The sequence below is a fragment of the Nicotiana sylvestris genome, chromosome 3 (genome assembly GCF_000393655.2).
Source record: "Nicotiana sylvestris chromosome 3, ASM39365v2, whole genome shotgun sequence".
In the NCBI taxonomy this organism is placed as follows: domain Eukaryota; kingdom Viridiplantae; phylum Streptophyta; class Magnoliopsida; order Solanales; family Solanaceae; genus Nicotiana; species Nicotiana sylvestris.
Window position 1 is genome coordinate 10,368,980 of NC_091059.1, and position 72,089 is coordinate 10,441,068.

The 72,089-nt window shown below is 38.3% G+C and overlaps 3 protein-coding genes across 4 annotated transcripts; all 3 read left to right on the forward strand.

Annotated features, from left to right (window-relative positions):
- The first annotated feature begins 18,891 nt into the window (after window positions 1-18,891).
- Window positions 18,892-21,687, forward strand: LOC104223407 (large ribosomal subunit protein eL8z). Its single transcript, XM_009774840.2, has 6 exons — window positions 18,892-18,959; window positions 19,043-19,289; window positions 20,730-20,899; window positions 20,986-21,114; window positions 21,211-21,303; window positions 21,386-21,687. The coding sequence occupies exons 1-6, from the start codon at window positions 18,957-18,959 to the stop codon at window positions 21,515-21,517; spliced, it is 774 nt and encodes a 257-aa protein (XP_009773142.1). The 5' UTR covers window positions 18,892-18,956; the 3' UTR covers window positions 21,518-21,687.
- A 2,740-nt stretch (window positions 21,688-24,427) lies between these two features.
- LOC104223409 (uncharacterized) lies at window positions 24,428-40,311 on the forward strand. 2 transcript variants are annotated; one of them, XM_009774842.2, is made up of 4 exons: window positions 24,428-24,852; window positions 37,946-38,571; window positions 38,802-39,317; window positions 39,940-40,311. In XM_009774842.2, exons 1-4 carry the CDS (start codon window positions 24,609-24,611, stop codon window positions 40,096-40,098), a joined length of 1,545 nt encoding a protein of 514 aa, XP_009773144.1. In that variant the 5' UTR covers window positions 24,428-24,608; the 3' UTR covers window positions 40,099-40,311. The 2 variants fall into 2 exon arrangements, with proteins under 2 accessions (XP_009773144.1, XP_009773143.1); XM_009774841.2 differs by having other exon boundaries at window positions 24,441-24,852; window positions 37,937-38,571.
- Window positions 40,312-42,912: 2,601 nt separating this feature from the next.
- LOC104223410 (GDSL esterase/lipase At1g71691-like) lies at window positions 42,913-46,811 on the forward strand. The gene is made up of 5 exons (XM_009774843.2): window positions 42,913-43,253; window positions 44,258-44,391; window positions 44,548-44,787; window positions 45,302-45,551; window positions 46,409-46,811. The coding sequence occupies exons 1-5, from the start codon at window positions 42,959-42,961 to the stop codon at window positions 46,627-46,629; spliced, it is 1,140 nt and encodes a 379-aa protein (XP_009773145.1). The 5' UTR covers window positions 42,913-42,958; the 3' UTR covers window positions 46,630-46,811.
- Window positions 46,812-72,089: the final 25,278 nt, after the last annotated feature.

Here is a 72,089-nt window from a genome sequence, read left to right on the forward strand (position 1 = left end):
CTCGTGCAATCAAATTGCCAAAATAACACCTAAAACTCTGAATTGAGCACAAAATCATTTGAAATTTTCAAGAAAAATTTGAAACTTCTATTTTTACAATCGGACGTCCGAATCACGTCAAACCAACTCCATTTCTCACCAAATTTCACAGACAAGTCATAAATATGGTAATGGACCTATACCGGACTTCGAAACCAAAATACAGGCCCGATATCTAAAAAGTCAACTATTGGTCAAACCTTTCAAATTCATTAAGCCTTTAACTTTTAAATTTCTACAAATTCCAATAACTCGGGCTAGGGACTTGCAAAATCGATTCCGGGCATACGCCCAAGTTCCAAATCATGATACGAACCCACCGGGACAGTCAAATACGAATCCGGGTCCGTTTATGCAAAATGTTGACCGATGTCAACTCAAATAGATTTTAAAGCTAGAATTTCATATTTTTATCAGTTTTTAATATGAAAACTTTCTGAAAATACGTCCAAACTGCGCATGCAAATCGATGAGGGCAAAAATGAGATTGTTTAAAGCTTAAAAGGGCATAATTAGATGTATAACATAAGATGACCTTTCGAGTCATCACAGGGGGACAAGCACGACACCTGGTGCCTTAATTGCTGAAAGTCATATTTTTTATATGTGGAATCAAATCTTATAAATATAACTCATGTCTAATTCTATAAAAGTATTTGTTTGCGTATTTGAAATATTTAGTCTAAATTTTTTTACTAAATCCTATAGATTTTTTATACTTTATTGAAAATAAAACTAATATATTTTCTTCAAAAGTAATGTTACTAATGAGACAAGTCCTTGCTAATTTAAAGTTTTAAATAACCCCTTGCATTTCGCTTTTCAGTTATACTTTTACCAAATTCTTTTTGGTAGTAAATATACTAAAATTAGTACTACTATATGTATATTGCTTGAATAAGATATTTTTATTTGTATTTAAGGTTAGATATTCTTTAAATTTATTTTGTGTCTTAACTTATTTTCTAAAGCTTATTTTGAAAAGTTTATGGTATTTGGATCAGAATCTACATTACATTAGAATTAATTAATGGATATTGGTTGAGTTCTTTAAGAGCATATATGTTGCTTATAATTCAACGGATTCGCAGATACGGATCTAGAATTTTTAGTTCATAAACACACTACTAAAAACAAGAGAGAAAAAATATATTAAGCGGGAATTGATCCATATTCCTCTTGGTAAATAATTCACTCATTAACCAAATGCACCATTCAATGTTCTTGGAGCATGGGTACCAACAATTAATATTATACCAATTTTACAAAAATATGTACATAAAATATCTAATTTTGAGGGGAGACCATGGCTTCACTTGTTCCAGAATCTCCCCTATAAATCCGCTCCTAGCTTACTCTTTATTTGTTGCAAAAACTAAAAATTATACTTAGGTTTTACCATGGAAAATCAAACACCGGCTTGATTCCTTCATAGAACTCGAAAATATAAAAATAGTTTATGTCCATTTTATGTCTCCAAGTCTTCCATGAGGCGGTTCTGAGAATAGATATGGAAGTATTGCAAGATGTATATTTATCTTGCTTCTTGAGAGAAATTAAAATTAATAAATTCGTGTGATATTTTTTTAAATTTAGAGATGATACATATGTCTTCTAACTCTAAGTATAGTTGAAGGCTATATTTAGTATAATAAAAATAACCATGTTGTATGTAACAATGGGATATGGGATAGATATAAGTTGGTACTATATAAGTTGTATATAGTTGTATGTAACGAATATAAGTTGGTACTATATTTTTAGGCTTAATCTCTTTGCTCTATCAATTTTCATTGATTTGTTTTCTTTTCTTTCACAGATATACTTTTACCAAGATAAATACAATAAGTTCAAAAACAAAGGGCTTCAAAATTATAATTGGCTGAAAGTCATATTTCCTGACATGTGGTATCAGAGCTTATAAATATAATTCATGTTATAATTCTATAAAAGTATTTGTTTGCGTATTTGAAAGATTTAATCTGAATTTTTTCTTTCTTAATCCTATAGATTTTTAGTACTTTATTGAAAATGAAACCAATATATTACCTTCACCATTGATTTGACTAATAACACAAGTCCTTTTTAATTTAAAGTTTTAAACAATCCATTGAATTTTACTTTTTACTTATACTTTTACCAATAATTTTGACAGTAAGGATATTAAAATTTCTACTACTAAACGTATATTGGTTGAAGAAAATATTTTTATTTATATTTAGGATTAGATATTCTTTTAATTTATTTTTGTGGCTTTACTTGCGCTTTCTGATACTTATTTTGAGAATTTTTTGGAATTTGGATCAGAATCTACATTACATTAGAATTAGTCAAAACATGATAGTTGAGTTTTTTGGGAACATATATGTTGCTTATTATTCATCTACGTCACAGAGATAGATTTGGGGGTTAGGACAGTAGGAGGCGACTCTGAACACTTTCCAGTTATTACGGGGTTGCACCAAGGGTCTGCGCTCAGCCCATTCCTATTTGCCCTGGTGATGGATGCACTGACTCATCATATTCAAGGGGAGGTGCCATGGTGCATGCTATTTGCTGATGACATTATTCTAATTGACGAGACACGAGGCGGCGTCAACGAGAGGCTAGAGATTTGGAGACATGCTCTTGAGTCTAAAGGTTTCAAGTTGAGCAGGACGAAGACGGAATACCTCGAGTGCAAATTTGGAGTTGAGCCGACGGAAGCGGGAGTTGAAGTGAGGCTTGACTCTCAAGTCATTCCCAAGAGGGGTAGTTTCAAGTACCTTGGATCGGTTATTCAGGGGATCGGGGAGATTGACGAGGATGTCACACACCGTATAGGGGTGGGGTGGATGAAGTGGAGGTTAGCGTCGGGAGTCTTGTGTGACAAGAAAGTGCCACCGTTACTAAAAGGTAAGTTTTATAGAGCAGTGGTTAGGCCTGCCATGTTATATGGAACTGAATGTTGGCCGGTAAAGAACTCACACATCCAGAAGATGAAAGTAGCAGAGATGAGGATGTTGAGGTGGATGTGCGGGCATACAAGGATGGATAAGATTAGGAATGAAGATATTCGAGAGAAGGTGGGCGTGGCCCCCATGGAGGACAAGATGCGGGAAGTAAGACTCAGATGGTTCGGGCACATTCAGAGGAGGAGCACTGATGCACCGGTGAGGAGGTGTGAGCGACTGGCTGTAGTGGGCACGCGGAGAGGTAGAGGGCGACCTAAGAAGTATTGGGGAGAGGTGATCAGACAGGACATGGCGCGACTTAGGATTACTGAGGACATGGCCCTTGACAGGGAATTATGGAGGTCGAGCATTAAGGTTGTAGGTTAGGGGAAACTTGTGAATATTTCTACAGCACAATAGAGTGAGACTAGCCAGTTAGGAGTTAGACTAAGAATGTAATTGGTCGTCTATTGATGCAGGGCTTTACCTGCTAGTTTTACTATACCAGCCATCTATTTCGTATTTCGTATTCTGTATTTCATATCTCTTATATTGCTGTTATTTTATTATGCATTTTTATGGTACTAATATATCGGCTCCTGTTGCTTTTTTTGAGCCGAGGGTCTCCTGGAAACAGCCTCTCTACCCTTCGGGGTAGGGGTAAGGTCTGCGTACATATTACCCTCCCCAGACTCCACTTGTGGGATTATACTGGGTCGTTGTTGTTGTTGTTGTTGTTATGTCCACTTTATGTAGCCAAGTCTTCCATGGGGCAATTCCGAAAATAGATTGAGATGAACATTTATCTTGCTTTCAAAGATAAATTAAAATTAGCAAATTGATGTGGTATTTTTTAAAAATATAGAGATGGTACATATGTTTTCACAATTCTCAGGACAGTTGAAGGTTATATTTGATATAATGAAAATAACCATGTCATATGCAATGATGGGATATAGAATAGAGCAACAAATGTAAGTTGGTGCTATATTTTTGGGCTTAATCTCTTTACTCTATCTATTTTTGTCACGACCCCATTTTTCCTCTGTAAGGTGTCGCAACGACACCTAGGTAAGCCTAATAATTATACCAAATGACTGAATATAAAGCTGAAACTCAAATCTCAGTATCTAAAATAAGTAGAACTGCAATTTAGAATTATTACAACTCCCAAAACCTGGTAGAAATAAGCTACAAGCTCTAAGAGAAATGCTAAATATCCATATACATCAGAGTCTAATGAAGATAAGGAAAAACAACATTATAAAGGTAGAGGGGGACTCTGAGGTCTGCGGATGCTGGAAGATATACCTTGAAATCTCCACGTACTCATTGCTCACTGAAATCGGGGCTGGTAGGAGGTACATGGGTCTGCATAAAAAGATATGCAGAAGAGTAGTATGAGTACACCATAACGGTACCTAGTAAGTTCTAAACCTAACCTCGGTAGAGTAGTGACGAGGTCAGGTCAGAGCTCTACTGGAATAAAAAGGAAACAAGGTAGAATGTACAATAATATAATGAAAAGACTGAGAATTTAATAATAAAAAATTACAGAAAAGGTAACAACGCAACAAATAGAGGTAAACAACAAGGGTGCTCCCGAGGTACTGCCTCGTAGTCCCAAAAGTAAATATATAACAGGGGAGCTCCCGAGGTACCGCCTCGTAGTCCCAAAAGTAAATATATAACAGGGGAACTCTCGAGGTACCGCCTCGTAGTCCTAAAAGTAAATATACAACTCGTAACCAATGGAACAACGAATTTACAGCAAGAAATCCTATAGTTAAAGACTAAATATAAAATCAAGGAAGTAGGAATTTAGCTAAGCATGTTGCACAAATTGCAGGTAAGAATTTAGACACATAGACATGCGATATTAGGCTAGACATGATGACTACACATGCCAAGGCAACTCAGTTGAGGAATTAAAAGAAGACTACTCAGCAAGAATCAAAATTTTCAACATATCCCCTGAGTACGCACTCGTCGCCTTGCGTACAAGGCCTCCACGTATTTCAACTACCATAACAGTATCAAAACCTAAGGGGAATTCCCATACACAAGGTTACACAAGTCACTTACCTCAAACCAAGCTCAATCAGTCAATAAGAATGCCTTTCACTCGACTTTCCGAATCCGAACGGCCCAAATCTGGTCAAAAGCAATTACATACTATTAATATAACTATAAGAAACTAGTCTAATTAATGAAATCAAGACTTTAACAAGAAATTAGAAAATCTCCCCAAAAAGTTGACTCGGGCCTATGTATTGGAATCGGGTAAAAGTCATAAATCCGAACACCCGTTTAACTACGAGTTTACCCATACCAAAATTACTCAAATCCGATATCAAAATCTTAATCAAACCTCAAAATTCGACCTAAGAACTTTTTCTCAATTTTCTCCAATTTTCCACCCAATCACTAATTTAATGATGAAACCAAAGTCATAAACATGGAAATTAATCAAAACTAGGTAAGAATCACTTATTTCAAATACCCATGTGAAAATCTATCTAAAAATTGCCTAATTCCGAGCTCTCTAGTCCAAATGGTAAAAAATGACATAAACCCTCGATTTTGGAATTTTAAGTTCTACCCAGGTGCTTCCTTCTTCGAGAACACCAAAAGAGCCTCGCATTCGCGAAGCACAAACTCGACTATCCAGAATAAACCTCTTTCGCGAACGCGATGTCTTAAAAAGCTTGACTTGTGTCCCTCTGACTACGTACATGAAGCATTATGGCCTAGTGCCCAAGCCAGCTTAACCCTTCTACGTGAACGCGAGATCTCCCTCACGATCGCAATGCATACCTACCCCAAACATTCACAAACGTGTTGCCCCCTTCACGAACGCGAAGAACAACTCCTCGCCTTACATGCAGGTATACTTCGAGAACGTGAGACCTCTTTCGTGAATGCATAAGAGGAAACCAGTAACAGCAAACCAACAGTCTTCAACTATAATACCAAGTCAAAAATTGATTAGTTAGCCATTTGAAACTCGCCCAAGGCCCCCGGGACCTCAACCAGAAGGTACCATTAAGTCTCAAAATAGCATACGAACTTAGTCGAGCTCTTAAATCACATCATAAAACATCACAAACATGAATCGCACCTCAATTAAAGCATATTGAAACTAAGAAATTCTAACTTCTACAGACGATGCGGAAACCTATCAAATCATGTCCAATTGACCCCAAATTTTGCACATCAGTCACATTTGACATTATGGACCTACTTCAACTTTCAGAATCGGAATTCAACCCCGATATCAAAAATTCCACTCCCGGTCAAACTTTCTAAAAATCCTCAAATTCCCAACTTTTGCCAAATGATGCCGAAATGACCTACGGACCTCCAAATCAACATCCGGACGCGCTCCTAAGACCAAAATTACTATAATGACCCGACCGGTCATTTTGAGATTTTGCACTTTGCTCGCTAGTTATCAGGCATGAATAGCCCCGTGTAATGTATTATGACTTATGTAAATCGTTGGTTTTGGTTTTCAGGGCGATCGGAATGAATTTGGAAGAGCAGGTCTCAATTTGAAGCTTAAAATTTGAAAGATTTGACCAAGTTTTGACTTGTTAGTAGATGACCTCGGATTGGAATTTTTATGATTTGGTTAGCTCCGTTATGTGATTTGGTAATTAGGAGCATGATCGGAATGCATTTTGGAAGTTCATGGAAGGTTTAGGCTTGAAATTGAGATTTTGGCGTTTTCCAATTGATAGGTGAGATTTTGATATAGGGGTCGGAATGGAATTCTGAAAGTTGCAGTAGTTCTGTTGGGGCATTTGGGATGTGTGTGCAAAATTTCAGGTCATTCGGACGTGGCTGGTATACTTTTTGATCGAAAGCGTAATTCAAAAGATTTTGGAAGCTTCGGCTTGAATCCAATGTGTTTTGGGTGATTCGATGTTGTTTGAGGTGTTTTGAAGATTGGTACAAGTTTGAATGGTGGTAAGTGACTTGTTTGTACTTTTGGTTGAGGTCCCAGAGGCCTCGGGATGATTTCGGACGGTAACCAAAAAGTTTAGAATTTGAGTTGTGCTGCAGATTTTTGCTATTCCTTTCATTTTCGCACCTGCGGATTGGGGACTGCAGGCGCCGGGACCGCAGGTGCAAGGACCACAGAAGCAGTTATGTGGAGCAGGTGCATAGAAGGTGTCGCAGGTGCGGTGTGGTCCCCGCATCTGCGATGACCGCAAAAGCGGAAATGCCTTTTAATGAAATTCCGCAGAAGCGGAGGATTTTGCACAGATGCGGCCCCGTAGATGCGTGATGGGGACCGCAGATGTGGAAGTGCTGGGCAGAGTGTATATAAAGGCTCCTTCGCGAATTTTTGGTTATTCTTCACCATTTTTGACCTGGATTTGAGCTTTGGGCAGTGATTTTCAAGAGGAATCAAGGATCTTCAATGGGGTAAGTTACTTGGGCTTTGTATCTTGTGTTTATGGTGATTATTTCATTATTTAATTATGAAATTAGTGGGAAAATAAGAGAAAGAGTTGGGAAATTAGGGCTTGAAATTGGAGAGTTAAATTGGGGATTTGAGGGGCCATTTGAGGTCCGATTTTGATGATCTTAATGTGTATAGACTCGTGAGAGGATGAGGATTCTATTGATGTAATTTTTATTGGATTCCGAGATGTGGGTTTGGGGGGCGGGTTTGAGTAATTTCGGGACTTTTGATGTAAATTGAATATTTTCAAGTGGGCTTTATTCCCTTAGCATATTTTAATGATTATGTACTAATTTTGGTTAGATTTGGAGCATTTAGAGGCCGATTTGAGAGGAAGGGGCATCGCATGCTAGAGTTTGGACCGGATAGAGGTAAGTAATGATTGTAAATGTTGTCCTGAGGGTTTGAAACCCCAGACTTCACATCGTTGCGCTACTTTGAGGTGACACACATGTTAAACGATGAGCGTGGAGTCGTGCACCATTGGGGATTGCGACTTGGTCCGTCTCGTATGACTGTTAAGTCGCATATTTGATTTGAAATCTTATGATATTCCATATTTTAGAGATTTATATTATATTTTGGGTTGTATGCCATGCTTGGGGCCTTGTGCCGACCTGTTGAAACCCTTAGGTGCATGTTCACTATTTATCCTCACTCTATTTGTTTTGAAAGCATATCCTTAGTCATGTTTTACCTGTTTATTGTTTAAATGTGGTTTTATCACTTTACTTCTTAAAACTGTGAAAACTATTTGGGCTGAGTTCCCTGTTTTACTGATGGTCGTGAGGTTGATGATTGAGATAGACCGAGGGTATGATTGTGAGATTGATAACCGAGATAGACCGAGGGTCTGATTGTGAGGTTAATGACTGAGATAGGCCGAGGGCCTGATTGTGAGAATTATATATTTATGGATAGGGTTGCACGCCGCAGTGATATAGCGCTTGGGCTGTAGGAGCCCCTCCGGAGTCTGCACACCCCTAGTGAGAGCAGTCGACTATATATATGGATCGGGCTACACGCCACAACGATATATGAATCGGGATGCACGCTGTAGCGGTTACTATATGGTACCTATTGAGTGTGAGTGCTGATTGGTAAGAGTTGAGTCATGAGTGACTGAAAGGCTTGCCCGAGGGGCTATAAATATATATGTACATGAGTGATGCTTTGCCTGAGGGGCCAGTTTATGAACTTACTATTTTTTTCCACTCCTCTTTAAAGTGAGTTTCTATTGAACATATTGATTTAATTACTACTTTCGCTCATCATTAGACCGAGCCTCTATTGAAAATGTTGGACAAATGTTTTAAATAACTTCCATTTAAATTGATGTTTTAAGTCATGAAATGGTTGTAAATTTCTATTATGACGAGGGGATGTATACGAACTATGTTGTGCCTGAGGGGCCGATTATGATTTTCATCACTTTCACTATATATATATTTCATTAAACCTCTATGGGAAAGGTTAGAAAGATATTTTCCAAAGGATTTTACTCAAAATGGAAGTTTAACGAAATGATTTGATGTGTATACTGTTGTTTTTGGAAACATGCGGTACTCTCTGTGGTGTCATGATGTGGTATACGTGATTTCTTGCTGCTCAAACTTTATTTACTTTTATTACTTACTGGGTTGGAGTACTCACATTACTCACTGCACCTCATGTGCAGATTCAGGTATTTCGGAACCCGGTAGAGGGTGTTGATTGCTTAGAGGCAGAGTCATTGGAGTTAGCAAGGTGGTTGCACGGCGTTCGCAGCACTACATTCCTTCCTCTTATTTTCTTTACTTTATTTAGTACATTTTTAGACTCTTGTTGTATTTAGACCTTAGTAGATGCTCATGACTAGTGATACCCTGATGTCGGGCTTGTATGTTATTTCTGCACTGTTCCTTTAGACTTATATTATGAAACATTTGTTTAATTAAAGGCTTAAAAATGACTCTTAATGATTAAAGGGTTAATATGGGTATTGTGTCGGCTGGTCGTATCTTCACGAGAGGCGTCATCACGACCATGTCTGAGTTTAGGGTCGTGACAATCACCATACGGGAAACATCGATTTTTAATCTTATTATGACTTGGTCTTTCGGAAGAGCAATTAATTCAATCAGAATATCTATTGAAACCGATGGAACTTCATTCTGAAGTCATCTTCACATAGAACAACTACGGTCAAATCTTACAACTCAAACTTCAAACTTAGGGACTCTGTGTCTCATTCCACTCTGAAACTCTCCCGAACCCACCACCAAGCACCCAGAAAAATCAAGTAAGCATAAAATGAAACATATGGAGCAATAAACAGGGGATCAGGGCTCATACTCTCAAAACGATTGGCCAGGTCGTTACAATTTTCGTTGATTTGTTTTCTTTTCTTTTACAGTTTCACTTTTAGAAAGATAAATACAATAAGTTCAAAAGCAAAAGGCTTCAAAACTATGATTTGCTCAAAGTCATATTTCCTGACATGTGGTATCGGAGCTTACAAATATAACTCATGTTATAATTCTATAAAAATATTTGTTTGCGTATTCGACAGATTTAGATATTCTTTTAATTTATTTTTATGGCTTTATTTTCTTTCTGATGCTTATTTTGTGAATTTTATGGTATTTAGATAAGAATCTACATTACATTACAATTAGTTAAAGGATGTTGGTTGAGTTCTTTAGGAGCATATATGTTACTTATAATTTAACTATTTTGCAGAATCGGATCTAGGCTTTTCTTATATTACTAAAAAAGGAAAAAAAATAAATTAATTAAGAATTGATCCATATTCCTATTGGTAAATAACTCAACCATTAACCAAGTGCACCATTCAATCTTCTTGGAGAATGAGTGTCAATGGTTAATAGTATACCAATTTTAGAAAAAATGTACATAAAATATCTAGTTTGGAGAAGATACCATGGGTTCACTTGCTTTATAATCTCCCCTATAAATCTGTCCTTGGCTTGCTCTTTATTTGCTACAAAAATTGAAAATTATACTTAAGCTTTATCTGTGAAAAATCAAACACCGACTTGATGCCTTCACAAAACTTGAAAACAAAAAAAATAATTTTTGTTCATTCTATGTCGCCAAGTCTTCCATTGAGCAATTCTGAGAATAGATTGGGAAGCATTGCAGGATGAACATTTATCTTGCTCTAGAGAGAAATTGAAATTAGTAAATTCGTATGGTATTTTTTTAAATTTAGAGATGATACCCATGGTTTCAGAAATATCAGGACAGTTAAAGGCTATATTTGGTCTAATTAAAATAACCATGTCATATGTGGCGATGAATATATGACAGAGTAGCGAATATAAGTTGGTACTGTATTTTTGGGCTTAAAGTCTTTTTTTAAATCAATTTTCGTTGATTTATTTTCTTTTCTTTCATAATTTCACATTTACAAAGATAAATGCAATTAGTTAAAAAACAAAGAGGTTCCAAAATATGATTTGCTGAAAGTCATATTTCGTAACATGTGATATCAGAGCTTATAAATAACTCATATTATAATTCTATAAATATATTTGTTTGCGTATTTAAAAGATTTAGTCTGAATTTTTTCTTTCTAAATAATATAGATTTTTAATACTTTATTGCAAATAAAACCAATATATTCCTTTCATTGGTGATGTAAACTAATGAGACAAGCCCTAATTAAAGTTGTAAACAACCTTTTGCATTTATTTTTTTATTTGTACTTTTACCAGTTTTTTTTGTAATAAAGATGGTAAAATTACTACCACTATACATATATTGCTTGAATAGAATATTTTATTAGTATTTAGGTTAGATATTCTTTTAATTTTTTTGTGTGGCTTTACTTGCTTTCTAATACTTATTTTGAGAATTTTCTGGTATTTGGATCAGAATATACATTACATTAGAATTAGTTAAAGGATGTTGGTTGAGTTCTTTGAGAGCAATATGTTGCTTATAATTCAATTGCTTCGAAGAGACGAATCAAGAGGTTTAGTACATGGGTAAACTACTAAAATAAAGGAGGAAAAATGTATTAAAGGGGAAATGATCCCTATTTCTCTTGATAAATAACTCAACCTTTAATCAAGTGCACCATTCAACCTTTTTAGAGCATGGATGTCAACAGTTAATATTATACCAATTTTAGAAAATATATATACATAAATCTAATTTTGAGGAGAGACCATTTGTTCTCAATGTATTTTTCTCTCTTGTAGTACTCTTTTTTAGATATATGGCATAACTATAGTTGTTAATGAAATACATAGTATAACTACAATAGATAATTAATTTAAAGTACAGTTACTGTCGGTAAATACCTCTTAGATGTTATCTACACCATGCATAAATGAGTCAGGGCAAAGCGATCGGACCAGACGAGATTCCGGTTGAATTTTGGAGGTATGTGGGTAAAGCAAGCTTGGAGTGGCTGACTGTGATGACTCGGCCAGTCGTCTCATGAGCTACCACTCCATTATCCCTATTTCTGCTTCTTTATGCTTTGTTATCCGTGTTATGTGGTATCGGGTTGGTCGGATCGAATTCGGAATGATTTTGGTAAGGTTTGAGACACTTAGTCTCTTTTGAGGAAACTTGAGTTGGAAAAGTCAGTCGAACATTGAATTCTGTGTTAGAGGGCTTAGATTGTGAGTTTCGGTGGTTCGGTTAGCTTGGGAATGTGATTTGGAACTTAGGAGTGTGATCGGAATGGGTTTTGGAAGTCCAGAGTATATTTAGGTTTGATTTGGCGAAGTTGATATTTTGGCGATTTCCGGTTGGTAGGCAAGATTTTGATATAGGGGTCGGAATGGAATTCTGAGAGTTGCAGTAGTTCCGTTGTGTCATTTGGAATGTGTGTGCAAAATTTCAGGTCATTCGGACGTGGTTTAGTTGAGTTTTTGATCAAAAGCGAAATTCGGAAGATTTTAGAAAGTTTGGCTTGAATCCGATGTGTTTTGGGTGATTTGATGTTGTTTGAGGTGTTTTGATGATTGAAACAAGTTCGAATAAGGTATTAGGATATGTTTGTGCTTTTGGTTGAGGTCCCGGGTGCCTCGTGATGATTTCAGATGGTTGACGGGAAGTTTGGATTGTTGTTGCAGCTGCTGAATTGCTGCTTCTGGTATTTTCGCACCTGCGGATTGGGGACTGCAGGTGCGGCGTCGCACATGCGGTAGATCCATCGCAGAAGCGAAAAAGGGTCAGGTGAGCAAAGACCGCAAAAGCGGTAAGGTGACCGCATCTGCGATATTGCAGATGCGGAAGTGTGGTCGCAGATGCGATTTAGGCTGGATAAGTGATTTCCGCAGAAACGGAGGATTTAACCGCAAATGCGGTACCGCAGAAACGGAGGAAAAGTTATTTCATTTCGCGAATTTGAGCTATTTCACCATTTTTTTACCTCGGCTTGAGAGCTTTTTGAGCGATTTGAGAGAGGGATTTCAAGAGAACTTCATTGAGGAAAGGAATTTGGACCTAAAACTCGTTCCTATGCTATTATTTGATGGATTAGAGCTAGAAATTATGGAAATCAAAAGTTAAAATTGGGAAAACTAGGGCTTGGAAAGTTAGGCCTTTAATTGTGGATTTGAAGGACCATATGGCGTCGGATTTGAAAACGTTTGATATGTATGAACTCGTGGGGAGATAAGGAATATATTGAGGTAAAAATTATTGAATTCCGAGATGGGCCCGGGGGTCGGGTTTTGGTAATTTCGGGATTTGTGTTGTATTTTGGATTATTTTCGCTTGGGCTTCGTTCTCTTAGCATATTTTGATGTTCTCATTCTGATTTTGGATAGATTCGATGCGAGTGGAGGCCGATTCGAGGGGCAAACGCGTCGCGAGTTAGAGATTTGACCGGTTCGAGGTGAGTAATGATTGTAAATAATGTTCTAAGGGTTTGAAATCCCGGATTGCACATCGTAGTGCTATATTGAGGTGAGGCACATGCTTGATGATGAGCGTGGGGTCGTGCACTATTGGGGATTGTGACTTGGTTCGTCCCGACTGATGATTTTACCGCGTATTTGACTGAAATCTATTTGTCATCATCATTATTTGGGCTGAATGTCATATTTGGGCCTTGTGCCAACTATTTGAACCTTTCCGGGATTTGTATTGATATTTCTTCACTGTTTTAACTTTATACTTGAACTCAATCATGTTATTTTCCATTGTTTTTATACTCAGCCATGTTTACTCTAATTTAAGACTTAAATGATATTTTTAAACGATGTTTGGGCTGAGAAACACTGTTTTACTATTGCCTGAGGGGCTTGTGAGGATTTTTGACTGAGTAAGGCCGAGGGCCTATGTTGTGAGGAAACACTGATACTGATTTGAGGCCAAGGGCCTGAGATATATATGTCATGAGGTGGCTTGATTGATATGAGGCTGAGGCCCTAGTTTGATGCCACGAGATGGTTTGTTATTGTGCTTGGGTCGTAAGGGGCCCTCCGGGAGTCTGCACACCCCCAGTGAGTGCAGGTACCCATTGTGATGTGATATTAAGCTCGAGGGGCTGGTATTGTTCTATGTGATTGCCCGAGGGACTAGTACTATTCTGAGATGTTGCTTGAGGGGCGGATTTGTTGATATTGTGCCCGAGGGGTGAACCTTTATGTGTTTATTTTTCATAATTACTTGTCAATTACCTGCTTAATTGTTGAAAAAGGCTTTTCAGGAAGTAAATTTTGATACAAAGGATTTTGCCTATATTTCACTGAATCACTGATTTTTAAATGGTTTTACTGCTTTATTATAGAATGTTTTGTGCTTTACGTGATTTGTTGCTTTCAGTCTTTATTTACATTTGTTACCCACTGAGTTGGAGTACTCATTTTACTCCCTGCACCCCTGTGTACAGATTCAAGCATTGTTGATCCTGCCAATGCGAGTTGAAAGCTCCCGGCAGACATTCAGAGTTCACGAGGTAGCTGCTTGACGTCCACAAACCCGTGTTTCTCCCTCTTTATCATTTCTATCTCTTATTAGACATTCGTAATAGATCGTAGACTTTTTAGACTTGTATTAGGTTTTATAGATGCTCATGACTTGTGACACCCCCGTTAGGGCTGTATTGGGTTGTACTTCCGCATTTTTATCGATATTATCTACTACTTCGTATTATTAATCATGTCTTAGACTGTTTTACTATTGTTTTAACTGTTAAACATCGAATTGAGAATAGTTGGCTGGCCTTATCTTTACGAGAGGTGTCATCGCAACCGGGTCCGGGTTAGGGCCGTGACACTGACTGAGCTGTTTAATGTTATTTTCAAGACAAAGAGGATGCTATATGAAATAGAGGTGGAGTACGATGATTCCGTTGTACAAAAACAAAGGGGACATCTAGAATTATAACAACTATAGGGGTATTAAGTTAATAAGCCATACCATGAAAGTTTGGGAAAGGGTGGTGGAAGGGAGGGTAAGTAGGGCAGTGTCTATATCAGAAAACCAGTTCGGTTTCATGCCTGTTCGCTCTACTACAGAAGCTATCCATCTTATTAGGAGGTTGGTGGAACAGTACAGAGATAGGAAGAACGATCTGCACATGGTGTTCATTGATCTTGAGAAGGCGTATGACAAGATCCCTAGGGACGTTCTTTGGAGATGCCTGGAGGTAAAGGGTGTGTCAGTAGCTTATATTAGGGCGATAAAGGATTTATATGATGGATCTAAGACCCGGGTTAGGACTATAAGAGGTGATTCAGAGCCCTTTCCAGTAGTTATGGGGTTACACTAAGGATCTGCGCTCAACTCATTCTTATTTCCCCTAGTAATGGACGCATTGACACACCATATTCAAGGGGAGGTGCCATGGTGTATGTTGTTCGCTGATAATATAGTTCTGATTAATGAGACGAGAGGCGGTATTAATGAAAAACTGGAGGTATAGAGGCAGGTCCTGGAGTCTAAAGGTTTCAAGTTGAGTAGGACCAAGACGGAATATTTGGAGTGCAAATTCAGCGACGTGTCGGGGAAGCGGACGGGGAGGTGATGCTTGACTCGGAAGTCATCCCTAAGAGAGAGAGTTTCAGGTACTATGGTCTATTATCCAAGGAGATGAGGAGGTCGACAGAGATGTCACGCATCGTATCGGGGTGGGATGGATGAAATGGAGGTTAGCGTATGGAGTCCTGTGTGACAAGAAGGTTCCACTAAAACTTAAAGATAAATTCTATAGAGCGGTGATTAGACCGGCCATGTTGTATGGGGCAGAGTGTTGGCCAGTCAAGAATTCTTATATCCAGAAGATGAAAGTAGCCGAAATGATGATGTTGAGATGGATGTGCGGGCACACTAGGCTGGATAAGATTAGGAATGAAGATATTCGGAAGAAGGTGGGTGTGGCTCCCATGGAGGACAAGATGCGGGAAATGAGACTTAGATGGTTAGTCCATGTGCGGAGGAGGAGCCCAGATGCCCCCGTTAGGAGGTGTGAACGGTTGGCTTTGACAGGTACAAAGAGAGGTAGAGTGCGGCCTAAGAAATATTGGGGCGAGGTGATAAGGCAAGACATGTCGCAACTTCAGATTTCCGAGGACATGGCCCTAGATAGGGAGGCATGGAGGTCGAGCATTAGGGTTGTAGGTTAGGGGATGGTTGAGTGTTTTTCTTCGTTGTTCTAGCTAATCTGACAGTGTTTTATGTAGGACTGTTATTGGTTATTGTTCCATTACACTTTCTATTTTTTGTTTATTATTATTATTATTTTTTTTACTTTTATTTTATATATTTTTCCAATTTTTATTATTTCCATAGTTATTGCCCTTCCTACTTATTTGTTGTCACTTACGGTGCTGATCTTATTTGTATGTTTTCTGTTGTTGTTACAGATCTTTTGTTTTTTAGCCGAGGGTCTCCCGGAAACAGCCTCTCTACCCTCATGGGTAGGGGTAAGGTTTGCGTACACTCTACCCTCCCCAGACCCCACTAGTGGAATTATTACTGGGTTGTTGTTGTTGTACTATCAATGAGACAAAGGGCTTCATCCTTAATAAAAGGGAAATTTTTGTTCCTATACCATAGGGGAAACTATATTACCAAATATGTTCATAATTTGCATATTACCCGCCATGCTAATAGTATTTCTACAAAATATAGACAATTCATTAAATAAGAAATCATTGTAGATGTAGGCTTCCTTATTTAGGCGCGCTAATATTGTGGAATTAAATATTCTTCCAGATATTTTACAACGCAAATCATGCATTAATATTTCTTTTCTCTGTATATTTTCATACGTTGTTTGTTTGGATTGGAATTTTCATACGTTGTTTGATTGGAATTTGTTTTTACAGAGAAAGGAATTTTCATACGTTGTTTGTTTGGATTGGATGTTGTTGCAAAGAATTGGGAATTCTCTCTACTCCTCTCTCAATCTCTCAATCTCAAATTTCAGTAATATAAAGCAAAGGAAAGAGAGCAACAATTCAACCATTGACAGCCATTAAAAAGCTTTAAAGCTTTGAATTCGAATTTGGGTTTTCAAAAATCATTATTTGTTTGGATTGAGTGTTGTTGAAAGTAATTGGGAATATGGTTTGGAGTTTATATCTCAATTTTAAGGGGTTTTGGTGAAGATTAGACTTTGTTTTGGCTGAATTTCAGATTGAAACTCGAAGAAGAAGAAGACATGATATACATTATATAGCATAAATTGTAGAAAAATTGTAGACTGTTGTTTATTTATTTTTCTTTTATTCATTTAACTATTGTATGAAAGTTGAACAACATTGTATAAAAATTGTATTTAAGTGGTATTATATTGTAGTTGTGTATACATGGAGACGAAAAAGGAAAACAAAAACTTAGGATCATATCCTTCGCGATTTCAATATAGAATTGAGTATCACCAATGAGAACATAGTTGCAGGTTTGTGCTGCTACATTTTCTATCAAATTCTGGTTTTATATCAATGTCCTACAATTTATCTACAAAATAAACTACATGTCAGAGTAAAATGTATATATCAGTATGGATTTTCACAATATCTACAAAATTTCTACATTTATTCTACAATAAAACAACATATCATTTGAAAAATTAATATGAAATACAGAATTTCAATATTTCTACAAATTATCTACAAAATTTCTACAACTGTTCATAACAGAATTTATTTTTATTTTCATGCAGGTTCGTTTGGAACACTAAAGTTACTTGATATGCCAACATCTCCCGTTATAGAGGATTATGAAAGTATAATAATAACAGATAGTATACCAAGTTTTATTGAAGTAGGACAAGTATACCAAGACAAGTAAATTTCATACAACTAATTACACATAGTAAAAACAATTTTCATACAATTAATTATATATTATACAACTTATCTACAATTTTCTACAGCTTTCACACATTATTTCCACCCAGTTAAATACAACTACAATAAGATACAACTTAAATACAAATTTTATACAATATGTCTTTTGTATATTTTGTAGCTGATTTATACATAGTAAAAACAAATTTCATAAAACTAATTATATATTATACAACTTATATATAAATTATCTACAATTTGCGTACATTATTTCTACTCAGTTATATACAACTACAATATAATACCACTTAAATACAATTTTTATACAATGTTGTTCAGCTTTCATACAACAGTTAAATGAATAAAATAAACAACAGTCTACAAGTTTTCTACAATTTTTCTACATTTTTTTGCAATATAATGTATGTTATGTCTTCTTCTTCGAGTTTCAATCTGAAATTCAGCCAAAACCAAGTCTAATCTTCACCAAAACCCCTCAAAATTGAGATATAAACTCCAAACCATATTCTCAATTATTTTCAACAACACCCAATCCAAACAAATAATGATTTTCGAAAATCCAAATTCGAATTCAAAGCTTCAAAGCTTTTTAATGGCTGTCAATGGTGGAATTGCTGCTCTCTTTTTTATATTACTGAAATTTTGGATTGAGAGATAAAGAGTGACGTAGAGAGAATTCTCAATTCTTTGCAACAACATCCAATCCAAACAAACAAATGTCTTTTGAAAACCCAAATTCGAATTCAAAACTTCAAAGCTTTTTAATGGTTGTCAGTGGTGGAGGGGTTACAAATTTTCGCTGGTTTTAGAAGAGAAAATTGTGGGTGATTGAAGAGGAATCGTGGGGTGTGATTTGATACGTGAGTGATGTGGTGGGATTTGGAGAGAGAAACTTGGGGGAGTGGGAATATACGATTGAGTAAAATTAGGAGACTAATTAATACTATTAAAATCCTAAAATAGTACATAAATAGTAATTAGATATATAGAAGGTAATTATATTAAAAGTTAAGCATGAAAGGTAATATAGTTTACTATATGGTATAGGAATGTAAAAATTACTTAATAAAATGTGGGCTTGGGGCCCAAATTATTCTACAGCCCAATAACATTCCTTGTTTCATGGCCCAATCAGCCCAGACCTTAAACCCTATATACTCCATTATTCCCTAATGTTGTAGCTCTTCTCATCCTCCTCCGCTCGCCTCGCCGTCTGAAAGGAAAATGGTAAACCCAAATCCATTGTTACGTTCTTCTCAGTGATTTGCTGCTTGAATATTTCAATATATAATTTTTTTTGTTGGTTGTAGGCTCCAAAGAAGGGCGTAGCAGTAGCAGCAAAGAAGAAGCCAGTTGCGAAAGTGGTTAACCCATTGTTCGAGAAGCGGCCGAAGCAGTTCGGAATCGGTGGTGCATTGCCGCCGAAGAAGGACCTAACCCGGTTCGTGAAATGGCCTCAGGTGGTCAGGATTCAAAGGAAAAGGAGGATCCTTAAGCAGAGGTTGAAGGTTCCCCCTGCTCTCAATCAGTTCTCTAAAACCCTCGACAAAAATCTCGGTGAGTGGAACCACTAATTTCTTCTGGTTTTATAACCCTAATTTGTGATCTTTATTTGTTTTTTCTGTGTTGTGGAAATGGTCTTTTGATTAGCAAAGTGTTTAGCTGAATCATGAAGTAGATTAGTATCATGAAGTAAGATGTTTCTGGCGGAAAATAACAATGTTCCCTTGTGGTTGGTTGATGAGTCTGAAAATATATTCTGGTAAACATTTGCTCCGTTGCAATTTGTGCTGGATGTTTGACTAGGCACATAGTTTAAAAAAGATAGTCTTGTGAAACTTGTAATCTAAAATAAGCTATAGATATTTATGTCGCTATAGATCATGTTAAGAAAAAAATAGAAAGTTTAGTTAGATTGTGTTTCTACATATAGAAATGTGTCATTCTTTTTGGATAGACTAAAAAGGAAATACTGTCACATGAATTGGGACTGAGGGAGTATTAAAGATTGATCATAATTTCAACAAGTCGAAAGTGTTTTGCATTGAAAATGTGATGAATTTTTTTGTGTTGTATGTATAACTCAATTCGTAAAATAACAATGCAATTAATAAAGAAATCAGTGAACTTATCCCCATCTTCTTCATGGTTAAGAAATGTCAAATGTCTGGCTATTTCAACTATAGGTTAATTACAGTGGGATGAAGTGACTATCTACTTAAATTATGTTGATTATTGGGTGTATGCTCCTAGCTTCTGAGGCCGTTCCTCAATTTTGTCAGTGTACTGAATTGGGAGATGGTGAAAAACATGAACTTTTGTCAGGCGGATAATGTTGAGAACTTGAAAAGGCCAATTGTTTGCATTTTCCACTGTCTTTTGAATAGACACATGGATCTGTTTTTATCCGTAAAAAATGCTTATTCCGAGTTCCCTCCTGTTATTTGGGATTCAATAACTTTTTTATTCTCCCAAAAAGCAGTATTCTGTTTTCTTTATTTTTGAAGTCACGACATTGGCATAAAGTAGTATCACTATTACTCATTGTTGTACCTGATCAATAATGTATCTGAGTTTTTCTATCTTGAAAAGTACGATACTTTTGGACCAGCTGGATTGTTACTTTATGCTTTTTGGGACATTGAGACCAGATTCTTGACAGTTTAGATGTAGTCGAAGTAGGATACCTCACTGGCATTTTATTCTTTCTTTAGGCAAGTTGATTGATATGTAATGTTCCCGTGGTTCCTAGCTCCTACATTGCAAGCTTCACTACTTATCTTTCCACTTCTTTTGCAGTCTGGTTACTAGTATTTAAGCTTATTATCCTCGATCTTAATTTTAGGAGCTGAATTTGAGCTATCCTTTTTAATAAGGCCCCACTTTTGTTCTATTGTACTTGGTCCAAGCTTTGGTGATAAAAAAAAATACTTGGTGCAAGCAGTTTCATGGCAACTGGGCTGAACTTTTGCTTTTGCTCTTATTTTGAGTATGCAGCTACAAACCTATTCAAGATGCTTCTGAAGTACAGGCCCGAGGACAAGGCTGCAAAGAAGGAGCGCCTTGTCAAAAGAGCTCAAGCCGAGGCAGAAGGCAAAACTCCTGAAACCAAGAAACCTATTATTGTAAAGTATGGTCTTAAGCACATCACCTACCTTATCGAGCAGGTTTGTTTTAGTCTAACAAATCCTTTAATCCTTTTTGGAGTTTAATTTTTCATAAAAATGACTTTTTGCTATTAATGGCCTTGCAGAATAAAGCACAGTTAGTGGTGATTGCACATGATGTTGACCCAATAGAATTGGTCGTCTGGCTCCCAGCATTGTGCAGAAAGATGGAAATTCCATATTGTATTGTGAAGGGAAAAGCACGTTTAGGATCGGTAAGCAACTTCTGGTTTACATTCTATAAAGAAAGAGCGTAATCAAGTCTACTTTCTTTAAAAGATTAGATACTGATCATTCTGTTTGATTTCCAGATTGTGCATAAGAAAACTGCGTCAGCGTTATGCTTGACAACTGTGAAGAATGAAGACAAGATGGAGTTCAGTAGAATTTTGGAGGCAATTAAGGTATTTTAAAGCGTGTTTAGCTGGTGATCTTTACACTTTTATTTTCTTTCGATTTGATCTGATGCTCATTTTACTTTTTCAGGCCAACTTCAACGATAAGTACGAGGAGAACAGAAAGAAATGGGGTGGTGGTGTCATGGGCTCCAAATCACAAGCCAGAACCAAGGCTAAAGAGAGAGTTCTTGCCAAGGAAGCTGCTCAGAGAATGAACTAGAGTTTTCTGGTTCGAAGTTAGATATCTTACTTGCTTTAGTCTTTTATCTTTGCCTTCTTCCGCAGATTATATCTTTATGCAAGAAACTTTGAAACCATATCATTTTTTGGACTAGATGCCTCATTTGAGTTGGTTATGTATGAGCAGTGAAATGTCAAGTCTTTCATTAACTATGCTTGTTTTCTCTTATGATGCTATTTCCTTTGTTCTCCTTGTTCAGCTCAAGCATCTTCTTCTCTTGTTAGCATTATGAAAAAAAATGTTCCATTTTGATTGGTCAAAATGATATTGTTAATATCTAGGTGGAAAGTAAACATAGCAATTACTCCCCACGTATAATGATGTGAGAATATAGATAGATTTTTCTTTTGGTTTGCCATGGTTTTCTTGTTGGCAAATTGTGGTCTTTCTTTATACTATATAAACTCTTATAGTGCTGTTTCTGATTCATTTGCTGCGATTTTATTGTCAGGTTTGTTATTACATAATAAATGTATATAAATATGTTTAGATAACTTATAAACTACTTGTTCTCTTTCTCTAGAAACTGTTAAGAAAGAGGTTGAAACAAGATGAAAAAAAGCTAGTCGATCCATCCTTTCGAAATGATATGCCGATAGGAGCTAGAAATTGCATGAAGAACACTGCAACTTCGTATCAATCAAAGTGACAACAAAAAGAATTTCATGGCTCTCATCAGCTCGTGTCGTGAGGTGTTGTGTTAAGTTTTATAATGAAGTAAAATAACATTGCTCGTGTCGTGAGGTGTTGTGTTAAGTTTTATAATGAAGTAAAATAACATTGACGTCAAGTCATCATGCCCCTTATGTCTTGGATGACACGCGTGCTACAATGATCGCGATAATGGATTGCATAACCGAGTTCAGGTCCCTTAAACTCACCACCTCCTTCCGATGGATCAATCAAATAGATTGTTTGTGCACCCTACAATTTAATTTGTTTCATTTTTATAGTTTACTTTACTAATTTTTAGTTCTCAATCAAGTTGTAGGATACTATAACTAGCAATTTTTCCAAATAAAACAGGAGCAAGTCTGCAGTAGGAATTATAGGTGCCAAATTGCCTTATTACTTTTAAGGAAGCGACCAAATTTCGTTATCCTGGATTTTCTGCATAGTTTTCACTCTTATGTTTGAAGAAAGCAAGGACCAAGAGGTAAATATTATTTTAGTTTTAGGGGTATGACGAAGACAAAAAAAATGTAGACCTGCACCAACATACCATAACTTTAAAAATAAAATTTATTAAGAAATTATGAAAAGCGCAACATAACATAACTGTGGTATGAATATCATTTTCTCCTCACTTAACCCATCAACATCGTTGGATAAGATATCGTCATTGTTTGGGAAAAGCAACAAAAAATGTCTAATTTGTCTATATGCTAGTCGAAATTAAATAGCTTTGTCTTTGGTTTAAACTTTTGTCTAATTTAACCCCATCATTATGATCTCGTCTTTGCTCTTGACCCCTAACAGAACCTAACCTTAAAATAATTTTAAACATTAGTCAAAAGTCATGAATAATATATGGACTTTTTTCTCGAGTGAATTTGAGCCTTTTCCAAAAAAAAAAAAGGAACAGTAGGATATATTTGCCTAAATAATCTATCATATAGGTAGTACCTATGTACTTACAACATTAGGTAAAACTGATTTTTCATTAATGAGATTGACAGTAGATAGACAATTCGACAGTCTAATTCCTCGATATTTTGCAAAAGATAAAATTCCACTTTTGTTCTTTGAGTTATTTTAATTTTATAATTACCATATAATTACCATTCATCAGAATTGTAATAAATAGCTGATATAACTTTAAAATTATAATGGGTTCGAAGCTAAAAAAAAATTAAAGATTAAATCCATATACTTTAAATCCTGAATCCGCATATGTTTACTACATGAAAGAACTAAGTGGGCGTTTGGACATAAGAATTGTAAAATTCCAAAACATGGTGAAAATTTTTGTCAAGTGAAAATGGTATTTGAAATTTAGCCAGCGTTTGGCCATAGATTCCCAAATTTATTTTGAAAAATCTGATTTGGGTGAAGTTTGGTTTGAAGATGAAAATGTGTTTGGACATTAGTTTTCAAAACATATTTCACTTTTTTTTTTGTTGAAAAAACATGAAATATGACTTATACCACAAGTTCTAAAAACTATCACAAATACCCAACAGTACCTTCATTATCATTCTCACAAACCATAGTCCTAAACATGAATAAGTTTGGTACAATTCTTTTTTTAATGAACTACATAATACACTATCAGATGACCGAAAAAACGAAGCAACATTATTACAAAATAATAAATGGTGGGCTATTTTATAAAATACAAAAGTTTGGGGCAATTTTAAAAAAAAATTAATAGTAATATTTTGGGCCAGAGCTGGTTTTGAGATTTGGGTTTTGGGAATATGGCAAAATATGGATAAAATCTATGGCCAAACATGTATTTGCCAAAAAAATCCCAAATATATTTTGGCAAAATCTATGGCCAAATGGGTTCTTAGAGTTGTGTTTGGACATTAACATAATTTTGGGTTGTTTTTAAAGTTTTGTGAGTGAAAATTTTGAAAAATAGCTTTTTTGAATTTTTCAAATTTGCGAAAATTTCTAAAATGCATCTTCTTAGTGAAAATTGAAAAATTTATGAACAAACCCTGATTTCGAAAAAAAAAACTTTTTGTAAAAAATGAAAAAATTTCTTATGTCCATACGGCTCTAAATATACACATTTGAAAGTTGAAGATAAAATATATTGAATCATATATCACAAATATTAAAATCAGAATTTATCAATAAATTAAAGTGTACGGAGTATGTGATAATTAAAGTCGTGAGGGGCATAAAGTAAAATAGCTTAACAATACATAGTTTTCCTCTAAATTGGAATTTTCTATCGAACTCTTAGCTTGGACGGCAAAATCAGTAGTGACTCAAAAGGGAAGTCTATTTTGTTCGTCGATCATCAATCACTGAAAATGAAAATGAAAATGAAAATGAAACAACACTTAGCATAATAAATTCATAGTTCTTGCTGTTTTTGATCTGACAATACAATCTCATGGGTTTTTTCTATTCAACTTTACTTTTTACTCTGCTCCTTCATATTTGTGATGCAGCAGCGTCCTTAACAATCCAAGATTCCTATGTTTCTGCAATTGGTGACCCTGGTATGAGAAACCCAAATGCCAGATTTGCATTGGAAGCTTGGAATTTCTGCAATGAAGTTGGAAATGAAGCTCCCCTTATGGGCAGCCCCAGACTTGCTGACTGTGCTGATCTTCACTGTTCTCCTTCTCTCACAGGTTTACACTAGCTAGTTATTTACTGTTATATCATATTGTTGACCTGATAACTACAAATGTCATACTATCTAAAAGTTTATAAGTTTTTAAATAGAGGGGTCGGGGAAGGGCAACACCCCCTAGGGGCGTGACGTAAATAGTCTACCCTAATGCAAGCATTAGTGACTACTTTCAGGCTCGAACCCGTGACATATAGGTCACACGGAGACAACTTTACCGTTGCTCCAAGGTTACGAGGTAGTTAATATAATTCTATAATTTTTTAAATAACTGTAGTGTGCACGGTGAAATCTGGGAGGCCGATTTCTCCTCGACAAAATGCCTCGAAGGGTGATCCCGGAAGCCCGGGATCTCGAGCCAGTCACTTCCCTCAAGATCGGCCGGTACCCTGCCAAGGATAATATCGACCGCAGCCCCGTCAAACGCATAAATCTTCCGAGGAAGGCACCCGGGCTCGATCAGGTCTATTCAAGCGGCTCGATATCAGCCCGCGCGTTCATCGTAAAGCTAGCGGGTTGTCCCATCCCATTTCTTTTATCACGCAACGTATCTTGTACTAAGTTTGGGCTTCCTCCTTTCTATAAAAGGGGAGTCGCTAACATCCTGTAAAGGCAGAGCTCCAACCATTCTACTCAAGTACAATAATATCTTCTCTCTCTTTCTCCTCTCTAACTCGCTTGCCCTCACTGGCTCGAGGCCATTTAGCTTTTATTGCCTTCTTTCTTGTTCTTTGTCTATCGCTTGGTATTGGCTATATAGAGCTTTTCTTGATCATAACTTAATTGTTATCCCATTCCCGATTGCCCCCGATAGCTCGAGCTCGACTTAGACATTGACCCCGAGGTCCCCATCGACCAGTCCTACATCCGGGCAACATGCCCCTCGGTTTGATTACTGCCTCGTTTTAAGCTTGCATCTCATCGTTAAACTTCACATTCTCAACATCAACTGCTCTAACAACTAGCTCGAGAATAAATCACGTATTTTTAGAATCCCATTTACAAATTTAATTGTTGTTACCATTTTCACAGTAAACATTTTGGCGCCCACCGTGGGGCTAAAAATAATAGTGATTATTTTCTTGTTGGTTTCAGTGCACAAACGCACATTATCTCTCACACTTTTTCTTGTCCAAGACCCTTTGATTTCAGGTCGAAATGTTTGGCTCGGTAAACAGAGTCGAGAACGACAACCTCGAAAACCACGGGGAAAATGGCGTGGCTGTCCCGGCCAGTGTTATTAAAAGCGCTCGCTTTAAGCGCTGAATCGACGCGAGGCGCTGGGCTATCGCTTTTCTGCCCCAAAAGCGACTCACATTTAAAAAGCACACGCTTTAACCGCTTAAGTGAGAAGCGCCTCGATTGAAAAAGCGCAAAAAAGTGTGCTTAAGCGATGTGAAGGCATCTACTAGGGTTTTTTTAAAATTTTTTGTCAAATAAACCATCTGTTAACAAATAAACATACGCTCTTCTGCTGCTCCAACTACCGCTTCTTCTCCAGTTCTCTGTAAGTTTCTTCTTCTCTCTTCTTCTTCTGTTCGGCTTCTCTTCTTCTTCTGTTCGGCTCCTTTTTTCTCTGTTTCTTCTGTTCTTCTTCTCTTCTTCTTCTTCTTCTTCTTCTTCTCGACTCCTTTTTTCTCTTTTTCTTTCTATTTTTTTCACTTTCTATTGCTCTGTTCTACACATCTAATTTATGTCTGTTCTTCTGCCCTATTTTTCTCTTCTTCTTTCAATTTTTTTCACTTTTTTAAGTGCTGATTTTGTGTCCTAAAACGATGCTCTGTTTTCTGGTTTATTGCTTTGTTTTTGTGCCCTAAAACTATGCTCTGTTTTCTGGTTTCTCTATTTTTGTGCCCTAAAACTATGCTCTGTTTTCTGTTTTTGTGATTTTGTTTTGCATTTGCTTAATATGTTATGACTTTTAAGGATTATTCACTATCTAGTTTTAGTATCTATTATTTGCTTCTTGATTCAAGAATTGAAACATTTGCTTAATATGTTATTTTTAATGAGTTCTTAGCCATTTATCTATGCTTATTTTTATTTATTTATTTATGTGTTAAATTGCACTTCACATGAAAAAAGCGCGCGCTTCGCTTCTCGCTTTGGTGAAGCGAGGCCTCGTCACTTTTTTGCGCTTAACGCTTTCCAAAACACTGGTCCCGGCTGCTGGAGCACCACCACAGAATCCCGATTCTAGCGGACGCGGATTCACAGGACACACAACAAGTCGACGAAACTTCTCACACCGACAGGAGCATACGGCACAACGACCAACAAGAAGCTCAAAAAACCCCGGCCCGAAAAGAACAGGAAGTTACTCTTCATGTTATTTTTGAAATGTTGCAGGCACAACAACTGGCCATTGCCCAGTTGCGAAGCCATCCGAAGACTCTCAGCACAGCGGCACCAGAGACAGCTCCCCCCGCTGAGCAAGTACCCGAAAGGTCAAGCAATAACGGGTTAGTGGCTGACCCTGCCATAGTGAAGATGCTCGAGGACCTCACCAAAAGGATCGAATCAGGTGAGAAAATGATTGCAGCCGACGATAAAAAGGTCGAGACCTACAACTCTAGGGTAGATCAGATCCCGGGAGTACCCCCGATCCTGAAAGGTTTGGATTCGAAGAAGTTCATACAGAGGCCGTTCCCCGAGGAAGCGGCCCCAAAGCCCATTCCTAAAAAGTTCAGAATGCCGGAACTCCCTAAGTACAACGGTACCACCGACCCCAACAAACACGTTAATGCCTATACATGCGCAGTAAAAGGCAACGATATAAAGAATGACGAGATCGAGTCCGTATTGCTGAAAAAATTCGGAGAAACGCTTTCGAAGGGGGCCATGATGTGGTATCACAACTTGGCTCCCAACTCCATAGATTCATTCGCCATGTTAGCAGACTCCTTCGTAAAAGCACATGCTGGAGCCATCAAGGTAGCAACGAGGAAGTCTGATGTTTTCAAAATCAAGCAAAGAGAGAACGAGACGCTGCGGGAATTCATGTCCTGCTTCCAGATGGAACGGATGGAGCTACCGCCAGTCTCCGACAACTGGGCAGTTCAGGCCTTCACCCAAGGCCTGAACGAACGAAGCTCGGTGGCTTCAAAACAGCTGAAGCAGAACCTGATCGAATATCCGACCGTGACCTGGTCGAACGTCCACAACCGATACCAGTCAAAGATCAGGGCCGAGGATGACCAACTGGGAGCCCCTTCGGGCTCAGTGTACCCAAACAGACTCCTGGTAAAAGAATCGAAACCAAACAAAGAAAGGTACCAGCCATACCTCGAAGACAAAAGGAACGCCCCAAGGCGCAACCTACCTGGCAATGATCGGAGGATAGATCGAGGACAGGACCCTCGAGGGCTTGTCAACAGAACCAGGTTCGATCGAAACATCGCACCAACAAACGCGCCCCATTTATCGGAATACAACTTCAGCGTCGATGTATCAGACATCGTGTTCGCTGTCAGCAAAATCAGAGACGCCAAGTGGCCCAAACCGATACAATCAGACACTTTGCAGAGAAATTACAACTTAGTGTGCGATTTCCACAGCACGCACGGTCACATGACCGAGGATTACCACCAACTACGAGAAGAAGTGGCTCGACTGCTCAACAAAGGACACCTTCGGGAATTCCTCAGCGATCGGGCCAAAAATCAGTTCCGGAGGTAACCAAGAAAATCGAGGTAAACAAGCCGCAACACGTCATCCATATGATCATGGGGGGCGCCGATGCCCCGCAGGAACCCGTAATGAGAAGAAAAAAAATATCCATCACCAGAGAAAAACGGACTCGGGGATATATCCCCGAAGACGCCCTCACGTTCAGCGAAGAGGACACCGAGGCCCTGTCTCAACCCCACAACGACGCCCTGGTAATCTCCTTTCTTGTGAATTCTTTTCAGATAAAACGTGTACTCGTGGATCCAGGTAGCTCGACCAATATTATCAGGTCGAGGGTGATAGAACAGCTCGGATTGCTCGAACAAATTGTGCCCGCCACTCGGGTCCTCAATGGATTCAACATGGCGAGCGAAACGACGAAAGGACAAATCGTCCTTCCGGTTACCGTGGCCGGCACAACCCAAGACACCAAATTCCATGTCATCGAGGGAGATATGAGGTATAACTCCTTATTTGGGCAGTCATGGATACACTGCACGAGAGCAGTACCATCCACCCTCCACCAGGTGATAAAATTCCCGACAAAGGACGAGATCAAAACCGTTTACGGGGAACAACATGCGGCAAGGGAAATGTTCGCTATACACGACGTGGTACCAACGCTCATGCCTCCGCCCCCGAATAAAACAACGGGCAAATCGGGTCTCGCCCCCGGTCGAGCTTGACAAAACAAAGTAGAGATCCATGCCGCATCTCCGCCCCCGGGCAGTTATAATGGACCGATCCCAAGGCATCACCAGCATATCTCATTTCAAGGTACGGTTATTCCCTTTTTTCTTTTACTTCGAATTTGGAATTAACCTTCGTGCAGGCACCCAATCGGAGCTGCCAGAACGCTAGTGCTATCGCAAGACCTCAAGGCTCCAAAGGCACACCCGTTGCACTCTTTTCCTTCGCCGAGTTTTTATCCCAGAAGAAGGGTTTTTACCGGCAATGTTTTTAACGAGGCAACGTATGCGAGCCGCCTAAGAGGGAACTCCGCAAAAATATTCAAGACTTTCCCTGCGGCTGAATTTTGAATAAGCGAGGGGCATTCCCCCCAGAAAGCTGCCCGCTCGTAGGAGTTTTGAAAAACGCCAAATGGGGTTCTTATAGGAAAACAATGCATCGTACCGAACGACCGATATCATCAGGCCCCGTCGGCAAAAGCATGTACTATTGTATCGAGCAATCAAAAAATACCTTTTTGTCAAAAAAGGGAGAGGGAACTCCTTCTTAGAGTAGGGTAACAAATTCTTTCACCAGAAACGTCCCGAAAACTCGGGAACGGACGCCAGCAGTTCAAACGCTCCGACGGCCTCCGGATCGAAGCTCTGAAATCACAAAAAAACTTCAGGCAAGGCAAATCTCCGAGCGATCGACTTCGACCCGATATAGGTCGACTCAACACAACAATATATATTACGACAATGGATCGAAAAATATCTTTCAGCATCTCATTCTCCAAACGAGGATATCGCAGTGTATTCCCGGCAGGAACCCCTTCACCGGATGCATCCCGAAACGCTCGGAGACTTAACGTCAACAATTTGGCACCCGCATGACCCCAGGGTCGGAACTCCGGGCTCACAAAGCCCCAACAAGGTAACTCCGAGCTTACAAATGACGGCCTTCGAGCCCAAGCAAACTCAATAACTCGGAGACTATCGCTAATCGCCATGCACTAGGAAACCTGAAACTGTAAGACCCCGAGCGGGCAGACTCGGTGTAACCAGATCTATTCTACAAAGCAACACAAACTGTAAGATCTCAATAGGCATGTCAAACTGTAAGACCTCAATAGGCATGACAAACTGTAAGACTTCAACAGGCATGACAAACTGTAAGACCCCAACATGCATGAAATTCAAAATCCCGAAGTTTAGGCTATACGTCGCATTTGTAAGAGTCCCGAAAAGGCATACCCTCGGTGTAGACGCCTAAACTATCACTCGGGATCAAAAATGGCTTCGTCAAAACACATATGACTACGGTCAAAACGGCTGATACAACCAAATTAACGCGACTCGGGATGCCCGACCGTCGCTAAATAAAATCGCAGGCCACTACTTCGAATATACTTCGGAAAGAACCGGTTAAAACAGGCTTCCCTCAACAGGCAAAAACGAGCTTCGACCATGTCAGCTCCAAATCACAAAGCTTCGACCTACTCAGCCTACGAGCTATGAACCTTCCGAGGTGCTCAAAACATCGCCGATAACGACTTGAAATCGAGGTTCTTCCAGAACCGACGACGGGTCAGGCAACACTATTTCAAAAGACCTTAACGAGCGGAAAACAAAACCTACAAAAAGCCCACGTGCAAAACAACGTAAGAGCCATTGTCGCCAGCCAAACGAGCCTCCGGGCCGCACCCTAAAAGGTCTTTACAACCAAACAACGTAAGAGTCATTGTCGCCAACTTGAAAATTGACAACTTGAGGATTAAAATGAGCTCGAATCGTAACCCGATTCGGAGACCGGATCCAAAATAGTTAACTATGCAAGCATCCAGGCCACATATTAAAAGCTCTCAACGGCCAAAACAGTGTAAGAGGCACTATCGTCGGTCTGAAAATCGAAAGTACTTAAGGGTCAATTAAAGCTCGAGTCGCAACTCGACTCGGAGACTGGACCCGAAATAAGTAAACTGCAATATGCCTAAGGGCACGGCATAAATGCCACTGTCGCCAGCCGAGTGAGCCTCCGAGCCACGCGCCTGTAAGGTCACTTCGACCCGAAACACAAAAGGCCATTGTCGGCCATGCAGGCAGGAAAGAACTTAAGGGTCAATTAAAGCTCGAATCGCAACGCGACTCGGAGACTGGACCCAAAATAGCTGAAACAACGAAATACCCAAGGGCAAGAAACGAGAACAATCACTGTCTGCCCGAACGGGCACAAAAGATTGAAGGTCGGGCAAGCTCGAGTCAAGGCCTGACTCGGAGACTGAGCCTAAAACAGCTGGGCAAAACATAGAGGCCCCAACGCCTGCTTGCGTCAAGGGTCGCACTTAAAAGCCTCCGGGCCTGCCTGATCAGCTCCAGACCTACGAGGATCCCGCCAAAACACGGAAGCCAGCCCGCCTGGTCAAAAGCAATACGGGAAGAGATACAAAGAAGGTAAAACTTTAAAATTTCCCTCATTTTATATATGCATAAAAGGTGCGCTCTCCGTCTACAAGCATGCTCTATAAACAGCAAATACAAAATGGCTCTACCCCAAAGGGTTACGGCCTACCAGCCCCAGCCTCGCTCTCTGAGGCATCGACAATAAGCAACCGAGCATCACACTCGACCACCTTCGCTCAAGCAAATCCTTTTAGAAGGATGGAACCCTTGGCGCGGGTCTCTTCAAGCGCCTGTCCCAAAGATCTATGACGAACGTATCCCTCGAAGGCCCACTCCAACCCGACTCGATTATCGGCGACGAGTCGCCACTCCTTCATCATCCTCGGTCCAGCTTAGTACTATACCAGTACGGACACCGGTTATTCTCAATCCGGACTTTTGAGGAATCAAGCTACAACTTCACAATCATGTCCACTCAGATCGAAGCTCAAGCCTGCATTTGATACTTTAGGCATTCCTAGCTCGATCGGCTCCGCCTCTAAGGTACTCCTAAGCCTTCGCTTTTTTTTTTCTTCTGCAGCTAAAAAATAAGCAAAGCCTAAACTCAAAGGTCGAAAAGGCGAAACGCCTACCACAAGAAGGCTCCTGCCTCATCAAAAGACTTCTGTAATGCGAGCTCTGATATGTCCCGAACCGCCAGTACACCGACTCGACCCCTCCTTCCCCTCGCCAAGAAGCCTAAGAGGCCTATCCTCATCCAGGGCCCCCCGAAGTATAGCCCCTTGACGGAGCAACTCAAAGCCTGGGTCTGTCGGAGTCTTACGGAGGGAAAATCCGATAAGAAAGGAAAGACCTGAGATACGGAGGAATCATGCTGTAACTTACCACGAAGTGAAATCGGCAAACCTACTCGGCGACCGAGCACCCTCCTGGTGGCCCAACCCTTGTTAGCCCAAAGGAACCGCTGCTCCGGAACCAAGGACTCCAGGAACGCCAGGCTCGAATGATGCACTCTCCTCAGAAGCATAGGCCCGTCTCGCCCCGATAAAAGCTCCTTCATGATTATGAAGCGCACATCTCATTTATCGCCGTACGCGGCCTCTGCCCTTCCCCGAATAAACAACCGCTAAGGGCATGACCCACCGGCACCATGAAAACAGCAAACCCCGAGGACCCCCGGGAAGCGGAAGCAGCCTCACGATTACATGCGAGAAGGGCAGGAATGATCCAACACCAACCAAAAGCACCAACCATCGGCACCGCCTCCGGTTTTGAGGTAATGCTCAACCCCGAAGACCTCCGTCATAGCAAGACAGTGCTCCAGCAGGCCAACAATGCCTTCACCAACACAAGAGTAGCGTACAGCTTCAAAAGACCTCCGCCAAAGAAGGCTAGTTTATGAAGAAATGGGCGTCTCTAACAAATACCCGTGTGAAACAGGTTCCGAATAATGACCAGGGTGGCCCGAAGCACGGCCAGGCCTCCATTCAGAGATCGCCTCCAGGAAGTCACCGGCGTCCCGAGACCGCGAGTCCTCAGGCAAGTCTCTTCTCGAAGGCTATTATGAGGCCCGAAGATATTATCCACGCTTTCACGCAGAGAAAGGGTCCCGACGGCCCGAGGTTATTGGCCTAATTCGTGTCCAGTTCGAGAAATCACGAAGGACCCCACACGAAGCCGTTTCATCAACCAAAGGCCGGGAAGAATACTCGCGCCCAAGGCCAGTACCACAGGTGACAAAACAAGATCATGCATTCGAAGCTGCCAAAAATATAAAGAGATACAGCAAGTGTCGAAGGAAGGAATCAAGAAAATATTTTTGTATTTATACAAGTGTTCGCTTACAACGACCCTCGGGGGGTCCTTACATATGATTACATTACATATGATTACAAAAAGCCCACAGGGGATCCTTACGTAAAAATAAAGAAGTACAAATGATATGCATACAGCAAGAGCCTAGGGACTTAGCCTATTCATGCTGCGTCTCCGTCATCATCCTATCAGGCATATGACCTCAAATACAATATCTTCCAAGTCCGATCCCCTCGGGGACTTCATCCTAATCCTCCCAGAATGGCATCTTCAAAAGGGAGGGTATGGAAAAGGAAGGCGGGGGAGAAGAGCAAAATGACGAAGTAGAAGCCGGAAGAACGCAAGAAGTGGTTGGGTGAAAAATTTGGCTAGTACGAACTCCGGTAGTACTGCCATTTTGAAGCCACTTCTTGAGACGTTGCCTCGGCCCGGAAGGCAATAGCCGGCAGAGACTGCCGATGCACCCTCCGGGAATCTAAAAGGGGTGTAACACGCCGAGCCGAGGGAGGAGGATGAGCAGCGATGTATAATCCGAGCCCCCTCTTGAGCAGCAGTGCATAATCCAAAGTATCCCCGGGGTCAGGAGGAAATCGGTCCTCTGCCTCATCATCCCGGGCCAACGGTGACTGCAATAACAACAACAACAACAACACCACAGCGGCACAACTTCACCCAACCAAAAGAGGATCGAGAGTTGGCCAAGGTGCACATGGCGTAATATTTTGAGACTACGGGCCTCAAACATGACGAGATGGCAAGCAGGAAAGGAAGAAAAGATGGGTATCAAAGTAAGTTTGAATAAAAAGCCAACCATGAAAAGCCCCATTTATAGGGAGGGCAAAGTAACCGACGACACCATTGCCGCCCTCGAAAAGCGTAACAGCAGGTGCAATTAATGTGTTCATAGAAGCTGAACCGATAGCAACGAAGATCGAAGAGTCGCGACATTTCGGGTGATCCTGGAGAAGCGGAAAGGCGAAGCGCCTCGACACCTGTAAAAAGAGGGCTGTGCCGTTAGCGCGACGTCGTTATGGGAGATCGAGAAGTGGGGTGTCAAAATCATTTCTTATCACTTCCCTCTAAGAAACGCGGAGACTATCTGTGCACGGTGAAATCTGGGAGGCCGATTTCTCCTCGACAAAATGCCTCGAAGGGTGATCCCGGGATCTCGAGCCAGTCACTTCCCTCAAGATCGGCCAGTACCCTGCCAAGGATAATGTCGACCAAAGCCCCGACAAATGCAGAAATCTTTAGAGGAATGCACCCGGGGTTAATCAGGTCTATTCAAGCGGCTCGATATCAGCCCGCGCGTGCATCGTAAAGCTAGCGGGTTGTCCCATCCCATTTCTTTTATCACGCAACGTATCTTGTACTAAGTTTGGGCTTCCTCCTTTCTATAAAAGGGGAGTCGCTAACACCCTATAAAGGCAGAGCTCCAACCATTCTACTCAAGTGCAATAATATCTTCTCTCTCTTTCTCCTTTCTAACTTGCTTGCCCTCACTGGCTCGAGGCCATTTAGCTTTTATTGCCTTCTTAGTTGTTCTTTGTTTATCGCTTGGTATTAGCTATATAGAGCTTTTCTTGATCATAACTTAATTGTTATCACATTCCCGATTGCCCCCGATAGCTCGAGCTCGACTTAGACATTGACCCCGAGGTCCCCATCGACCAGTCCTACATCCGGGCAACAGGCCCCTAGGTTTGATTACTGCCTCGTTTTAAGCTTGCATCTCATCATTAAACTTCACATTCTCAGCATCAACTGCTCTAACAACTAGCTCGAGAATAGATCACGTATTTTTAGAATCCCATTTACAAATTTAATTGTTGTTACCATTTTCACGGTAAACATGTAGTGTCTTAGTCAACTTACCACCTCAACTATTCATCAAGTACTTGCTACATCCTATATTGAGTAATTGTGTCCACTGTGAGTCTTTCTTAGGATTTTAACTCTAGTCTCCCGTCGCGTTTATCCACTCATTGACCGAATGACCGTTAAGTCTGGGTGCTTAAATATTGTGGTAGAGAATCTGGGTTAGACTCTCATGCCCACCCATCAACAAAGATTTCTTCATGTGCTTGGTCCAGTAAAAAGAATCAAAGTGTCGCTTCCTTGGCAATTTAAGTTTTTAGACGGGAGAGTTCACAAAATTTAATAATTTACTGATATCTCCGAGGTAAATATGAGAAATCAGAAACTCGGAAACATAGAAGAAAGCATGTATAGAGTTATCTGGTGCATGCTGCTAGTGGGAGGTAGGAGGTACCCAATACTCTGTGGAATTGGTCAACGTGCGCGCAAGCTAGCCCAGACACCTCGGTTATCAAAAAAAAGGGGGGGAGGGGGGGAGGGGGGAGCATGTATCTATAGGTATGGAGTTGCATTTGGGAAAATAGTATAACTTGATATTTGATATTATTAGTAGTTATTTTTTTGTAGCTCCTAAGCACCCTTGAAAAAAAATGAGTTGATTGAAGCATCTTGATGTTGATTCATATGATAGTAGAAAAGTCCTAATCAATGTTTAGAAGATCTTGCTGTGTTGTCTTTGAAGTGGTGGAGAAACGTAATATATCATGCATAAGGCGTGTGAGTCTATAATTTATTGATTACCTGGTAAACCATGGGAATATGTTTGAAAGCAAAATCTTGAATTTGTAGTGTACTCTAAACGAAATGCATTCAGCATTTTTCATGAACTTGTATGAGGTTGATGTTGTATTACGTCATGAAGTTGGTCTTAATTTACTAGATTGGTAGCATGGCTGATACAGAAGTTGATATCTAAGTTGGTTTAATGATAATTTCTGATGTTGTCAGACATATATCTGAATATAGTTGATGGAGTTGAGGGTTTTTGTAGTTAATACTTAGACACATAGTATTTCTTTAATATCAAGACTACCATTTGTATGGAAGAAAAACTGACTTTACTAAATCTTGACTGTTACTTGAATAGTTCGTTTGTTTACAAGGTTACACATTGCCTGCTGATAGCTATGACTATGCGTTTCTTCATCATTGTGTTTCAAGTACTGTGGAATTTCCAAACTTGTCAAAGGTACTACTTAGTTGGCTTATAGATAGGTGAATTTGTTGATCAGTCTAGCAGAAACTCGATCTGCTCTAGAGCCAGATGAAAAAGGACCAAGGAAATATCAACCTTTGGAACAGTAATTTGTAGCAAGACGGACCATTTATTCCTGGGAATCTCCGACTAAAATGTTCCCCTTCTTTGTTTTCGCACTGTTTATTCTGCATGAGCCATGAGGTCGAATCCAGTGCCAGAAATTATTGAGGAAAAGAACTAGCCAATATTTGATTTTTTCTCTTGTTGTGGCATCTTATAGTAAAACAAAGTCTGATGTTATTTTATCCAAACTTGAATGAGCATTGTACTGCAGCTTTAAGTTGTCATTCATCAGCGCTCAAGAAGCTTTCATAGTTGTCCATTCACTGTCCCAAGCTATTACTAGTTGTCATAGCTTCACTGTTGCCATCACTGTGGTTGAAAATAGGGATGACAATGGGGCGGGGCGAGGCGGGGCGGGGTGGGTTTGAACCTATGCGGTTGCGGGGCGGTTTTGGGCCTGTGCGGTTGCGGGGCGGGTTGACTTTTACAAAAAAAAATTGCGGTTGCGGGTTCAAATCCTGACACAAAATTAAGAAAGAGATGAATCTATTCTACACAAACCTATGGTTGTATTAATGTAAAATATCTCAATTACAATGTCTTCTTCTGTCTTCACTGCTGGTGATTAAATTACAGCTTTGCAAGTGATTGAATTCTGTCTTCACAAAATTCTTTGTAATTCATTTACATTAATTATTTTCTGTTTTTTTTTTTTTTTTGTGTTAAACTCCTAATAGCTCAAAAGCATATTTTTCAACAAGACACAACTGAAGCAACCAAAATGTCTTAGTCTTAAATGTTACCCAGATTTGAAATCCCAAAAGAAACATTCCATTTGAAAAATACCAAAGAAAAAGGAAAATAAATTAGTTTAATGAAAGTAAATATAATTAACTAAATTAAAAAGCTTGAGCAGAGAATTCAAAGTAAAAAAAAAATAAAAAAATAAAAAACGGAGCGGGGCGGGTGGATGTTGGTGCAGTTGTGGGGCGGGTGGATGCAAGTGAACATGCTATGCGGGGCGGGGCGGGTTGAAATTTTGTGGGTTAAAACCCCGCACCCACCCCATTGCCACGTGAGTCTTGAAAAGAACTGAACCTGATTTAGTTTTCCTTATAAACTAACCATCATTGCTACTATGTTCGAGCTTTACAGTCTAATTTTTTTTTGAAGCATATATCCTTCTCTGTTCTTCCCTTTCTTTCCTAAGGTAGTTCTTTTGTTATATACAATCTGATTCTCAAGGTGAAGAAAAAGCAGAAAGATTTGGAATGAATATTGTTTGATGAACTCATTTACATGAATCATTGACTTAATTGCCTTGTGTAAATGCTAGTATAGACCAACTTTATGATCCGCCCACTCTTACTGGGTTTGGTTTTTATGGTGAGGTGACCAAGATATTCCGGGCGGTCCACTTCTTCGGAAACGAAGCACTTGTAAAGTACACCATAAAGTGACAGAAGTAGACAATAGATTAGGAGTTGGAGATAGATTTCCAGATGGGAATTATAAAGCTTACACGGATCCTGATCTTTATGCTGCGGAAAAGGAGCGGTATCTTGGTTCACTTTGTGAAGGGCATGATTCCACTGAGCCATGGTATCATTGGATGATAATGCTCAAAAATGGAAATTTTGACAAGAACACGACTCTTTGTCCCGAAAATGGTCGGAAAGTTTCTAAGATAGTGACTGGTAGAAATTTTCCATGTTTTGGAGAGGGCTGCATGAATCAGCCACTTGTCTACCATAACTACTCAAGGATAGTCTACGGGAAGCATGCATCTTTGATTGGAGGTTTCTATGGAACATATGACCTTGACGCCAATTTAACTGCCGGTCTAGATGGAAAATCTTTTTTCTCTGTTTCATGGCAAAAGAATTTAAGCACAGGTAGTTGGATTGTCTCAAACAAATTGACGACATCATTCAAGTATCCATGGCTTATGTTGTATCTAAGAGCAGATGCAGCAGAAGGGTTTAATGGAGGATATCACTATAGTGGCCGTGGAATAATGAGAAAGGTTTGTGAGTACAGCTTTGTTCCCTATGGAAGTTCTTATTCTATAAATGTAGGATTTTAGTGATATGAAACTTGCGCACCAAGTGTATATAGTGAATTTGATCATCATCACGGGATGACTCTTAAAGACTGGGTATCAGTGTCGTGATGTGATTTTTTCTCACTTTCAGAAAGGATAAAGAGCTGTAAGTTCATATCTAAGCAAATTCTTTTTTTCTTTTTCCCTTGCAGCTTCCAGAGTCACCCAACTTCAAGGTAAAGTTGACACTTGAAGTTAGACAAGGAGGAGGCTCCAATAGCCAGTTTTATCTTCTCGACATTGGAAGCTGTTGGAAAAATAATGGAGATCCATGTGATGGAGATGTTTTAACAGATGTGACGAGATACAGTGAGATGATTATCAATCCAGCAACCTCGAGTTGGTGTCGTCCTGATAACCTTGTGTCCTGTCCACCCTACCACGTTAGCCCTAATGGGGAAATAATATACAGAAATGATACTTCTCGGTTCCCTTACTCTGCTTATCATCTCTATTGTGCTCCTGGAAATGCAAATTATTTAGAGAAACCATATGATATATGTGACCCGTACAGCAATCCACAAGCTCAAGAATTGGTGCAAATACTGCCACATCCTGAGTGGGCTGTGCACGGTTATCCTTCAAAAAAAGGAGAGGGCTGGATTGGGGATGCTAGGAGTTGGGAGCTTGATGTAGGAGCTTTATCTAATCGGTTATACTTTTACCAGGTAATCTTAATTCTTGCATAATCTGGTTTGTGGATTTTGCGGAAAGGGGTGTTCTTTTCCTTTTCTTTTCTTTGTGGTGTTGTTGCTGAGTCCAATGCTTTCACTTAGGTGCTCTGGAATCAATTGCTTGTGTTGCTCATTTTCCTATTATTTTGGGGCTCCAACAATTTCCTTCTTTGATTTTCTTTGTGGGAAACTAGGAATCTAAGATGCAAGCATAAAAGGTTTTCCATGATCAACACGGTTCTACTGTACCTTAATTTTTCAGAAACCTGTTAGCTTATTACTTCCTTTTTAGTATCTCAGTCTATGTAGTGTGAAAACTACAGGGGCGTGTGACAGATGTATTGCTTGATAACAAGAAAGTATGTTGATTCAGATTTAAAATTTATTTAAGATTTAGTATTTTTTTAATTTAGTACTTGTGAGCTAATTAGTCAACCCTGCCTCTAGTTTCGTGTTTGCTTACCTTTATGGGCAAGTCAGTTTTGCTTAAAATGGTCCGTGGAGTATATCTGTATACGTATAGATTAATGGCAGATATATCACTGGTGCAGTTTGTAGATAATCAATTTTAGATATACAGACAGGCGACTGATACCTTCTAATCTTACGTACACAGGATCCAGGAACCAAACCGGCAAAGCGTGTGTGGTCTTCACTTAATGTTGGTACAGAAATATATGTTAGCAGCCAAGGGGCTACTGCTGAATGGACTGTAAGTGATTTTGATGTATTGATTCCTGAGGGTGGTAAAGGCGGTGTTAGGGCAGTTCTGTAACTCCTGTTGTATGTTCCTTGTTCACTGAGATTAGTTTCACTTCTAACAATTCGTTTCTTTGCTTGTTTGTATATAGACACACATACATGTATTTCTTTTTTTGGCTTTCATTATGTCCTATTACAGTAGCAGAAGTGTTAGCACGAATAAGTATACCATTGTTGATTCCTTACAGCCTCTGGTGACTCATTAATTTACGTTAGAGATTTTTAATACTTGTCTCATATATGACATGCAGAACAACCAGTGCTTTAATATATGTCGCTTTCTTTTCTTGTTTATATACTTGCAAGTTGCAACCATGGACTTTGAGAAGCATCAGCACGACAGCACTGCCTTTCTGAAAGACTTAAAGAGGGGAAGATGCCGTGAATGTCATTATTCTCATACTCTGGTGTTGTTCTCATGTACTGAAGTAGTGAAGTTAGGTGCAACACAGCTGAGTTGCTTTGCCAATTTAGATGGTGCTTCAGTACATGCACCAAGGTGCTAATGCGTGTAGCTCATTATAAAACTGTTCTGACCAAAAAATAGTTAAAACTGGAAAAGGAATGACGCATGTTCTTTAGAATAGTGGCTACACTAGGAATATAGAAGGTTAACTTAAGAACACCAGTAACCAAACCTGAATCGGAAATTTAAATTGATTATTCAACTATTTATACAATATTTACTTCATATATTTCACTTAACTGTAGTTTTGTCAGTTCATTTTTCCATATAATTGTTTTTGTGTTTATAGTTATTTCTCCTTGCATTACATGTAGTTATATTAATTCTTTTTTCATTTGCACCTTTCTTCATTTAAGTCCACTTGCGAGCTTGTGCTTAAAAAAGTGCACTTGGTGTTTTCCTAACAGTGATTTTTTCAAGTTTCAAGTCTACATTTTGATGGTCTAACAGGCACTATGTATTTTTGTTTCCTTGTTACTGTTTTCGTCTTCAATTTTCTTTTATTTTGTCAGTCAAGTATGACTCCTCTATTGAGAATTGGGATACCCAGATTTCTATGTTGTGGAACCATAACACATACTGGAAGACCAAGTTAGATACTGCAAGAATTCTGAGGTAATTTATCTTGAGATAAAGAACAATCAATATGAAGAGAAATTATATTAAGTTAATTCACCTAGTCATATATTTACCTTATATATTTAATTAAACGTTTAAATGAAGAAAAAAATGTTATTTTGTAAAACAAATAAAAGGTAAACCTATATTTTTTCTAAATGGGGAGATAGTTCAGGAAACAGAAATTTTTGTGCTCACAAGCTATCATCACTTATCAGCCAGAATTACTCGAGTATTTTGCCTATAGCAAGTTAAAATTCGAATAGTATACACTTTGGTTAATGTATAAATGAATAATAAGTCATAAATTACTAAAATATTTCACATCACTTGACATTATAACGAGCATCAAGTTAATGTTAAACTCGGTCGGTGGTGCACTCATGGTATTAAAATCTTGGATCCGTCTCTGATTTCTCTGTAGTTTTCATTTATGGGATCATACTGGGTATGTTATTATTGTTGTTGTAACTCCGATCGTGACTCTGCTCCCGACTAAATGCAGCAACGATTCCCATGGGGATAAACCAAAAGGAGTCGAGTCAAAAAAAGACCAGTAGAAGTAGCAATAAATACAAAGCAAGCTGCGCTCTCTCAACTGTCCCAACAGTACCAACCACACCAGAAATAATCTTTCTGCATGCATGCATGCATATAGAGATAAAACAAACTGAAAATTAAACAAAAAGTCTGGCCATGCATTGCCTCCTTGGGAAATGTAATTTTTTCTGCCTAAAGACATCTTCATGCGCTTATTCAGCTGCCAATGGAGCTAATTAAATGAAAGGAAACAGCTGCTGCTGCCCAAAGGAACCAATGGTTTTGTTCTTTTTTGTGTGTGTGTGTAGAAACAGTGTAGTGACAGCTCTATAAGAATACATATATTACTATGTTCGCTATAGCCGTTACTGTACAGTAGTAGCTCATTTACTCACCTAACTCTGTCTCAGTTTTTGTGGCGCTGACTTTTTTCGTCTTTAATTGTATTCGAGTTTCTAGGTTTTGAAAATTTTCAAGAATATGTTCAGAATTGGTATAATGAGAAAGTCAAATCTGAGGTCAAATTAGGGCAAAACAATATCGATTGTGGAAGTGACTTAAGTTTTTTTTAAAAAGGCTGATCGGTCCACGAAACATCATGTGTTCACATAGGGTTTAGGGAAGGGTGCACCTAAGGCGGTGTTATGTAGGCACTCTCCGTACCTTAATGCAAGTATTAGTGGCTTCAGTATTATTTTGTACAATTTAATCTACAAATTATTCCTTCTAACAAAAGGTTTTTTCAAATTATTTCAAGTTGAAATACTCTTCAAATTGGTGAAACATTTCACCTTAGAAGACAGATAAAAAGGACACGGGAAAAATAATATTGCATAGCCGCTTTCAACATAATAACCCTATATATATATTTCTGTATGTTATATATAAAAAATATACAAATTTTATATACTTTTGAGGCTACCGAATGTAAAATAGTTTCAACCGAGAGGCTAAAAATGATTATCGTCCAAAAAGGATGGGAATGATCAGAAGAATAATATATTTATGGCAAAAACGCGGCCTATATGTCTTTGAATTTCAAAATTTCCAAAAAGAATTCCAGTATATTCACTTATTTAATTACTGCAAACAGCAGCTTACAGGTGAAAGCATTCACTCCTCTCCAACCACCGCTATCTTCCTTCTTTATATTAAACCCTCTCATAATTCCCTTCATTTCTCATCATAAACTTGTCAAGAAAAGGAAAAAAAACAAAAAGAATATAACACACCTACTAGTTTAGGAAAAATGGCTAATAATGAGCTTATAAGGATATTTTCTTGTACATTATTTGTGGTGTTTGTGTTGGTGAATAGTGCAATATGTCAAGAAGTGGATGATGCATTGGCACCAGAAGCTGGTGGTGGAAGAGGAAGGGCATTGGTTCCAGCCATGTTTATATTTGGAGATTCTTTAATAGACAATGGCAATAATAACAACTTGCCCTCTTTTGCAAAGGCCAACTATTTTCCTTATGGAATTGATTTTGATGGTGGCCCTACTGGTCGTTTCTCCAATGGTTACACTATGGTTGATGAAATTGGTAATTAAATTAAACTTGCATGCTTTTTTAACATTTAGGTTGTCTACATAACACTCTTTGGGGTGCGGCTCTTTCTTAGACTTTTCGTGAACGCATGATGCCTTGCACACCGGGCTGCCATTTTTTTAAAGCAGCAAATCATTTCTACTACGGCTGCCTTCTTTTTAGCAACAAATCATTATTTTCTACTCTTATTGCAGTGAATTTAATTTCATTTCTGCATACCTTCTTGATTCTTGTTTACGTATGTTAACTGTTAAGTATCCTACTCTTAATTACTGCAGGGAATTTTTACTGTTTATATATAGAGATGTTATTTTGCATGAGATGAGAATTATGCAGTGTGTTTTGGCTTGATTTCTAGTTATTCATTAAGGTAGTAAGTTTAGATCCACATGTGTGTTAAGCTAAAGATTAGAAGGGTTTATATTCAGCCAATTCAAATGATGATTTTATCGTGACAACAGGTTATATATTACTTAACTTGTTATTAATTTTCATTGTATTTTGTAATTAGAGGTGGACATAGAATTTTAATACGACATGGGCATCACTATTCTTTATAGCAGTGCCCGCCTAAAGGTTTTTAGTGTTCGGAGTGCCAAGTTATTTATCATAGTTATAATTTTTAAGGTATAGATACTAAGATACATACATATATATGATTTTTACGGAAGCTTAACGGGTCCGGTGACCCCTCATATATTGTTACGAGTAGGTCGGCCTCTGACTGTAATTGAAAGAATCTTTCCATATAATACCCTTTTAACCTATATGTAACTTCATCAATATAGCCAAACAGAAGTTATAAGAATGGCTTGATAGATATACTGTACTCATTACTTCCTAGAGGGAATATAACTAAGTAATATAATAATAATAATAATAATAATAATAATAATAATAATAATAATAATAATAATAATAATAATAATAATAATAATAACTGAGCAAGAAAAAAAACTCAGAAAATTTATAGTAATCCTTTGAATGTACATGCACAGCTGAACTGCTAGGACTACCACTCATTCCAGCATACACAGAAGCTTCAGCAGATACTTCAGGAGATAAAATGCGCTACGGAGTGAACTATGCTTCTGCTGCTGCTGGGATTCTTGATATTACTGGCAGAAACTTTGTAAGTTCTTAATTATTGCATTTCCTAATTAATATACTCATATTTATTTCGATACGATGACAATGCTGCAGTTGTTATTGATCAAGAAGGAAATCCGACAAGGAACTTAAATTAATAATTATTTGAGTTTTGTTAATTTTGGATATTATATTCCAGGTTGGGAGAATTCCATTCAATCAGCAAATCAAGAACTTTGAGAACACACTTGATCAAATCACAGATAATCTTGGTGCACCAGATGTAGCACAAGCATTAGCCATATGCATGTTCTTTGTTGGAATGGGAAGCAATGACTACCTCAACAATTACCTAATGCCTAATTATGACACTAAGAATCGATATAATCCTCAGCAATATGCCAGTCTCTTGGTTCAACAATATAGCCAACAGCTTACTGTAAGATATATATTTCTTCCTCTCTTTATTTTTTATCCTTTAAGGGGAGCTTTGGAGACAACAATAAAGTTGTCTTCATGTGACCTATATAGGTTATGGGTACGAGCCATAAAAGCAGCTATTAGTACTTGTATTAGGGTAAGTTGTCTACATCACACCCCTCGAATAATTGGTCAGTATGCGTGAATGCAGGGTGCTTCGTGTACCGGACTGGCCTGTCCTTTTTTAAAAATTCTTTTTGTCTTCATGAATACATCGGTGCAATGATAAAATTGTCTTCATGTGACCAATAGGTCATGATTTCGAGCAACGAAAGCAGCCACTTATGTTTGCATTAGGGTAGACAGTCTAAATCATACACCTTGGGGTAATGACTCTTCCCGAACTTTATGTGAATATGGGATGCTTTGTGCACCCGGCTGCCCTGCCTTTTTTTAATGCTTTTTTTTCTTCATGAATACCTTCTTTTACTATCTAATTAATGTTATTATATTAAAAAAAATTGAAATTGCAGAGATTGTATAATTTGGGAGCAAGAAAATTTGTGATTGGTGGAGTAGGACTAATGGGTTGTATTCCAAGTATTCTTGCACAGGGTAATGGTAATGTGTGCTCAGAGGAAGTGAATCAGCTTGTTTTGCCATTCAGTAACAATGTTAAGTCAATGCTTAGCAACTTAAATGCCAATCTTCCTGGTTCAAAATTCATCTACGTTGACATTAAGAATATGTTCCAAGATCTACTTGCCAATTACAGACGATATGGTAAGAAAATATTTTACAACTTTCTTATCTAATTATTTCTTCTTATGATATTTAACTCATGAGAAGCCCTTTGGAGTAACATGAATATTTTAAAAAATAAATAGAAAAATGACACTATATAACCTCTTTCAAAATAATAGTAAAAAAATATACTCTATATTTTTATTATATATATACATTCTGTATTTTATATACAAAAATTATACACTTTTTTCGGCTTTTTGGCGTGGAGTAGAAGTGATAATACCCCATTAAAATTTATATAACTTGCTTGTAATTGGACCGGAACGGTTTTTCTATTCGTTTGTTCTCAATGATCATCCATGCAAATGAAAATCTTAGCATATTCTTTTTTCAATTTTAGACAAGCTAATTTTTTATATATCATGTGGACGCATATTCTCTAATAAAATTTATTCTTATCAATTAATGAAGTTAAAAAATTTATACACGTGATGTATTGTCACGAAAGGGATAGAACAGACAAATAAGACATGCTCCCTTTATTTCAATTTGTTTGAATTTTTTTGTTAGTATGAGGGTCAAATTGACTATTTTTTAGTGTGAATTAAGACATAAATTTTAAGTTTTTTGAAATAAATTTTATATATATAGAAACTATATAATAAGTATAATAAGTCATAAAAGAGGTGAAAAGTAAATATATTTCTAAATTAAAAATGGACAAGGAAAGACACCTTCCCCTTTCCTTTTTTTCTTTCGTCTATTATTGCAACAGTTAATCATTTATTCTTTAATTTCATTTTTTGTGTTTTCTCTCATTTCTTTCCATGAACATAAAGATTTTTCAAAATATTAACAAAAATCTTCTCTTTTTTTTTCTAATGATGTTGCAGGATTTAGCGTGATTGACAGAGGGTGTTGTGGAATAGGAAGAAACAGAGGGCAAATAACATGTTTACCATTGCAAACACCATGTCCAAACAGAGATCAATACATATTTTGGGATGCATTTCACCCAACTGAAGCAGTGAATATTTTATTTGGAAGGAGAGCTTTTAGTGGTGGTCCTGATGTTGTTTATCCTATCAACATTCAGCAGCTTGCTGCTCTTTAATTTAAGCTTAATTTCCATATATTTTGTCTCTGTGTGTGTGTGTGTATTTTGCTATATTTAGTTGAGAAAATATTCTGACTGTGAAGAACTGGAAATTGCAGCAAAACCTGAGGCAGTTTCTCTTGTACTAAACTACTAATGGGATGTGTTAGGATTGGAAAATATCTTTTTTTGTCTCTGCACATTTAAATGCTCAGTCTTTGTTGCCTATTACCAACAAGCCCCCCCCCCCCAAACACACAGGGCGGAGCCAGCATGTTATCTACGGGTTCGGCGGAATCCTTTGGTTCACACCTTGTATTTGGCTTACAAAGATTCATTGCATGTACAAATTATTAATTTAGAACTCAATAACTTAAAAAGATTAGAATCTCAAACCCATAAACTTCAAATCCTCACTTCGCCTCTAAACACACACAACCACCCGTGGCAGACCCAGAATTTTATACAAGCGGGTTCAATGTGAGATCGCGATGGTCAATTGTATAAGTGCACCAATAAACACCATTTGCGCAATGCTCTTTTTTTTTTTCCATCACATGACTTCAAAATGAAGTCAAATATATTTTTTTTTAAAGTTCGAGAATTTTTTTTTTAACAGTCTATTTACTTTAAATGTTTGAAATTTATCTATATAAATTACCAAATTTATCTTAGAAAATTTAGCAATTTTAACCAAAAAGTGTTTAACCAACGTAAAAATCGTATTATAATTCTAAGAAATATAACTACAAAGTTACAAACAAAACACGGCAAACAAGCTTTTTAAACTAAACTAATTAATCCAAAATGATTAAAGAAAAAAGATATTGTACGCCAAAATAAAATTTTGAGTATAACACAAATTAGCAATTTTAATATAATCTAAACTAAATTAAATTAAAAGATTACAAGTAATTTCAATAAAGCACTCTCATTCTTGTAGCAATACTTATGAAAAAGAGAACCCAAATTCACTTTGTGAAAAGCTTTAAATTTTTTTGAACTAAAATGAAGTTTAATAAGAATAGCAAGGAATCATAAGAAGAAGTAGAAAAACAAGGACAAGAAAAAGAACAACAAAGCAACAATAAGCAAAATAATATACTCCTACGATTATAATAGAAGCGATGAATTGGACAATGAATTCAAATGTGTGTTCAACATATATGTTTAGGAGCAAAGCTAAAAAGAAATGATGCTTCAATCCAGCATTTTAGTGGGGGTTCGAAGTGGCAACCTAGACTTACTTAGAACCCGCTTGACCGTTGCTTTGCAACTTATGTTTGTGTCAAATGGGTTCAAGTCTTAGTATTTTGCCTTTTATGTGTTGTTTTGCTGAAATTCATAAGTAAAAATAATGAATTTTTTCGATTGAACCCCTTTCGTACAAGGTGGGTTCGCCTCTGACAATTACACTCCACCAGTTCCCACTGCTCACCTGAAGAAAATTAAAAATAACTCTACTAAGTATCTTAGAATATTCCAAAAAGAAAAAGTAAAAAAAAACTTCATTATGCAGTTCAGGACACGATTAATTAAGATGATGATAAGTGACAACACCACAAATATTTACCCCATTCGTCACTAGGACAACTTTCTCTGATTAATTGAGGATGTTCGAGAACGTAGCACACGTTTGTACATCCTTTATTACTAGTCTGCTAGTGAGAAGCATAGAGAAAATGAAGTTGATCATGTCAATCAGTATTTTGGTGTACCTTAAACTTAGTTACCCGAGCTAGGCGGGCAAAGTAACCCGATACATATTAACCGAGGAGTGCACAAACTGATTCAGACATCACCGTTATAACCGAGTATTCGAAACAATAACAAAGATTGCAAGCAAAACAATGTACAAAGTTTATTGTTAGCAACACTTGCATTCTATTTAGCAGCAGAGAGCTCTAACAACAATAGAAAACTCCAATAACTTCCGTCTATCAAAGATCACTGAACAACATCCCTTCGGAGGTTTCATATGGTAATATCTATTTGACTCGACCTCTTTTGCTTCACGAAAAGGACAAGAGGAATAAAACAAAATGGACTCACCATCAGGGGCGGAGCTAGAGTGTCGGGAACGGGTTCGGTCGAACCCAGTAGCTTTAGTTCGAATCTTGTATATGTCTGTTACACGATTGCAAGAGCTTAGCTAACTCGTGGATCGTAGAGTTGATTCAGGAGTGATTCGAAAAACCAACTGTAAGACGAGTGCAGAGAAGAGAGGAAGAAGAAGAAGTGAGTGTTGAAGTTTGGCAAAATGCCAAAGTCCCACATTGGTTGGGAGTTAAGTTTGGAGGGATTTTTCCCCTATAAAAGAAGGCCTAATGTTTAGGATTGAAACACACCTCTCATTTGCCTTCTCATCTGTTTAAGGCATTTGTATCTTCTCTCTTTAGTATTATTTCACTTGTATTTTTGGAGTGGAATAAAATATTTGGTTGTGTCCGAGGAGTAGGCAAAATTAGCCGAACCTCGTAAATTCTGGTGTTCCCTTTATTGTTGTTTTATTGTCTTATTTATTATTTGGTGGCTGTCATAATTTTTGGTATAGTAGTTGTGACTTATTCACACTATATACATTTGGCTTCCGCAACAATTGGTATCAGAGCCAAGGTACTGTCTAAGTATGCTCTGTGGTTGCAGCATAGTCTGATCTTCCACATCAGAAAAGATTTATCTTGGTAACTGAGTCAAGGTTCTGTCTGAGTATGCTCTGTGGTTGCAGCTTAGTCTGATCTTCCACACCAGAAAGGAAATAATCTTGATTTGTGTCGTCAGCTATTAAATAATATTTGTGTCAAAGATGGGAGACAATAAACAAGAAGAATCTACATCAAGTGTCAACAATACGTCATCATTGGCATCTTCGCTTATGACAAGAATTGTGTCAAATGCGAAATTTGCGGTCGAAATATTTGACGGGTCCGGACATTTTGGGATGTGGCAAGGCGAGGTTCTAGATGTCCTTTTTCAACAAGGGCTAGATCTGGCCATTGAAGAAAAGAAACCAGATGTTATTGGAGAAGAAGATTGGAGAATTATCAACCGTGTTGCTTGCGGTACCATTCGATCCTACCTTGCTAGAGAGCAGAAATATCCATACACAAAGGAAACTTCTGCAAGTAAATTATGGAAAGCACTGGAGGATAAATTTTTGAAGAAAAACAGTCAAAATAAATTGTACATGAAGAAGAGACTGTTTCACTTCACCTATGTTCCTGGTACCACGATGAATGAACATATCACCAGTTTCAATAAGTTGGTTACAGATTTGCAAAATATGGATACAACTTATGATGATGGTGACTTGGCCTTGATGTTGTTGGCGTCACTTCCTGATGAGTACGAGCACCTTGAAACTACTCTACTCCATGGAAATGACGAAGTTTCTCTCAGAGAAGTTTGTTCGGCTTTGTACAGCTATGAACAAAGAAAGCGAGAAAAACAGAAGGGCGGAGAAGGAGAAGCACTATTTGTGAGGGGTCGTCCTCAAAATCAAACGAGGACAAAGAAGGGAAGATCCAAGTCAAGATCCAGACCCAGCAAAGATGAATGTGCCTTTTGTCGAGAAAAAGGGCACTGGAAGAAAGACTGTCCGAAGTTGAAGAATAAGGCCAAACATAACAATGGAAAGGCCATTATGGATTCAAATGTAGCTGATTGTGATGATTCAGACTTCTCATTAGTTACAACAGAGTCATCAACATCATCAGACATATGGTTGATGGACTCGGCTTGTAGCTATCATATGTGTCCCAACAGGGACTGGTTCATGGAATTTCAAGAAGGAGAATATGGAGTCATCCACACAGCGGATAACAGCCCTCTTACCTCATATGGCATTGGTTCAATACGATTAAGGAACCATGATGGAATGATCAGAACATTGATAGATGTTCGATATGTACCGGATTTGAAGAAGAATCTCATCTCTGTGGGAGCCCTAGAATCAAAAGGGTTCAAAATCATTGCAGAAAATGGAGTGATGAGAGTATGCTCCGGTGCACTAGTGGTAATGAAGGCTAATCGGAAGAATAATAATATGTACCGCTATCGTGGCAGTACAGTTATTGGGACAGCGACAGTAACATCCAGTGACGACAAAGAGGCAGAAGCAACCAAGCTATGGCACATGCGCTTGGGACATGCTGGAGGAAAATCCTTGAAAACTCTATCAGATCAAGGATTGTTAAAAGGAGTAAAGGCTTGCAACTTGGAGTTTTGTGAGCATTGTGTTAAAGGGAAACAGACAAGGGTTAAATTTGGTACAGCGATCCATAATACTAAAGGCATTTTGGATTATGTACACTCTGATGTTTGGGGTCCTTCCAAAACACCTTCATTGGGTGGGAAGCACTATTTTGTAACCTTTGTTGATGATTTTTCCCGAAGAGTATGGGTGTATACAATGAAGAGCAAAGATGAAGTGTTGGGAATTTTTCTCAAATGGAAGACGATGGTGGAAAATCAGACAGGCAGGAGAATCAAGTGTATTCGCACAGACAATGGAGGTGAATACAAAAATGATCATTTCAATAAGGTCTGTGAAAATGATGGCATCATCCGACACTTCACTGTTAGACATACACCACAACAGAATGGAGTGGCAGAACGTATGAACCGGACCTTGCTGGAGAAGGTACGGTGTATGTTGTCCAATGCTGGCTTGGGCAAAGAATTTTGGGCTGAGGCAATTACATATGCATGCCACCTCATTAATCGTCTACCATCTGCTGCTATTGATGGCAAAACACCATTTGAAAAATGGTACGGAAAACCTGCTGTAGATTATAACTCTTTGCACGTGTTTGGCTCAACTGCATATTATCATGTGACGGAGTCAAAATTGGATCCAAGGGCAAAGAAGGCTATTTTTATGGGAATTACTTCTGGAGTCAAAGGATATCGCTTATGGTGTCCTATGACAAAGAAAGTAATATTCAGCAGAGATGTTACCTTTGATGAATTTGCTATGGTAAATAAGGTAACAGAAGATACCAAACAAAATGAAGGTGCTTCTAAGCAGGTGGAGTTTGAGGGAAAATTTATTTTTCCTACACAAGAAGCAGAGGAGGAAACAAATGAAGATTACCCTCTGGAAGGAGAGCCAGTAGAGGAGATTCCAACTCAGGAATCTCAACAACAACTTGAATCAATAGCAACCAGCAGGCCAAAAAGAACAATAACGAAACCTGTTCGTCTCATAGAGACGGTTGCTTGTGCAACCTCAATTGTAGCTGATGATGTTCCTACTACTTATAAAGACGCTGTCCAAAGTTCAGAAGAAGATAAGTGGAGGATTTCCATGAATGATGAAATACAGTCCCTTCATCAGAATCATACATGGAGATTGGCCAATCTCCCGAAGGGAAAGAAAGCAATTGGGTGCAAATGGGTATTTGCAAAGAAAGAAGGATTTCCTAACCAATTAGATGTTCGCTACAAAGCAAGATTGGTGGCCAAAGGATATGCTCAAAAGGAGGGAATTGATTACAATGAAGTGTTTTCTCCAGTTGTAAAACATTCCTCCATTAGAATTATGTTGGCTTTGGTAGCACAATTGGATTTGGAACTAGTTCAGATGGATGTAAAAACTGCGTTTTTACATGGAAACTTGGAGGAGGAAATCTACATGACTCAGCCAGAAGGATTCAAAGTTGCTGGAAAAGAAAATATGGTGTGCAAACTTGAAAAATCGTTGTACGGATTGAAACAATCTTCTAGACAATGGTACAAGCGATTTGACGAGTTTATGTTGCGGCAAGGGTACAAGAGAAGCAAATACGATCATTGTGTGTATTTGCACAAGCTTAAAGATGGTTCCTTTGTATATCTTCTCCTATATGTTGATGATATGTTGATAGCTTCCAAGAATTTGGAAGAAATTGATAAGTTGAAGATTCAACTGAAGAAGGAGTTCGAGATGAAGGATTTGGGTGAGGCAAAGAAAATTCTTGGCATGGAGATAATTAGAGATAGACGTTCAAAGAAACTCTGTTTATCTCAAAAGGAATATTTGAAGAGAGTACTTCAACGTTTTGGCATAGATGACAAGACTAAGCCAGTTAGTACTCCACTTGCTTCCCATTTTAAGCTAAGTACTACTATGTCGCCAATGGATGAAGCTGAACGAGAGTATATGTCAAAGGTACCATACGCAAATGTTGTTGGTAGCTTGATGTATGCAATGGTTTGCACAAGGCCTGACATTTCACAAGCTGTTGGAGTTATTAGCAGATATATGCACAATCCAGGGAAGGAGCATTGGCAAGCTGTGAAGTGGATTCTACGGTATATTCATAATACTGTAGATGTCGGGTTAGTTTTTGAGCAGGAAGACAATCAGTCTGTAGTTGGATATTGTGACTCAGATTTTGCGGGTGATATGGACAAACGAAGATCAACTACTGGTTATGTGTTTACTTTTGCAAAGGCACCAGTTAGTTGGAAGTCTACTTTGCAGTCAACAGTTGCTTTGTCTACAACAGAGGCAGAGTACATGGCTATTACAGATGCTGTGAAAGAGGCAATTTGGCTTCAAGGATTGCTAAAGGAGCTTGGTGTTGAACAAAAAGGTATCACAATTTTTTGTGATAGTCAAAGTGCTATTCAATTAGCGAAGAACCAAGTTTATCATGCAAGGACGAAGCACATTGATGTTCGGTATCATTTCGTACGAGAAATCATAGAAGAAGGTGGAGTCACGGTGAAGAAAATTCATACTACAGAGAATCCTGCTGATATGCTGACAAAGGTGGTGACTGCGGTCAAGTTTCAACATTGTTTGGATTTGATCAACATTGTTGAACACTGAAGATTGAAGATGAAGACACAACCAAAATTTGTTATTGAGAGAGAATTGAAAATGTGGAATTTTGCCAAGGTGGAGATTTGTTGAAGTTTGGCAAAATGCCAAAGTCCCACATTGGTTGGGAGTTAAGTTTGGAGGGGATTTTTCCCCTATAAAAGAAGGCCTAATGTTTAGGATTGAAACACACCTCTCATTTGCCTTCTCATCTGTTTAAGGCATTTGTATCTTCTCTCTTTAGTATTATTTCACTTGTATTTTTGGAGTGGAATAAAATATTTGGTTGTGTCCGAGGAGTAGGCAAAATTAGCCGAACCTCGTAAATTCTGGTGTTCCCTTTATTGTTGTTTTATTGTCTTATTTATTATTTGGTGGCTGTCATAATTTTTGGTATAGTAGTTGTGACTTATTCACACTATATACATTTGGCTTCCGCAACAGTGAGGATAAGTAGAATCGGAATTGTATTATTATTCATATCTGTAATTTGTGTAATACACTATATTTATATCTATTACATTGAATGAAAAACCAAGAGCTTCCCTAATAGATTCCTTCAGCTAACAAATTCCTCCAACTAACGGAAGTTAGTTATTATAACAAACTCCAACTAACTCTAACTATTTTTTGAATTCCTAACTAATTTCCCTTTCTAATAATATTATATCAGTACTTCCCTCCAATAGAAGATCCTTGTCCACAAGGATCGAATGAGGGAAACCTTGTCTGCAATACAGTAACCAACTCCCATGTAGCTGCATCAGCAGGCAGTCCCTGCCTTTTAATCAAAACCCGTGCCACAGCTTTGTTGCCGCCTTTGATCATTCTTCTTTGAAAAACAAACTCAGGGTCAGGGCAATAATGACTTGCTAGGTCAATGACAGGAGGATAAGAAATTTGGGAGGGAACTTGATAATATTTTTTTAACATGGAAACATGAATTGTGGGGTGGATCCTTACACCAGTAGGTAAAAAAAGAGTATAGGCAACTGGACCAATTCTTTTGATAATCTGAAAGGGCACATAATACTTGGCTAGCTTGTGAGATGAATGATGTGAAATTGTTACTTACTTATAGGGTTGAACCTTTAAATAAACCCAGTCTCCTACTGCAAATTGTCTGTCACTTCTATGAGAGTCTGCCTGTTGCTTCATTCTGAGTTGTGCCCTTCTCAAATGATGCTTGAACAGCTAGATTTTCAGTTCCCTATTTATTAGTGTGTTGTCTACTTTAGCAGAAGCTGATTTCCCTGGAAGATAGGCCAAATGTAATGGTGGGGGTCTACCATACAAAGCCTTATAGGGAGTAGTTTGTATAGCTGAGTGGAAGGAAGTATTGTACCAGTATTCAGCCATAGGCAAGCATGAATACCAATTAGTAATCCTTATTGTAGTAGCACCATAAATATGTCTCAAAGCTCCTGTTCAACAGCTCAGTTTGGCCATCAGACTGAGAATGATATGCTGAAGAAGTGTGCAATTGTACCCCTTGTAGGTGAAGAGTTCTTGCTAGAAAGAACTCAAGAAAACAACATCTCTGTCACTAGTGATGGCATCAGGCATCCCATGTAGTTTTACCGCTGTATCTAAGAAAATTTGGCAACAAATTAGGCAGTGCAGGGATGCTTTAATGGGATAAAATGGCCATACTTGCTCAACCTGTCAACTACCACCAAAATTACTTCACATCCGTTTGAATTATGTAATCCATCAATAAAGTCAATGCTAATATGTGACCATACCACATCTGTAATAGGCAATGGATGTAACAGACCTGGGTATGCAACTAGATTTGATTTATTCCGTTGGCAAATGTCACACTTCTAGAAAAACTCCTTCACCTCTTTCCTCATATTCTTCCAATTGAACAATGCCACCAACCTTTTCAATGTAGCTTCTACTCCTGAATGACCTCCTTGAGGACCAGCATGCCATGTTGTTATGATTGCTTTCCTTAGTTCTGGTACATTTCCAACCACCAGTTTCCCTTTCCTTCTTAGCTGACCATATATCCAGAGAATTGCTTATGCTTGGTGGGATTAACATGAAGCTGCTCGATCAACTGTTGAAGCTCTTGGTCTGAGTTCCAGTTATCACTAATAGCTTGAAGTAGATCATTATTGTGAGGTGACAATGTGAGTGCTAATAATTCTGCTCCATTTACTCGTGAAAGGGCATCAACCACTTTGTTTTCAACTCTTTTTTTGTACTCTATAGTGTAATCTAAAGGCATCAACTTAGTTAACCACAACAGCTGAGAATTGGTGTGAAGTTACTGCTCTATAAGAAACTTTAGAGCCTTTCGATCAGTTTTTATCACAAACCTTTGTCTCAACAATTAGTGCGACCATTTAGAGATAGCATGCACAATAGCCAGTAATTCTCTATCATAAATAGATAATGCAACATGTCTAGTTGATAGAGCCTTATTGATAAAGGCTATAGGATACCCTTCTTGCATAAGCATTGATCCTTTCCATAGCCACTTACATCAGTCTCAACAGTGAATGTTTTGGTAGCATAAGGTAAAGCCATAACAAGTGCATTAGTTAGAGCTTTCTTCAGTTCTGCAAAGGCTACATCAGTTGCAGGTGACCGCTTGAAGTTATTCTTCTTAGTGAGTTCAGTTAAAGGCTTACAAATGACCCCAAAGCCTTTAATAAATCTCCTGTAGTAGCCTTCCAAACCTAGAAATCCTCTTAACTGTTTGAGTGTTGTTTGGGTAGGCCAGTTCTGCACAAATTCTATCTTATGAGGGTCAGTAGATACACCTTCTGCTGTAATGAAGTGTTCTAGGTATTCAATCTTATGGACTCCAAAGAAACTATTGCTCTTTTTGGCTAAGAGCTGGCATTTGTTCATCTCCACAAATATAGCTCTTAAGTGCACCAGATGATCATCCATGTTGCTGTTGTAGATAAGTATATCATCAAAGAAAACCAACACCCAATTTCTAAGAAACATCTGAAAGATGGAATTCATCAGTCCTTGAAAGGTAGCATGAGCATATGAAAGGCCAAATGACATCACTAGATATTCAAAATATCTAGAATGAGTCCTAAATGCAGTTTTAGGTACATCCTCCTTTGCCATCCTAAGTTGATGATAACCAGATCTTAGGTCAATCTTAAAAAAGACCTTTGACCCTCCTAATTCATCAAGCAGGTCTTCCACAATAGGGACTGGAAACTTCTTCTTGACTGTGTTTATTTAGGTCCCTATAATCCACACATAGCCTCCAGGTTCCATCCTTTTTCTCTACTAGAACCACTAGAGATGCAAAGGGATTATAGCTGGGTTGAATGATCCCTTGATCTGGCATCTGTTGTACCAACCCCTCAATGATATCCTTCTTATCTGAGGGATATCTATAGGGTCGTTTGTTCACAGGTTCAGTACCAGCTTGCAACACAATCCTGTGATCAAACACACCTCTAGAAGGTGGTAATTTAGTAGGTTCCTCAAACAAACTGGAATACTCAGATAACAGTTGCATTTCGTCCTTAGATTTTAATGCATGCCACTGTTCTTTAGTATTTCTCATTGGTACTTGATCATGCCCAACTATGCCTTATAAAAATGACTAAGTGGTTGTTATAAATATAATCCGATTTACAAGTCCGGAGTCGAATCCCACAGAGAACTAAGACTTAGCTACAGTTGTTCAATATCGCAAAGAAACACAAGTTCAAATAATTTCCTAGTTATAAAGATTTGATTTTTATTTCTACTTGTTAACTAACAAATATTATAAAGCAGGAAAATTATCAACTAACAAGGATGAAATTCGAGACAAGCCTAAGGAGGTCTAGAGTTATGACTTCCCCAATTGTCGGAATTCTTCCCGCTGTGTCTTCTATAATTTTGCCTAAGTATTCTCTATCGATCATGATTACTTCGGGTGTCATAATTCTCTTCCGAGCAACTACCACAATTTACTAGACATATTCTTCAGAACTACGCTAGTTGACACTAGTTTAACGCTCACTAAGATCGCACCAAGGTTTCGTTATTCCTAATCTCACCTTTAAACCCATTGTATTGATTCCTCACATACGTCAGGAGTGATGTTGTTCAACAACTACCTAAATATATACCATTTTCCAAGCAATACATACTAAATAGGCACAGTCAATTGATGGCTATTCAATCAACAACAATAAACATGTAGTTGAACAAGTAGAGAAATCCAATGACTCAATTATATAAAAATATAACAAGAATTTATCCTACAAAAGGTTCTATCAAAACTCTAGATAACAAATTAGCTATTCATAATAGTATGCAAAACTACAATACTAGAATTCATAACCAATAATGAAAATAGGAAGAACGAAGTGAAAAACTCGTAGAAAAATTCTCCGCCTTGCTCCTAGTGTGTTCTTGCCTCCTTAGGTCGAATCCCTGCTCAAAAACTATATATAATGACTATTTATATGTATAGGGAAAAATCTATATAAAACAATCAAGTCCAAAATAAAAAAGGAGACAAAATAGTCTTTAAAACCCGGGACACGCGCGACAGGCCTTGCGGCGCCGCTCTAACGCGAGCAAATTGGCTCGCGTCGCCTGCTGCTTTGCTGCATTGTTTCTCATTTTTTATTTCTGCCTAACTTTTGCTATTATTTTCCTTTGCTTTCCAATTTTGCTCAGTTGGATCATTTAAATACTTTTGTCTTAAATCGTCACCCAATCATGACATCATAATATTTTTCATTATCAAATAATCACGAGCCATTTTTGTAGTGCATAAAATATACATAAAATTTCTATTTTGCTTCCAATTTCATTTTCAACGTATCTACACATAAAATAATTTCAATTAAGCACAAATATAGTATAACTTAGCATGAAAGAACCTAAATGTAAGATAAGTAATGCACTAAAAATATATAATAGCCAAACATCACTACCCCACAATTAAATGTTGCTCGTCCTCGAGTCAACCAACACTTTACACTATCTTTGAGCACTTTGTTTTTATACAATTAAGGCACACTACACAAATGACTATGGTCTATAGCAACAATTAAACTCTAGCATATGCAATCACGTACACTTCAAGTTTCTTATGCCATACTTCACAAAATATTCACAACAAAGACAACATGCTCCTAACAATCCTAGCCTCAAAAACCAACTCAATGTCACAATGCATTCACGGCTTGAACACCCAACATCCTAGAGAAGTCTAATAACGTTACCTATCCCTCATGAAACCATATGCCCTCACAACAAGAACAAAAGAGTAAGTTGAATCCACACATTCGAATCTCATGATCAAATATAATTTAAGGACTTACAAATATCAAAGAAAAGCTCTCACTCTCACAAAAGAAGTCACATGCATGCAATTGGCACCATAGGCTTGCCCTTAATGTAAATCTCTACTAATATAGGCTCACTCGATCTAAAATCAATTAGGACTTTTTATGATTGTAATGTGGGCTAAGGAATGGGAATGATATATTTAGGAATAGTGGTTAACCCTCCTAAGCACTTTAACACATCACATAATCAACTGTAAGTGTAAATTCTTCAATCGCAATTTTAATTTCACTACTAAAATCATCCCAACAATGTTCCCTCTTTCTTTAAGCACTACATTAATTCGTACCCACTAGCAAGAACAAGACAATAATATATTCATCTATATATTTTTTTCTCTTTTGAAATTTCCACTAGTGGTATATTCTTTTACAAAACAAGTACACCTTTCTTCTTTTCGTTGGTTCCACTTAAAAGCCACCCCACACTTAGTCCTTTCTTACTTCCTTTAGCGCTCATCTCACAATTAAAGTGCTTTAAGAGGTAAAAGTATCAAAACAATGTCAATTAAGAACAAAAAATATATGGGCTTGTAATGTGGGTGCCAAATAAAAGTCTATAGGCTCAAAAGGGTTAACTAGGGATAAATTTTATTTATGGTAAACAATAAGCTCAAAAAGATCAAAGAAAGCCTAAAATCATTTTTCAAATCAAGCATCACCTAAAATTTTGCTTCGACTCAGATACCGGGCAAGTTCTAGACTCAATCACAATGACATGGACTGACTCACTTCATACGCAACACATGACTCACTAAAGATGGTCTCGTTCTAACTCTCAAGCAATGCAAGTATTCACGAAGCCACGAGATATTAAGTATTAAGCACAAAGTGAACAATCGTCAAGAGAATGAGACATAGGCATCAATAACATGCTATCCAATTCATCAAAGCATCATAAATTTTAACATATAGGGAAGATACTACATATGCCAAAGCCTAAATACGTTACTATCAAACAAGTCAAAGGCACCTAGGAATCTCATCTTTCTTCATCCATTTATTTCCTAAATTCTAATATACTCTAAAAATAAAAAAAATATAAAAGGAAAAACTACTACCCGGTTCAAACCACATCGCATGGAAAAGAATCGAGGCACAAAGAAAATCCACGGGGGATTATTACTACCTAAAGGAAACTAAAAGACATATTTTTTTATTTTTGATTAGACGTTAACCCCTCAAGAAATTATCTAGGATATCCATCGTCGGAAAAAGTCCAATCTTTTTTTTTATTTTTCTAAAAAAAATTATTCAATTAAAATAACACAACTAAAATAGCATAAAAAGTCACACAGACAATCTCTTCACCCCATACTTAAAATTTTGCATTGCCCTCAACGCACACCATAACTAATAAGAGGGTGAAAGAAACTCCTTCGTAGGCCGAAGCACTAGCAGCTCATGGGGTACTCAGACTTCTCTTAGGCCTGTTCCTTCGTGCGGGTACCTCACACTTAGTTCCAACCATCAAGTTTGTTGTTGCATCCTTCCAATAGCTTTTCTTTCCATGCTCCTAGAAAATCAAAAATCGATACTACAAAAATAATACAATTAAAAAAATTTAAAAAAATAAAAAGAAAGCAGTAAAGCTGGATTGCCTCGCAACAAACGCTTGATTTAACGTCGCGGCACGATGTGAATCACTTTCTGCCCCCACTTCGAACTTATGAATTGGACCCCCAGTTTTGATTCTACTCTATGATCATGCTCTTGGGGCGATACAAATTGTTGCGAGCCAAAACTCAAATGATTATTTATGCACTTTTTGGCTTTCAACCGAGGAGTGTCACTTTGCCTAGATGACCTTGAAAATTTCAAAATATAGGGCTCAGTTACCTCTTTCTTTAACTCTTGCATTGACTTATACAGATCAGTTTCCATTTCACCATCTGGGATAATGTAGAGAAGTGTTTGGAATGAGGTCCAAACCGCTCAAATATATGAACTTCAAGAGTGTCAACCTCCTCAACACCAATCACACTAGAGTCAATAAATTTGTATCTTCAACGTCCCTGGTTGATTCTAGTATTACTTCTTCAACATCGGCATTCTCAAATTCTAGTTGGTTAGATTGTTGGTGTTCTACTCTAACCTCGTCTATTAGAACCTCAATTTCTGTATCTACTTCATGCTCTTCTTGGCTATTATCCCAACATTGGCTTGTTTGAGCATTAAATACTTCAACCAATTGGCTCATTTGTGCCTCCAGGTTGCGAATCATAGTATCTTGCCTTTGTATGTGTAGTTGTTTCTCATTATTTTGTTCCACAAGGCATCGTAGCATATCCTTGATCTCTTTCAGGTCATCATCATTGAGTTCTTTGTTCCTATTAACATTATAAGAAAAAGTAGAACCATTATAGTAAGGGGTTGGGAGAGAATAAGAAATATAAGTACAACCATGAAAGTGACCATCTTGACTATCACACATATCACATACATTCCACACATAATATTTAGTTGGTGCACATAACTCGTTCTCAGGAATATTTGGATAATTTTTCCACAGGTGGTTTCCTTCACAATATGTATGAAGATCAATAGTAGAATTACCAATACCTAAACTCCCATAATTTCAAGATGTCATGTTTCTCAAATCAACAAATAAAACAAAAATAAAAAAAATCGAACACAAAAAAATAAAAATAAAAGCTCAAACTTGAAACCTAGCAATATGTGCACCTACATCTATACCGTTAGTTCCTTAGCAACAACGCCAAAATTTGATCACGCCCAACTATGCCTTATAAAAAGGACTAAGCGGTCGTTGCAAATATAATCCGGTTTACAAGTCCGGAGTCGAATCCCACAGAGAACTAAGGCTTAGCTACAGTTTTTTTAATACCGCAAAAAAAACAAGTTCAAATAATTTCCCAGTTATAAGAATTTGATTTTTATTTCTACTAATTAATTAACAAATATTATAAAGCAGTAAAATTATCAACTAACAGGATGAAATTCGAGACAAGCCTAAGGAGGTCTAGAGTTATGACTTTCCCAATTGTCGAAATCCTTCTTGATATGCCTTCTATAATTTCGCCTAAGTATTCTCTACTGATCATGGGTACTTGGGGTGTCATAATTCTCTTCCGAGCAACTACCACAATTTACTAGACATATTCTTCCGAACTACGCTAGCTGACACTAGTTTACCGCTCACTAAGATCGCACCAAGGTTTCATTATTCCTAATCCCACCTTAAACCCTTCGTATTGATTCCTCACATACGTCAGGAGTGATGTTGTTCAACAACTACCTAAATATGTACCCTTTTCCAAGCAATACATACTAAATAGGCACAGTCAATTGATGGTCATTCAATCAACAAGAATAAACATGTAGTTGAACAAATAGAGATCCAACGGCTCAATTATATAAAAACATAACAAGAATTTATCCTACAAAAGGTTCTATCAAAACTCTAGGCAACAAATTAGCTATTCATAATAGTATGCAAAACTATAATACTAGAATTCATAACCAATAATGAAAATAGGAAGAATGAAGTAAAAAATTCGTAGAAGAATTCTTCGCCTTGCTCCTAGTGTATTTTTGCCTCCTTAGGTCGAATCCCCATTCAAAAATGATGTTTAATAACTATTTATATATATAAGAAAAAAACCTAGACGAAATAATAAAGTTCAAAACCAAAAAAAAAAAAAAAAAAAGCTTTAACACCCAGAACATGCGAACACCTCGCGACAGACCTCTCGGCGCCTGCTCTAACGCGAGCAAATTGGCTCGCGTCGCCTGTTGCTTTGCTGCGTCATTTCTCATTTTTTATTTCTGCCTAACTTTTGCAATTCTTTTCCTTTGCTTTCCAATTTTGCTCACTTGGATCATTTAAATACTTTTGTCTTCGATCATCACCCAATCATGATATCATAATATTTTCAATCATCAAATAATCACGAGCCATTTTTGTAGTGCATAAAATATACATAAAATCTTTACTTTTCTTTCAATTTCATTTTCAACGTACCTACACATAAAATAAACTTAATTAAGTATAAATATAATATAGTTTAGTATGAAAGCACCTAAATATAAAATAAATAATGCACAAAAAATATGTAATTATAGCCAAAAATAGCTATTTTTTTACAGCTTGATATTCCTTTACACTACCAGTTTGTTTGATCTTTTTGATTTCTTCCATCGGATCATCAAAATCAGCCCCAAATCTCTCGACCAATGCCATGACATACTCATTCCAAGTAGCAGGTTGTAGGTACTGCCGGTACCTTATGAAAGAAAGGTGTCATTGTATTCATTGGCGGAGCCAAAATCTATACAAAGTGGTGTCAAAATCTAAAGAAGAAGCCAAAAAATACAAACTATGCTGCAATAGGGAATGGAACTTGCGACCTTCAGTCACTTTTGACGCCCCTTGATCGTTGCACTAGGAGATTGTCTTGTGTTAAGGGTTGTCAACCCCTTGTATATATTTAATTTTTTTTAAAAAATACCTATCTACACAGTGTTATTTTTCGACGAAGAGGTGTCAGTTGACACCCCTCGAACAAGGGTAGCTCCGCCCCTGATTGTGTTGCTTCACCTTCCAACTGTAACGCGACTACTTCAACTTTTTCTTCAGCAGCTACCTTTTCCATAGAGAAGAATTGTTCAATTTTGAACAACCACGATCTCAGATCTTCATCATTAAACCGCAAGAACTCCATCTTAGATCACCTAGAAAAATTGAAATGGTGACAATTGTAGCTTATAGGGCTTCTCTTTTGATGAGACCTTCCTTCAAAAGGTTTACCTTTTGATACCCAATTTTTCTCTCATATTTTTTTTATTATATATATATACTTTCAAAATGGTACATATGCATCATCATTTAGCTTATAAGCCTATACAGGCATTTTCATAATTTTTCATAATTTTAAAAGGCTTTAAATCGATTTATTTCTGCATTTTATTATATAAATATTAAGTAATTATCCTTCGAATTATTTTATGATGATTTAATCATCTAAACTTATTATTTACACCAACATGCATATTTTTAAATATTTTATTTCATTTCTCATAATTACATTTGTATTTTTAGGCTAATTGCATATTTTTGCAATAATAGCCTATATTCATATATTATTTATGCAAAAATATATTTTTATATTTTTATAATATTAAGTTATTATTTTTAATCATTTTAGTGCACAAATAATATTTTTGCTATTTATTAATTATTTCTTGTTAAATATTGGGTATTTAAAAACTAGCCTAAATTCCTAATCAATTTCGGACCTAATAACCCAGTTGCCCAATTACCCTGGCCCAAGACCAAACGACCTGTCTAATACCCGGTCAGTACCCATTTTATTTTAACCTGCCCCGTTCGTTTTTTATCCCAGTCGTTGATCTTTCAAGATCAACGGCCCACATCCTTCCCCCCGTTTTTAATTAACCAAACCCCCTAAAACCCTAGCCATTCCCTCCAACCCGCCGCCCTCATATGCTCTCATCTCTCTTCTCTTCTGAAGAACCCTATCCGCCTCCCTCTTAATCCCCTCTCCAAATCCCGTTGATAATGGGATTTTACCATTATTTGCTTACCATATTTGGGTTCCTTTGGTACTAGTTACTCGATTCTGGTAATACTTAGGTATTTACCTAATTTTGGCAAATACCACCTCTATATCAAATGAGAATCGACTCAATCTTGAAGATTTGTGTGATATTTTGTCCATATACACGAGATGAACTGGATCCTTCATACTAGTTGTCTGATTTCGAGTTAAAACCCTAACTAGGGTTTGGAGTTTGATACTTTTTCCTTTTCTGTTGTTTTACTGACTTGCATGTGAGATATTTCCCTTTTCTTCGTCTGTGTTAACTCGATTTCTTTTCTTACCTATGTTTAATCAATTATTTTCCTTGTTTGTGCATCCGATTTTACTATTATATAAACTCCTCCCCCAATTCCCTTTAGACAGACCTGAATCGAGATAATATCACTTAAAACTTGAAGCTTTGCTTTGTGAATTCCTTTATTATCTTGTTCTTTATTTTGTGGTAGCCGGCTGAAAGCCAAGGCCACAGAGAATCTACTGTTCGAACTCTTCTAGTACAAGCATTGCCCGGGGTCCTCTAAAGCCCTTGGGAACTTTGCCGCATTGCGGTTTCTGGGTTATTGTGGATCTTTTGCTCTTATTTATTGTCCGCTTAACTGGTGAGTTGCTTTGACTTCATAATTTCATCCCTACATTTCTTCGATTTGCATGTGTTTTCAGCTCTGAAATCCTTGGCTCGATATGTTTTCTGGATTCCTTGTGCACGTTATTATGTTAATTCTACCTTGTTCTAAATCTTTTACCATCTGACTTTCCTCCTAATGCTACTAATTATGTGTTTACCCAAGCCTAACTTGGGTAATCTGAGTGCAAGGATGTCTGGATGTTTCCCTAATCATGCTTGTTTGTTTTATTTTTAGCCTCTACAATGAATGCTATTTTGTCACTCAGCATGAACCCCATACCCTATTAGTAATTGATTGAGATCTTAACAGTTACCTCAACCTATTTTTACATGCCCTGCTTGAACCATTTTGTGACATGATTTAGATCTTCTCTAATTGTTTAGTCTATTGTGACAGTCCCAGAATACCCATATGTGATATTTGGTATGAGTTTGCCATCTTACATTGTTCTGAGTCATTGCAATGTTTGTTCTACATGTACAATATGTTGCAATTTGTATTAAAACTATTTGTTGCCGACTATGATCTTGCTTCTATGCTAATATGGTTTTCAGTCTGTCCTTTGTCCATTTGATACCCTGTTTCTTCCATTGTTTATCACAAAATATGTTTCCCATCATGTCTAAATACTGATTAGCATAACCTTAGGATGTATGTTTAGCTTAATATGAACCTTTTAAGCCTCAATTGGTTTAGTGTCATGACTGTTAATCCTACAAACTTGTTTCTTTCCCCAACTATTTCAATATGTGGCTATCTATATGGTACTTTACTATGTGTTGAAACCCTGCTGAACTAGCTGGCTTGTTTGATTAGTTGCTCTTCATGGCTATGTCTGCTTTAGGTTATAAGTGTGTTTCCCACTTCTGTCCCTCAGCTATTGTCCATTCTCATGCATTGTCAATTATGTTATTCTGAACTCCTTATTATTAGCCGGCTGAAAGCCAAGGCTATCAAGGCTCTTACTACTGACCTCCCTAGTGTGAGCATTGCTCGGGGTCCATTGGAGGCCCTTGTGAACTCTGATACACTAGGAGTTGGGGTCCTTTAGTCACTCCCTCTACTGCTGAAACCTACATTGTTCCTGACACTTAACTCTCTCTTCCTATGGTCTACTGAATATGTAAATCGGTTGGTCAGTCTGTGGTTGTGTGATCTAGCTTAATGTTTTCTATGGATTCTGGGTTGTGCTGATTCCTGGGTATACTTACTGAAGGTGGTATCTTATCGGGCCTGCTGAAGGCTTATTGTCAACCATTTTGTAAAATACATTGATTTTATTCATTATTAGGCCTCTAATAACATTTGTATAAACGATTGGGGTGCTAGTAAAAAGGGAAAATGAGTAGAACTTAATATTTGCATGCAAAAATGGATAGATAACATGCCTATAGGACTTGATAATTATTTGCTACATGTGTTGTTTAATTACTATATGCACTATAGAAACCATGTCATTAGAGAAAAGCACGCGCACATACTATCTGCTAGCAAACACAAGTAGAACATGCTGCAATTATGTTTATTGCTATGTGTTAGTAGAAATCCTGCCTATAGGACTCCAATTATTTTATTTGACGTTGTTCACGTAGAAAATATGCTCATAGGATTAAGATATGTACTATTCATTAGATATCATGCCTATAGGGAATAAACGCTAATAACACCCCTTTTAATTTGCACCGTACACTAGAAATCATGTCTATAGGAATTTGATCACTTCATTATTGTCTTTCACTGCTCACTAAAAATCATGTCCATAAGATTAAGTATAACGATAAAAAATGTGAATGCCAAGCATCAAAGGTTAGGGATCCTGCTTATAGGGTACAATTGCTCATTCTGATAGACCTCTAAAAACCCACTTACTACCTGTTCATACCGCTGTCAGCTAGCATGAATAATTTTGAGATTCTCCTAATAGACTTCCCCATCATTCAGCGTGTAGATCACTTAAGATTGCAACATCCGTAAGGTTTAATAACTTGAAACATGCGATTTCGATAATCAGCTTATAGCATGTCACGAACCTGGTTCACCCTCTGTAAACCATCGTAATGGCACCTAGTCTCTACGACTAGGTAAGCCTAACAATGTGGAATATAAACAACAATTGCGGAAGAAATAATTAAAAACCAAATTAGTGAAGTAAAACAGTATTTAAAGTGTCGCTCGGCATACACAATATCAACTCTCGAAAACTAATAACATTTCCCAAAACCCAGAATCTCATGATCACAAGCCTTTGATTGTCTACAAGCATCTAACTTCAGAATATCTAACAAGGAAACGAAAGTACAGAAGGGCTAATACAAAAAGGGAGAGTAGAAAGGGATTCTTCGGTCTGCGGACGCGGCAGATATACCTTGGAGTCTCTACAAGCTCCTCGTCTCATGAATGATAAGTTTGAATGGAGGTACCTGGATCTGCACATGAAAAATATGCGCAGAAAGGGCATGAGTACACCACAGCGGTATTCAGTAAGTACCAAGCCTAACCTCGGTCGGGTAGTGACGAGGAAGATCAGAGCCCTACTGAGGTTAAATAAATTATAAGGTTTAACAGTGTAGAATAAAATAGTATAAATAAGTACAACAGTAAAAGTAACGCACGATATGAAGGACAACAACAACTACTACAGAGGCAAAGTAAGCACATAAGAAATACAGCTCAGCACAAAGATAACAATCGGGGATCTCCCAGGATACCGTCCTGTAGTCCCAAATGTAAATATCCAGTGGATCTCCCGGGATGTCGTCCCGTAGTCCAACTCATAATGCGAGGGGATCTCCCGAAATACCGATCCGTAGTCCCAAATGTAAATACTCAGTATAGGGGGAATCTACCGGGTGCAGTCCCGTAGTTCCAATGTAAATGTGCAAGGGGATCTCCCGGGATACCGTCCCGTAGTCCCAAAGTAAAAGCAACAACAAGAAGAGTACACAGTTCAATTCGAGTTCCATACCAAGGTAAAACAGGTATTTCTAACCTAGCATGCTGCACGTAATCCAAATAAGGCAATTTGAGCAAGTAAGACAATTAAGTCAACTACACGTGCTTTCCTAAGCTAACAACATGCTTAAATTGCAAGTAATATAAACAAGAAAGGAAACATACTAATAATTACTTAATGAAAACCGGATTTTCAACAATTAGCACAAGCACGCACTCGTCATCTCATGTACAAGGCATTACATTTATCAATAATACCTAATCCTAAGGGGAGTTTCCCCCACACAAGGTTAGACAAGCCACTTACCTCAAGCCGACTCAAAATCAACCCGAAACCACGTTCTTGCCACGAGTAATCGACTCCAAATTGCCCAAATCCATTTAATTCAATTGCATAATGTAAATAACACTTCAAGTAACTAATTCTACAATATAAATTCTAAGCTAATACACGAAATTAGGTAAAATGGCCAAAATGCCCCTCGGGCCACGTCTCGGAATTGGGTAAAATTTACATTTTCAGAATCCTCATGCTCTCACGAGTTCATTTATATCAAATTATCCAAATCCAAGGTCAAATTCCCAATCAAAATTCGAATTCTAGGTCTAAGAACTTTCTTCTAATTTTTCCCAAATTTTCACCTCTAATCCGAAATTAAATGGCAAAACTAACAATAGATTAATGGAATACAACTAGAAAGGGTTAAGGAATTGTTACCCAATGATTTCCTCTTCAAATTCCTCCCAAAATCGCCCTCTCCCTAGCTCCAATTTGATTTTTCTAAGTTTTGAACTAAACCCTGATTCTGTCCCTTTTCTGACCAGTGAAACCGCACCTGCTGACCCGCTTTTGCGAAGACCCTGTCACATCTGCGACATTTCATTAAAGGGGTACTTCCACACCAGTGACTGCTCTACCGCAGATGCGGTGCCGCTTCTGCGGTTCCCTGACTCCATCTGTGGTCAATTGCCTTTTGCCTCAAACCGCTTCTACGGTTGCTCGACCACTTCTACGGTCTCGCACCTGCGGTCCCCAAGCCACATGCGCAGTTATGACAGCAGCCTTGAAGCTTCAGCTACAACTCACAACTCTAAACCTTTCCGTCAAACATCCGAAATCATCCCGAGGCCCTCGGGACCTCAACCAAAAGCACGAGCAAGTCCTACACCACTATTCAAACTTATACCAATCCTTAAAACACCTAAAACAACATCAAAACATCGAATTAACCATGGATTCGAGCCTAAGAACTCCAAAAACTCCCAATTTACGCTTTCGATCAAAAAGTCAATCAGACCTCGTCCAAATGACCTGAAATTTCACACACACGTCACATTCAACAATATGAAGCTAACCTAACTTCCGGAATTCCATTTCGACTCTCGGATCAAAATCTCACTATCGAACCGGAAACTTCAAAAATTTCAACTTTCGGCATTTCAAGCCTAAATTAGCTACGGACCTCCAAAACACAATCTGAACACGCCCCTAAACCTGAAATCACCCAACGGAGCTAATGAAACCATCAAAATTCCATTCTGAGGCCGTTTTCACACTGTTCCGACTACGGTCAAATTTACAAAACTTAAGCTCTCATTTAGGGACTAAGTGTCCCAAAACTCTCTGAAACTCCAAATAAACCCTCCCGGCAACTGATAATAGCAGAAACAAACACGGGGAAAGCAGTTAATAGGGGATAGGGGCGTAAATTCTTAAAATGATCGGCCGGGTTGTTACATCCTCCCACACTTAAACATTCGTTCGTCCTCGAACGAGTATAGAGACATACCTTAAGTAGTGAAAAGATGAGGGTAACGACTGCGCATATCCTACTCAGTCTCCCAAGTTTCCTCCTCGACCAGCTGACTCCGCCACTGAATCTTTACGGATGCAATGTTCTTTGACCTCAGCTTTCGAACCCGCCTGTCCAATATCGCCACTGGCTCCTCAATATAAGATAGATCCTTGTCCAACTGGACTGAACTGAAATCCAACACGTGTGACGGATAACCGTGATACCTCCGGAGCATCGAAACATGAAATATCGGATGAACTCCTGCCAAGATGGGAGGTAAGGCGAGCTCATAAGCAACCTCCCCAACATGCCTCAATATCTCAAAAGGGCCAATAAACCTCGGACTCAACTTCCCTTTCTTCCCAAATCTCATAACGCCCTTCATAGGCAAAACCCAAAGTAGAACCCGCTCTCCAACCATATAGGAAACATCACGAACCTTCCGGTCTGTGTAACTCTTCTGTCTGGACTGTGCTATATGGAGTCTATCCTGAATCACCTTAACCTTCTCCAAAGCATCCTGCACCAAGTCTGTGCCCAATAATCTAGCCTCACCCGACTCAAACCAACCCACTGGGGATCTCTACCGCCTACCATATAAAGCCTCATACGGTGCCATCTGAATGCTAGACTAATAGTTGTTGTTGTAAGAAAACTCCGGCAGTGGCAAGAACTGATCCCAAGACCCTCTAAACCCAATCACACACGCACGGAGTATATCCTCAAGAATCTGAATAGTGCGCTCGGACTATCTATCCGTCTGAGGGTGAAATATTATACTCAACTCCACCTGAGTACCTAACTCATGCTGAACGGCCCTCCAAAATTGTGATGTGAACTGAGTACCTCTATCTGAAATGATGGAAACTGGAATACCATGCAGACGAACAATCTCCCGGTTATAAATCTCTGCTAGACGCTCCGAAGAATAGGTAGTACACACAGGAATAAAGTGCGCGGACTTAGTCAGCCGATCCACAATCACCTAAATAGTATCGAACTTTCTCAAAGTTCGTGGGAGCCCAACTACAAAGTCCATGGTGATCCGCTCCCACTTCCACTCCGGAATCTCTATCTGCTGAAGCAACCCACCCAGTCTCTGGTGCTCATACTTCACTTGCTGACAGTTGAGGCACCTAGCTACAAATCCATCTATATCTTCCTTCATCTGCCTCCACCAATAGTGCTATCTCAAATCCTGATACATCTTCGCGGCACCCGGATGAATGGAATACCACAAACTATGGGCCTCCTCTAGAATCAACTGTCGAAGCCCATCAACATTGGGTACACAAATCCGACTCTACATCCTTAATACCCCGTCATCACCAATAGTCACATCTCTGGCATCACCATGCTGAACCTTATCCTTGAGGACAAGCAAATGAGGGTCATCATACTGACGCTCCCGGATACGATCAAATAAGGAAGACCAAGAAACCACGCAAGCTAGAACTCAACTGGGCTCCGAAAGATCCAATCTTAGAAACTGGCTAGCTAAGGCATGAACATCCATCGCTATAGGCCTCTCCGATACTGGTAAATAAGCCAAACTCCCTGCACGGTGACTCAAAGCATTGTCCACCATATTGGCCTTGCTCGGGTGATACAAAATAGTGATATCATAGTCCTTCAGCAACTCTAACCACCTTCTCTGGCACAAATTAAGGTCCTTTTGCTTGAACATGTGCTGCAAGCTCTGATGATCAGTATAAATCTCGCAAGGCACACCGTATAAATAATGCTGCCAAATCTTCAAGGCATAAACAATAGCAGCTAACTCAAAGTTGTGGACAGGATAATTCTTCTCACGAACCTTGAACTGTCTGGACGGGTAGGCAATCACCCTACCGTCCTGCATCAATACTGCTCCAAGGCCAATCCTCGAGGCATCACTATAGACAGTGTAAGACCCCAAACCTGTAGGCAATATCAAAATTGGGGCTGTAGTAAAAGATGTCTTGAGCTTCTGAAAGCTCGCCTCAAACTCTTCTATCCATTGGAACGGAGCACTCTTCTGCGTTAGCCTGGTTATAGGGCCTGCAATCGATGAAAACCCCTCCACAAAACAACAATAATAACCTGTCAAGCAAAGAAAACTGCGGATCTCTATAGCAGAGGATGATCTGGGCCAACTCTGCACTGCCTCTACTTTCTTCGGATCCACCTGAATACCCTCACTCGATACCACGTGATGAGTGCGTACTTTCCGGTGATGGAGGTACTTTCTGGGCCAACCGAAAAGGGACTCTTCGGTCTGCGGACGTGACATACATACCTCGGAGTCTCTACAAGCGCCTCGTCTCACAAGTGATAAGTCTGAATGGAGGTACTTAGATCTCTACATGAAAAACATATGCAGAAAGGGCATAAGTACACCA

Excerpts from the sequence above, each read along its gene's own strand:
- LOC104223407 (XM_009774840.2), top strand. Across the intron at positions 19,290-20,729 it reads AACCCTCGACAAAAATCTCG|CTACAAACCTATTCAAGATG; the intron begins GTGAGTGGAACC and ends TTGAGTATGCAG. Across the intron at positions 20,900-20,985 it reads TCACCTACCTTATCGAGCAG|AATAAAGCACAGTTAGTGGT; the intron begins GTTTGTTTTAGT and ends ATGGCCTTGCAG.
- LOC104223409 (XM_009774841.2), top strand. The coding sequence starts at position 24,609 with ATGGGTTTTTTCTATTCAACTTTACTTTTTACTCTGCTCCTTCATATT. Across the intron at positions 38,572-38,801 it reads GCCGTGGAATAATGAGAAAG|CTTCCAGAGTCACCCAACTT; the intron begins GTTTGTGAGTAC and ends TTTCCCTTGCAG. Across the intron at positions 39,318-39,939 it reads ATCGGTTATACTTTTACCAG|GATCCAGGAACCAAACCGGC; the intron begins GTAATCTTAATT and ends TTACGTACACAG.
- LOC104223410 (XM_009774843.2), top strand. The coding sequence starts at position 42,959 with ATGGCTAATAATGAGCTTATAAGGATATTTTCTTGTACATTATTTGTG. Across the intron at positions 44,392-44,547 it reads ATATTACTGGCAGAAACTTT|GTTGGGAGAATTCCATTCAA; the intron begins GTAAGTTCTTAA and ends ATTATATTCCAG. Across the intron at positions 45,552-46,408 it reads TGCCAATTACAGACGATATG|GATTTAGCGTGATTGACAGA; the intron begins GTAAGAAAATAT and ends ATGATGTTGCAG.